Below are 72,089 nucleotides of genomic sequence, written 5' to 3' on the forward strand. Positions count from 1 at the left end.
AGAACCGGTGATCAATCCGGCCCAGAAAAAGCCATAGGCGACCCATGACCCCAACTCCTTATTGTCTGTCACTTTAGACGTGCACAGTCTAAAGCTATTGCTACTCAGTTTCACTTTACATGATTTACAAATTAAACTCTGTTATGACTAAACAATCACATAAGTCGTACAATCAACAATTATTCTCTACTGTTTTTATCTTGGAATTAAGTAAGTGATCACAGAGATGTCAATCAAGACTTATTCCAATTAATCCAACCTTTCCTTTAATACTGATCAACCCCTCTATATGGGTATAAGGTTTCAACTTACTAAACAAGGTCCTCGGCCCTCATAAAGTAGTGAAAAGCTAAAAGGGAACAACGAACAATCGATCTGAATCAATATATATAATAATTTAATGTTCTGAACCAACATGTTCACATCAATCATCTACTAACATGTTATAATTCTCTTAACGAAATATATATGTTCAAAACGTCCATCCAACAATATTAAACATGTAATTCCAACACAACCAAGTTCATGAACAAATTTCAACATGGATTCAACAAATAACACACATTCCAAGCACACAGGTATGTACGTACCTTGTGTAAACAAATTGATAGGCCACTTTAACACTTTCAAAAGTAGAATTCTCCACCTAAAACAACCAATAAAGGTTCCCAGTCAACTTCCAATAATTCACGACAATAATCAAGTATTCTAAATACATCCTACACATATTTAGAACATTCCTCAATATCCAAACTTAATTAATAAATCTCCTAGCATAGTGATTACTTTACTAACGATCACGAATTATCACAAATCTCAATATAACACGCAATTTACAATTTCCAACAATATAAAATAATTTCAAACTACTCCAAAATATATCTAGCATGCTTAAAATCATCAAAATAATAAATTTCATAATTTATAATCATCCTACTATGATTTTAAAACTATTAAAACCTTAAAAATCCATGCTTTAATAATTAAAAATTCTTATTTCAATCCAATTATATAATCTGAAAATTAAATTATTAATTAATCAAAATATATAATCTGAAAATCCATAACTTAATCATAAAAATCATAAATTTAATTCAAGAAACGTAAATTAAATTATCAAAACGTAATTAAAACATTAAATTAGCTTAGGGTTTAAGAAATTAACCAAAAGAGAGGGAGAGAGTGTGCTGGTCAGTGGCAGGGCGGCGCGGCAGCGGAACTGGGCGGCGTTGCTTGTCGGAGGAGTACGGTGGTCGGTGTCAGGTGGTCGTACGGTGGTGCTGGTGGCCCTGCGGCTGGCTTGCGCAAGGAGGAAGGATGAGCATAAACGAAAGGAAGAACGAGAGGGAGGAAGCGCTAGGAGGGCAACGCGGCAGTGCGGGCCGGCGGCGCGGTGGTTGGTGCGGTGGCGCTGTGCGAGGTTCAAGCATAATCACGTGTGGAGGGGTGAAAACGAAGAAAGAAGAAACAAAAGGGAATAGAAGGAAGAAGTTACCGTGCGGAGGAGGATGGTGGCGTAGCAACGCCGGCGGCCAGGCGGCGGATGGTGCGGCGGATGTGCGGCGGCTGAAGGAGGAGAGGGTTGCAGGTTCACGTGGAGGAGGATAGGAATTAGGAGTACGTAACTTTGTTTTGTTTTTCTTTGTTGTGGGTTTGAGAGGTAAGAGAATTATTGTGAGTAAATTTTTGGGGTTTGGGTTTATTTACTTGTGGGATTTACGAATTGGGCTAGGATTAAAATTGTTTTTAGTGTTTGAATCCAAAACCGATTAGAAGCATTTTCAAATTCAACGAGTTTTCGTATTTCGAAATCTTTTCAGCATAAAATTCTAAAATTATTTTAATTTCATAAATCGTTGAAATATTTAAAACGTATAAAAATAAATATTCGTTAATTACATATTTATTTCTAAAATTCGTAAATTCTATTTAAATATACTTAACTATACGTTAAAAAATATTAATAGAATGTATAAATTTACAGGGGATTACAATCTACCCCTCTTAAAAGAAGTTTCGTCCCGAAACTTGACACGAAAATTCACCCATTTCTCAAAAGTTTTCAACTTATTCTTTTAGGAGAAGTACTTGTGCCGCTCATGTGCCCTCTTTTGCCAACTTAAAGTTGTTTGTGTTACTCAAGAACACCTTTTCTTATACGGAGAATATATTATTTGCATCAACATGCATAAGTTGCTAAAATTGAGCATACAATGCGTAAAACTGCCATAAAAATGGGTAAAAATCGCGAATTTCTATCGCATTCTACCCCTCTTAAAGAAAACGAGTTACGCCCTCGTAACTAACTCAGGGAATAATTCAGGATATTTCTAATTCAACGAAATCAGTTCTTAATACAGCATTTTCACGAAAATCATTCCAGTAAGTGGGACTTCTACAATTCTTTCCATACAATGCCTAAAAAAGGTGTAATCTTAATTCTCGCATGGTAACTGTTGTTGCAAGAAATTCAATCGAATCTAGATGGTTCTCGACTACCCTTAAAGTTAATAGCACAGGATCTCAACTTATATTCTATAGTTTGGTTAGTCCTCTCAGGCTGACCATCAATTGCAGGGTGGAAAGCAATACTCTTTTTCAATGTTGTCCCCAAGATTCAATTGGACCTTATTGCCAAAATTTCAGACTTTTGTGCTCGGTAAGGATCTTACATGTTGCCCTATAAAGGTAATGTCCCCAAATAAAAGCAGATAACACAATAACCGCTAGCTTTAGGTCATGAGTAGGTTAATTAGTCTCATAGGGTTTCAACTAACGCGACAACAGGTGTAGAGGTCAAATGATCTTTTCAAACTTGGAAAGTTTACTCCCATTTCTCACTCCACTTTAATTTCGATTCCTTTTTCAAACCTGTTGGTCATTGGTTTTGCTTTCTTCCAAAAGTCTTTCACAACCTCCTATAATGGTCATTTAGGCCTAGATAACTTCAGATATCGGACGCGTTCTTTGGAGTAGGTCACTCACTCACAGCTTGAATCTTAGCAGGATCTACAGAAACTCCTTCTGCTCACTTTTCCTTTTTACCGAACCTCATCACGCCTTTCATGGGTGCATAACTTTTGGGCTTAAACTCTTAGCTCTTTCACCAATTCATATAATTCCTTCCATCTTTTCAAGACACAAATGATTTCTAACGATCCTGGACCATTCAAATCCTCTCTTAAATTTTTCCCTTACGTAGCATAGTTTTCAATCAATTTAGTCCTAAAACTCTTTTTTTTTTGTCGGTGTCAATCTACACACATGACTTCAAGATTTGTATACTTCATTCACTTAAAACTGGATTCTTTTCAAGCGTCTCCAAAATAATCCTCAAGTGTTTGTCATGCTCTTTCTCATTCTTTGAATAAATCAGGATATCATCAATAACATAATAACGAACCTAATTCGGAATTCGTGGAAAATCTTATTCATCAAATCCATAATTATGGCAGGTGCATTGGTTAACCCAAAAGACATTACTCTAAACCCATAATGACAAGAACGAGTCCTAATGAGGTCTTAGGCCTTATCAGCTATCCTCAATTGGTGGTACTTCAAACACAAATCAGTCTTCGAGAACACACTCTCGCTATTCAATTGGTCAAGTAGGTCATCTATCTTAGGTACAGGATACTTGTTCTTGATGGTAACATTGTTTAGCTCCCTAAAATCGATGCACACTTCCCTACTCTTATCTTTCTCCTTAACAAACAACTCTTGTAACTGTGTCTTAACTCGCTCAATTTAGGAGGTGTCATTCTATACGGTGCTTCAGATATAGGTGTCGTTCTAGGATTTAACTCTATAGTGAACTCAAGGGCTCTAGCAGGTGACGTACTCGCAATTTCACTCGTAAACACATCAATGAATCCATTCACAATGGGAACATCCTCGATTTTCACCCCAACTTCTTTACTCACCTCTAACACACTACAGAAAAATAGTTCACACTCCATATTCATCAATTTCCTCACTTGCATTACAGAAATAACTAAAGGTTCTTGGACTCCTAAAAACATCTATATGAGGTCTACCTTCCAATAGGGTTCCTTAAACTTACTTTCTGAATTTCACAGTTTACCTCAGCCTTATACAAACTTAGTCAATCCATCCCCAGACTTACATCTAGGTCCCCAAACTAAATTCTATCAAATCAGAAGGAAACACGCAATCTTTTATCTTCAAAGACAAGTTTCTAAACAACTTGGTACACCTTATGGTTACACTAGTAGGCATACTAACAGGTAGATCAATCACCTCAAAATCTACTAATGAAACAAAAGAATAAGCTTTCCCCGAATCAAATAACTTTCTAACTAGCACGGAGTTAATAGAAAAGTAACATAAACTAAGTCAGCAGGTCGTTCAGCTTCATTTCGACTTATCACAGAAAGTTTACCTGGGGCCTTGTTATGGTTGTTATTCTAATCAGCAGACTTATGGAGGTTTCCTTGGTTGTTCTGCGCCCTTATAGGCTTCGAACCCTGGTTTCCTGATTGGTTATACCCTGACTATCCCTAGTTACCACTCTCATTACCATTTTTGCCCCTTTTTCTGCTTAGTAAAGCACTCATACTCTCCATGCCCCTTTTTCTGACAATAGTTGCAGGTCACTAATCCCCCTTTGCAGTTTCTACCAGGATTATTGTTACTGCACATCTTACAGTGATACACTCTCTCAGATTGGTTCCTATTGTTGTCCCCCTGATTGTTCCTTCCTTGAAAATTTTCATTTCCATTTCCATTCCCATTCATATTCTCATTCATATTCCTCTTGAAATTCCCTTGGTTTTCCCCCGCATTAAACTCTTTTCTTTTCTCCCCAACAACATTTTTCTTGTCCCTTCTGGACTACAGGCCATAAATATGAGCAGCTCCCCCATACACAATATATAAAGACGTAAAGGTTTCCCCACCTAATCCTAAGGTGGTCATGCTATAAGTCTGCATAGTATTCAGCGATGGTCATGCTCCCCATACTAAGGTTTATGAATTCCTAAGCTTTTTGCTTTCTCATAAAAGGTACGGTAAAACTTTCCCCTTAAGGCAGTAACAATTGAATCCTAATTGAATCTCTCAGAAGCGCTAAGCCTAGCTCTATTTTCTCTCCACCATAAATCAGCTTCATCTTTCAAGTACATGACAACTTGACCCACTCTCATGTTCTCAAGACAGTTCACAGCCCCAAACAATTTCTCAAACTCTCTAACCCAGTTCCCTAGGAAGGTAGGGTCAGCTTGCCCCTTAAAGTAAGATGGCTTAACTTTGACTAACCTTTCAAACATGTCCTTAGCAGAATCAGGACGCTCAGTTCTTTCCAAGGTCAGTTTTTCCGACAAGAGGCGAAAAGCAGCAGCTGGGTCATTATTGTTAGTCATTCTAGAGCGCAACCTCAAATTAATATATTCTACTTTAGGTTCAAAACATCATTTAATAGTATCCTATATCACGTAATATCGCTTCAACAGACAGAACTCACGTAAAACAACCGATCATTTACGAATGTGCAACAATCACCTACGAAGGTGCAACAATTATTTCAAGGTAATGTCCTTGAACATTCCTGAACGATATTCACATAAGGGACATTCAATTGAGGAACAAGGAACGAAATTCAATCATCACGAATAATAAGGTAGAATATATACAAGAAGAAAACATTCTCCATCGCGTGCCAAAATGAACTCTTGATCCTTTGAATAATCAAAAATCTAACTTTTACTCCTCAAAAGAGTGTTAATAACAATTTCTAAACCGTAATAACGCATTTGTCCTCAAAATACAATAAAGGTTCTCTTACATCCTTGAAAAGAATAAAGAATAACTCAAACTCCTATTGCTTTAACTTTAAACTGTTGTAGCTTTGCTACTTATTCTTTAAAACATAAAAGAACTAACTAACTTTTACAACTTCAAATATTTGTGGCATCTTGCCTATCTGTTCTTTCCTTGGAAACTTGCGGAGTGAAATCTAGATCTTCAAGATTCGTCGAACTCTTCCTCCAGCTCCCTACCTGAATCACTAGAAATCTCAATGGTAGGCTCATGGGCCCCTGGGTTAGGGTTTTCTGCCTCAATCCCTACATTCTCATTCTCAACGGCTACATCATTTCCTTCTAGATCGTTGTTTACACCAACTCCCATAGGCTCCTCAATAAATGTGTCCCAAGCATGACTCCTTAAGTCTTTACCCTCATTGAAACTACTTTCTACTGCTTCAAAAATGGTGGTCATAATCTCTGAGTCGTATCTCCACCTACCATCCTAGTCCCATACTTCGCCAAATTTGGTGTTCCATCATTAGAATGCAAGTCTTTAAACCTATCTTTGAGTTCTAGGTATGGCATTTGGTTAGGTAAGCAATTAATAATAGTGGCTTCTATGGTATCCTTTCTCATTAAGATAGGTTGCCCTTGAACTTTAGCATGATATTCACATCCAAACACAATTTTCTTCACGTAAATATCAGGGGTTTCTATATCAAGTTTCTCGAAGGATCCGATGTTGGTGTACTTTGAAAGAAACATTTTATTCCTGAAATAACCAATTCCGGGTCTCACTAACAATTTTCCAACCAAATCATAAACAAAGTTCAATAACGCAACAAGTTTGGTGGAAGCAAACAATTCTTTATGCACATTTAAATGCAACACTTAAACAATTAGCACACGCACGTACATAACAATCAATTTCTTATGCTAGCATTGACTAGCTACTAATGCACATATAATTCTATCTTACATGCCCTTCTTATACTACCCATCTCTCATAAACTAAAGCATTGGAATAATTTAAATAACAAAGTAAAAGGACGATAATATAAGAAAATTATAACATAGAATAATAACATAAATAAAAATATAAAATAAATTAAGGAAATGCGTAGCGAATAAATTCGAAAATAAAGTTATTAATTCGAAAAAGATTTATATTTCCTAAATAACGAATTCTAACCCTTGAAACAACTAAAAAAAAAAATTGAACTTCTTTAAAAAAAAGTGTACTCATTTTTTTTGAATAATAAATAATAATAAAAACAAAAATGTCGAAAGTATCACTTTAACTTGAATAAATAATTTGATTTCAAACTTAAATAAGAAATATTATATACTTTCAAACAGAATAAAAGGAAATCGGCCCCCCAAAAAAAAGTACCAATTTTTGAATACTATAATACGTAGGAGCTCGATTTAAAAAAAAAAATTATTTTAAATTACTAGATAGTTAGGAGTCTAAATTTTTTATTAAAGTAAAACCTTAGCTTCTAGATAACACTTTGTAACACCCCGACTATTCTCCTTTTTCTAAAATAACCCTTTTTATAAATATAACTATAGAGAATTATCAAAGTATTATCGCCCGTGTGAAAACGTAACGGCTTATTCAGAATTTTGCAGCGGAAAACATAAAACTACTTTAGGTTTATAAATAATCGATTACAAGTTTAATCTCAAAAACCAATCAACGAAATTTAGGAAATATAAATAATACGACAAGTTTAAAGTCCAAATTAACAAACCAAAGTTACTTAGCAAAACAAAATAAATACAAGCTCTCTAATCTCGATCCCTATGATGCATCATCTTCAAACCTGTAGATGGCAACGCTTATTGATCCTTAGAGACTGCTCACCAAAAATGGGTCATCACAGGATCAATAAGGCATAGCCATGATCAACACGCACAAACAAAGCACGTAATCAGCAAAGCTGAGTACTACATACTAAAACAATAATGATCCTAACATGATACTCTTAAACGAACAATCCTAACATGATACTAATAAAACATAAGCAAGGATAACCAAAACATATTGACTTGAAGATTATATTTGACTGAAATAGACCTTTGTATCATTAACATTATTTTAATTGAAATAGTCAATGGACTGAGTTGTCTACTAGAAACTTCTTCACTAAGGAAGACGAGGTACGGGCGCGACTCCGTAAACCCCAATGACCTGCGATATCAAGGGACTTTTGAATAAAATAGAACCGGTGATCAATCCGGCCCAGAAAAAGCCATAGGCGACCCATGACCCCAACTCCTTATTGTCTGTCACTTTAGACGTGCACAGTCTAAAGCTATTGCTACTCAGTTTCACTTTACATGATTTACAAATTAAACTCTGTTATGACTAAACAATCACATAAGTCGTACAATCAACAATTATTCTCCACTGTTTTTATCTTGGAATTAAGTAAGTGATCACAGAGATGTCAATCAAGACTTATTCCAATTAATCCAACCTTTCCTTTAATACTGATCAACCCCTCTATATGGGTATAAGGTTTCAACTTACTAAACAAGGTCCTCGGCCCTCATAAAGTAGTGAAAAGCTAAAAGGGAACAACGAACAATCGATCTGAATCAATATATATAATAATTTAATGTTCTGAACCAACATGTTCACATCAATCATCTACTAACATGTTATAATTCTCTTAACGAAATATATATGTTCAAAACGTCCATCCAACAATATTAAACATGTAATTCCAACACAACCAAGTTCATGAACAAATTTCAACATGGATTCAACAAATAACACACATTCCAAGCACACAGGTATGTACGTACCTTGTGTAAACAAATTGATAGGCCACTTTAACACTTTCAAAAGTAGAATTCTCCGCCTAAAACAACCAATAAAGGTTCCCAATCAACTTCCAATAATTCACGGCAATAATAAAGTATTCTAAATACATCCTACACATATTTAGAACATTCCTCAATATCCAAACTTAATTACTAAATCTCCTAGCATAGTGATTATTTTACTAACGATCACGAATTATCACAAATCTCAATATAACACGCAATTTACAATTTCCAGCAATATAAAATAGTTTCAAACTACTCCAAAATATATCCAACATGCTAAAAACATCAAAGTAATAACTTTCATAATTTATGATCATCCTACTATGATTTTAAAACTATTAAAACCTTAAAAATTCATGCTTTAATAATTAAAATTCTTATTTCAATCCAATTATATAATCTGAAAATTAAATAATCAAAATATATAATCTGAAAATTCATAACTTAATCATAAAAATCATAAAGTTAATTCAAGAAACATAAATTAAATTATTAAAACGTAATTAAAACATTAAATTAGCTTAGGGTTTAAGAAATTAACCAAAAGAGAGGGAGAGATTGTGCTAGCCGGCGGCCGGGCGGCGCTGCAGCAGAACTGGGCGGCGTCGCTTGTCGGAGGAGTACGGTGGTCGGTGTCAGGTGGTCGTACGGTGGTGCTGGTGGCCCTGCGGCTGGCTTACGCAAGGAGGAAGGATGAGCATAAACAAAAGGAAGAACGAGAGGGAGGAAGCGCTAGGCTGGCCGGCGGGATAGGAAGGCAACGCGGCAGTGCGGGCCGGCGGCGCGGTGGTTGGTGCGGTGGCGCTATGCGAGGTTCAAGCATAATCACGTGAAGAGGGGTGAGAACGAAGAAAGAAGAAACAAAAGGGAAGAGAAGGAAGAAGTTACCGTGCGGAGGAGGATGGTGGCGTAGCAACACCGGCGACCAGGTGGCGGATGGTGCGGCGGCTGAAGGAGGAGAGGGTTGCAGGTTCACGTGAAGGAGGATAGGAATTAGGAGTACGTAACTTTGTTTTGTTTTTCTTTGTTGTGGGTTTGAGAGAAAAGAGAATTATTGTGAGTAAATTTTTGGGGTTTAGGTTAATTTACTTGTGGGCTTTACAAATTGGGCTAGGATTAAAATTGTTTTAATGTTTGAATCCAAAACCGATTAGAAGTATTTCCAAATTCAACGAGTTTTCGTATTTCGAAATCTTTTCAGCATAAAATCCTAAAATTATTTTAATTTAATAAATCATTGAAATATTTAAAACGTATAAAAATAAATATTCGTTAATTACATATTTATTTCTAAAATTCGTAAATTCTATTTAAATATACTTAACTATACGTTAAAAAATATTAATAGAATGTATACATTTACGGGGGATTACATTTCGGTTCGGGTTACTTTGGTTTCGGATGATTATCGATTCATGTTATTTCGGTTCAGGGCAATTTGGGTATCGGGTCATTTCGTGTCAAATCAATTCCGGTTCAGTTTCTGTTTTGTGTAGGATCAATTTGGGTTTCGATTTGATTCTGGATGGTCGTTTTGGGTCAGAAACGGGTTACGTATTGGATCAATCAGATCGGCTTTTTGAGTTTGGATCAGTTTTATCAAGTCTAGCCACAACCAACCTCGGTAGACTTCCACAAGATAACAAAGGCGATGGGTTGTGCGGCTTGTGCCAACCATAATTGAGATCTATAGATGACAAAGAGATTAAAAAGCTTCAAACAAAGATACAAAATCATTAAATTTAGGCGATGCCTGCAAGTTTCCAATTTTCCAATTTTTTTTGTCTTCTTTGCAACTCATAATCTCTTTCAATTCTTTTTTGTGTATATGTGGAAAGAGAGTGAAGATTTGGTTGATCGCTCATAATCTCATTCTCATAGTATTGTACACCCTTTGTTCCTTTACGTTCTTTTCGGTTGGAATCGGGGAGGAAATTAAGAAAAATACAATCTTGTCTATTTTGGGTATTTGTGTAATGATTGGGTGTAAGAGTAATGATTGAGTGTAAGTGATTGGAATAAATGAAGGAGAGAGAAAACAATAAAGAAATAAGAGAAAATGTAGATACTTTATTAAACAATTCATAAATGAGAAATGAAAAGAAATGAGTGAAAAGGATGAGTGATAAAGGAGGTGCGAGAGTGGGTATATGGGGAAGGGAAAAGAATTAAATAATAGGGGTGGTGAAATTTAGGTGGAAATTTGGGTAGAATCTTTAGGTATTTTGGTAAATAGAAGGGGATATAAGGGTATTTTAGGGAAAAAAAATATGTCTAAAAATAGTATAGATTCCAACTGTAAAGAACATTTAGGAACGCCCGAAATAGAAACGGGAAGAACATTTAGAAACGGAGGGAGCACTATTTAACTAAATTGATATTCTAAAAAAAAGAGTTGAAAAGAACAGGGCCAACATTTAAGGGAGCACTGTGGGCTTCTGAAAAGCCAGAAGCGCTTCCTAAAAACTGATTGCACATTTTTTTTTTTTACTCATATAAGTTGGGTCAAGAGGTTGTTAGACAGTGTAAATTATTTTTATGATTATTTTGCTACTTCCTTCATATTTAATTAAAAGATAAAGTTCCACCGACATACGGTTTTAAGAGAACTAGATTATATCCCGTGTATGCACGGATATTCATAAAAAAATATTTTACCATTTTTTATGTAAATATTTGAGTACCAAATGAATAGTTCAAAAATAATGTAGTACAACGTACAAAAGATCTTGCAGATTTTCAAAAGATTAATAAAGTTATGATATATTTTATGCTTTACGAATATTACTCTTGAGAAATAAAATTAATTACGCTTAAAAAATCATATTGAAGATCAAATAAATATTGGAATAGAAAAATTTTAGTCAAAATACTGAATATTTTTCATAAAAGTTAACTAAAATAAATAAATCAATAAAAAAAACTTTTGGTGAGAAAAAATTTCACCAAGAGGTGACACGTGTTACTCCTGGTGTCTGTTTTAGTATAATGTAATAGATGAGCTAAATTTATTAAAGTAAGATAAAAGTGGGTATTGAATTATTTATACTAATATATTAAAAAGCGTTGATAAACAAGTCTATGTGCCACGTGGCACGTGGCACTAATTTCACTTCAATGTTCCATATCATACACATTTATTTAAAAATGATAAATATGTTTAGTCTTGAACCCGTGACCTCAAATTTGTAAACCAGTTATTTTACCACTAATCCGAATCAAATTGCATGTTATCTTTTCATAACAAAATATAATAAATGACAACTTATTAACTATGGGGTTTTGAATTTATTTTAAACTGTTATCCATGAATTAACCCGAGCAGAGACCGGGCCCAAATACTCTAGTATATATTATAAAAACTACAAGGCAAACCATGCCATCTCGCCATGTGTCGCAATGACTAGGCAAGTGACATGGCTCATCGGGCCACGTCAAACACATACACCATTGTTTCTTTTGTCATCGCGAAAAAAATATTGATATGCATCCTCGAACTTATGACCTCTCATATATTAATGCAAAGTTTTATCCATCACTCCAACAATATAACTTATGACTCTAAAACAATTAAAAAAAAAAATTCATTCTTAGGTATCTATCAAATTTAATCCCCAAATTTATGATAACAAATTATTTTTTTCTTCATTTTTATTCATTAAATCAAACATAAAACTTTTAAGTTAATAGAGAAAATAATAGAAAAAGTAATGTTGCACTTTCTTTTAGCTAATCAAATGTGTTATTTTTTCTCCAAATGCATTTCGACTTTGTAACTCAATATACAATGGTAACTTAAAAAATTTACAGAGTATAAGTTATAAGTAAAATAGGAAAAAAAAAACTACAGTTTTACACAAATAATGTAAATTACTCAAAAATTTAGTTTATCGATTATTGTTTATCCAATTTTATTATCAAACTGCATACACAATGAAATTCATAGTATTCTTAAACTGCATATATAACAAAATTTATAAGTGAATTTGAAAAGAGTAAAATAAACTCAATATCAAACACCCCGGGGCATCGCACGGGCCACTAACTAGTTATTTATTGTAAGAAATTGCTAATGGGTGAATTATTTATTTTAGTAAAAATAGGATGTGAGTAAGTGTTGAAAATTATTAGGTGTACCCGGGTGCACCGTGCACCCAATGGTATTTTTATGCCCATGAGTGGCCCCTTTCACATTTTCTCCTCAAATGTAAGGAGAAAATGTGAGAGCACCTAATATGTTCTAAGTAAGTGTGGTGAACACAAGAGGGAGAGAAAGATTAATATAATTGGAATTGAGGATCATGACATGCCAAAAATAGGAAGTGTATATTCTAATTAAATACGACCGATTATGAAAAGTGTATCATTTAATTAAATTCGAAGGAGTACATCATAAGCTGATATAAATTTATACTTGTAATCACTAGTTGTTGGACCGCATGCTAATGTGTGTGGTTCCCCAATATACTGAAATCATCCGGCAAATGAAATCAACAAATAAGCAAAGCGACGAGGGAAAAAACCGGCAAAAGGAACTTAGCAAAAAAATATAACAATTAAACAAGGATTACATGAATCATTAATAGGTACGTGAATATGTTAGGGTTGAATGGTGAATAACTTAGAAGTTAGCATGCTATAATATGCTATAACTAGTATTCTATGCACGCAATACGTGTGTATATATCAAAACATGTACATTTTCTAAAACATGTTAGAAAATGTATTTAAAACTAAAGGAAAAAAAATATACATATTTATATGTAATACAATCTATTTAGGAATTAATGTAATAACAAATTAACTAAAATAAACGTAAAAGATTGTGTTTTGTACTTGTTCATTTTTTTTGCGTTTTTTGCAGCAAAGTGCTTGTATAACCATATAATATTAGTTACGATTAAGAGTAAGACTGAGTTTAATTTTGTGATAAAAAAATGTAAAATTGAAGGGATGAATTTCAATTTTTTTAACTGCCTTAATAATTGCTTTCATGTTTGCTATAGGAATTAAATTAAATTGTTGTTGACTTTTGATTGTCACGTGCATTGAAATTTTATTTTTTACAACATGACATTAATTATCAGTTTTTAGAATTATTATAATTAAATTAAATTAAAATTATTAAGGGTATTATAGTCTATTCCATAGGGGGACACCAAAAGACCATTTACTAAAATGACCTAATAAATTCCCTTATATATATATATATATCATATGCACGCGATGCATGAGAAATTATTATTTTTACTTAATATTGATGTATGGGCGTAAGCAAAGATCTTGTACATACTACGTGCAACTATACTCTTATAGTTTTTTCTACATAATCATATTTTACCATTCTTATGGAAAATAAATGCCATAATAGTTTCCTAATTTTATAGAAAGTCAAAAATCTCCAAATATTAGACCATTAAATATTAACCCATAATGCTGGCACCAATTCAAAAAACTTTCCTGATTTGTTATTGATTTTTAGTTTTTAAAATCAATAAATTATCAGATTTTTAAATTAATAAATAATTACTGAGTAGCTTTTTAATTAAATTCAATTGTGAAATTTTAGAGGGTAATTTAGTCTTATCTTATGGGGACACCAAAAGTGGTGTTACCGAAGTACCCCTCCCCTCTTCACTTATATAATAGAGATGTATAAGAAAAAGAGAACTAAATGCAAAGTAAAGAAATACTCCCTCCGTCTCTTTTTGTTTTTTACGTTTGACAATTTTCACGCGTTTTAACGATTAATTAATTTGCATCGAGATTACTCAATGTTTTTATTTAAACAAGATAAATTACGTTTATTTATAATGTTTTCACTTTTATCAAAATTCTGATATTGGAAAATGAGAAAAATTTAATGTCCCAATGGAAAAGTGTGAGAGATTAAATGATCCAATGAATTTAATTGGACACAAATTTTGATAGAATACTAAGTCATTTATGTGATAATATGAAAGGAAATGTAAAAAATATTTTGAAATACCCAAAAAGGAAAACGTAAAAAACAAAAAGAGACGGAGGGAGTAGGCAAAAAATGCAAGTCAAGAGCCTTGAACCCTAGATGACTTGCACCACCAATATAGAACTTCTAAAGGAAAGCTTTTGAAAATTTCCTACTTATGAATAGTCAATATCATGGATTTCTCATCCATATCACTATTGGTAAGCATAGTACTCTAAACACATGTATTTTAAAGGTTTGGGATTATTATGCATGTAAAGGAGTAAGTATTACATACTACTCCCTCCGTCCTGGAATACTCGCATTGTTTTGACTGGACACACTTGTCAACACACGACTTTGACCACCAATATCTTTAACTACATATTATAGAACTTATAAAATATTAATATTTTGAAAATATATATTAAGATGAAGTCAACAATATATTATATAATAACATTTGTTTTCATATATTAGAAATAAAATAGGGTCAAAGTGAATTATGTGAATAGTGCAAAAAGTCAAAACAGTGCGAGTATTACGGGACAGAGGAAGTATATATTAAAAAAAAAGTTTGAAGGAAAGTTTGCATGACGCGTGTTGCTCTGTTTACGAGTTTTTCACTCTAGTAATCTTTATATACATTAAAAAAAAGAGTTAAACATGATTTGTATAAGGTTTGAATCACAATCTTGAGTTTAAACAATAAATATTTTACCACTACGATATGACATGTTTAATGTTATCATTGCAAAATAAATTTAACTAAATGTGAATGTTATTAATGTAGTAACCTCAGACATCGCCCGAACCCAAAAACTAGTTACATACTACGTACTTAAAGCCGCATATACCAATATCCTTAACAAATCTCTTATTCGAGAATATATATTCTTTATTATTCCCTCCGTTTCTAAATAAATAATGTGCATCACTTTCACTGACATATTTGCCAATGTACCACTTTAACCACTAATAATAGTTTATTAGTAAATACTATAAAAAGTTGATAATGTACGTAAGTATATACTGTGACTAATTTAACAACATACTCCATGACAAAAAAAAATTGAGGGAAAATGTTTAATTTTGCATACTCCGTATATTAGTAACAATAGTTCTTGCATGCATCCGATGTACAATAAATTTATTGTACATCCGGATAACATTATTTAATATTTTGTAACTTTTAACATGTTGGCTTAATTTTCATATTATGAGGTGATTTTTTTGGATAAACTTTTTAAGGGGTTACCTAATAGAAAAATAAATTTATGAGTGATTTTGAAGGGTAATTTTTATGTAAAAGAAAATTTTATCATTAAAAATTAAATAAATTTTTACTACCTCCTTTTATAAAGATCTTTACGGTTACTATTTGCACAAATATTAAGACAAAAGTAGAAAAATTGGTTGAATATAATAAAATATAGATAAAGTAAGAGAAATGTGCAAAAAAGTGGGTGAATGTAAAAAAAAAAAAGAATAAAGTATGAGAAAGTGAGTGAAAAATTGTAAATATTGTAGGAGTAAGAAGAGTAAGTCATAGTAGTAAATTTTTATGTCTGAAAATAAAATAAAACAAAACAAAGTCTAAAGATCATTATGAAACAGACTAAAACAGGAAGCGTAAAAATCATTTTAAAAAAGAGGTAATACTTATATCAAGGTAAATTTTAAGTATTTTAGGGAACATCCCTCTTACATAGTACATTATTTATGTTACACCAGTTATAATTAAATTTGTGTATTAATAAAAGATCAGTGAAAACTAGTATATATGCAATTTAAAAGTCCAAGTAATATATTTATTCAAAACAGATAAAGAACTTTCATGTACGACTCTGAAAAATCAAGAAATATACTCCGATGATAAGAAAATCCGGCTGAAAATGAAATGATAATGGAGGTGTTCCACCACAATAAGTGAGAATCACATTCTCAGCCGTCATTAAACGACGTTACTGGTGCCGTTTTAAAGGGACACGTAAGGAGAGCGTCGATTGGCTGATGAGACTAAGTTACGGCATTGGTCCTGTGTCATTGTGTATACGTCATCACACACGTCGCCTACAACGGCTGTTTAGTGAATTACTCAGCTCCATAAAAAAAAAAAACATATTTTTGAACAGTATTGCGGCTTGACCTTTTTGCCTAAAATCATTACGGAGCAACATTTTATTTTGGTGTTCAAGTTCAACAATGTGAATAATTACAACTACTCTACATTACCAAATAATATCAACATAAACTGTTTTTTCTTTGGAGAAGACCAATTTGCCTATATTTTGAAAATACAATCACCGATTTCCTTGAAGAAGATAAATTTTCTTTGGAAAAATCTCCATTTTTTTTTTAATTTTCTATCGTTTCTTCGGTTTATGTATGCAAGAAAATAGTATGCTTATAAATTATGAAAATACTATATGTGATGTAATAATAATTTGCTAAAAATATTTTTTGGTAATATTTTAGTTAAATCATTATATTAATAATGGAAAATATATTTAATCAATATTTTGGTCAAATCAACATATTCATATATTGAATATTTTGGTCAAATAAGCATTTTAGTATATTGTATATTTTGGTCAAATTAGCGTATCAAACATATAAAATACGTAATATGTAGTAGGACGAAAATTGCATACGGAGTACTAGTTTGATGAGAAATGATTATGTTTAGGATTTAGTAATTACTCCCTCCGTCCCGGAATACTTGACCTGTTTTCCTTATCGGGCCGTCCCTTAATACTTGACCTGTTTCTAAAAATGGAAATATTCTAACAATATTATATTATTTATCACTCCACCCCTATTAACCCACCTATCCCCTACTCCATACAAAAAATAATTAAAATTCAACCCATACTCTCCCCCAACCCCACCTCCTACTAACTACATTAAAATAATACCCCACTATCAACTACTACCTATTAAATTAAATAAGTCAATTCAAGTCCCTTAAACTCTGTGCCGGTCAAACCGGGTTGAGTATTCCGGGACGGAGGGAGTATGTTGTAACTTTAGGGGTAGGAATATTTCAGTCAAATATATTACAGAGTATTCAAAATTGGTCAAATAATTTTAGAATATTCGAGCATATATGAAACCTAATCTAATACGGAGTACTGCATAAATAAAACCCCGGGCATGTAAAATAAAACTAGTTTTTGTTTTTACTATTATGTTTATACAAATTTGATATTTGAAAACCAAACTATTCAACAATTATCTAAAAGAGAAATAAAAATATTGATGAAAATATTAATGGTCATGAATGGAAGTCATGAATACAAAGAGTTTTTTAATTAAAATTTATGAAAGTCAATTAATATATTTGTTTTAACGCGCGCGGTCCCCTAAAATATTGAAATTAGTCTGTAAATTAAATCAGAAAAGGAGAAAGTGAAACAAAGAAAAGAAATTGGGAAAATATGTAATTAACAAGGCTTGAACCTAGGTTGTTTGAACAAGCAACATAGAACATCTAAAGGGAAGAAACGAAAAAAAATTCTTAGTAATAGTGAATTTCACCATTTTGTGACTCATAACACTATTCTTAAGTATAGTACTCCAATTATGAGTATTTTAAAGGTTTGGGATTACAGAGTAGTATGGTGTTGTAAGAAAAAATTATATTATAAAGTGAGTGAGACAAAGTTGGAGAGAAAGTAATACTACCTTCGTTCCATAATGATATTTCAATTTAGAATTTTCACACTATTTACAGTTGAAGATAATCTTCTAAATTTCCAATACATAACATAAAACATATTCATGTTGAGTTTTGTTTGATTCGTCTCAATAATTATTTTAATAATTTCAAATTTTATAATTTTTTTAATATACTATTAGAGATATAAATGACACAAAATGTGCATTGACAAACATGAAAAATAAATTGGAACATCATTATGGAACGGGGAGTAGTACTACATCATAAACTATTGTGAGACATACGTCTAAAAGAAGAAAAAGTGAAGCATAATCAACTTTGTGAAATGGATGGAGTAAAATTCTAAACAAATTCTGATGTACTGTATGCGAAGTGTGAATACAAAGGAGAATAAGCAGGCCTGGAACTGGTGTGCTGCTCCAAATACTTCACCAAAAATGGTCTGTGAAATCATTGATTTTATGCAGCACTAATTAATCCGCTACTTGGCCAAATGGGAAAATATGTTTTGTGACTTAGAAACAGATTAAAACAGGAAAGACAGAAAATACATACAAGAAATGTGCTGCTGTTTTTAGTTTTTACAGTAAACGTGTTTCTTTTATACTCTGTAGTTTTATACTTTTACACCTAGTGAATATGCAATATTCAGGCAAGTCTACACGAACTTTTCTCATGACTTCTCCTTAAAATGTACATATGATATGAAATAAAGAATGCAAAATTTGAAACAGAATATGAAGAATAAGAATAAGAATAAGAATAAGAATGTAAAATGCAAAAAGTGTAAAGAATGCAGTCTAAATCTATTGATTCGGGGAGACAATCTTTGCCTATTCAAGTGTATAAGGAAGAAGTCATTTCTGCTTTTCTCTGCCTTTAGTCTTTGCTATATGAGGGAACACAGTCTGAATATTATGTGCCCTCAAATCTTGCCTCGTTAAGATTCCAATGACAGGATATATCTGCAAGGAAAAAGAAAACATCAGATTAGATGCGCGCTTTTTAAAACTTAGATAGATTACGAAAAAACCAAGTATAATGGGTTGTAACTTACCCCAGCTCCTTGGTATTTTGGTACAATGAGCAAATGGCGAAGTGCAACCTGTCTGAACAATACCATTGCCTTTGCTACCGACATGTCCTCTACCACGGTATAAGGAGTTTTGTTTGTGAAAGGATGTAAATCAACATACATTTCCATTTCATTCTTTGATATGGCTACTTGTTCAAAGTCCAGGTCTCTTTCTGCCAACTCCACCCATGAAAATCTCTGTCTCACTTCCCATTCTTCTGTTTTTCTTGGTTGGTTTAAAAACCACTTTTTCTTAAGCACAGCTACAAGGTGAGCTCTTAATATTAGACCATGTAACTCCCTTGCCTTTGTCCCTTCACTTGACGGGACTGTTACATCATCATCTATGACAGGGAAACCATTATGTGTAGTATTTCTCAAGATATCTACAATGCGAGATACCTTCTCCAATCCTCGAAGACTAATTAATGGAGGCTTCACATCAGCAAGCTCTGCAACACTAATATTTCTCATCCATGGTTCCGGGTTTGCATCTAAGAAAGGTAAGCCTTTAAGCTCTAATATAATCTCATAGATACTCGGGTTAAAGCAATCTCCAACTGATTTTGCAATGAGTAGCACAAGCATTGTTACGGGGAGTAACAATAGGTTGTTAGTTAGTTCAAGGAAAATTACACAAAGTGAGACAGTCATCCTCATTGAGCCAGCCATGAGTGATGCTGCACCTAGAACTGCATAAAGCCCCCGATCAATCTTAGTGTAACTTCCCATAGCAATGCCCAGCAAACGCCCATATGCTGAACCTATGAGAATGATAGGCAAGAAGAGTCCAGAAGGTACAGCAATGCCAAAGGTAAAGAGTCCTAGGATACAATATAATACAAAGTAGATCACAAGAGAGACTGAGTGAAACTCTCCTGGAGTATTTGTAGAGAAGATGTTTCGAACAGCATCATCGTTGGTAGAAAAGAGTAAGCTGGCTAGGTCATTGTAATAGCCTTTCGGGCAGTTGAATCTCTTGTAGTTCCCTGTCCTTCCAGTTGTGGAACACTCAAATTTTGATATAGATGGATCACATTTTGTGCAACCCACAAGGAACGGCAAGCCATACAAGCAGACAGAGGTAAAAATTGAGACTGTAAGACTTAAAAGGATCTTTGCTAACTTCCCCCTCCTGCAAAAAGACAAAGCAATTTCAGAAACACTGATAAAAACTCAGAAGCATAATGCTTTCCTCTACTTTCTAGTAATACCGGATAGATGTTTGCTGTGTTAAATATGGTTCAGTGAGGTTTTACCTAGGATAGATCAACATAAACAACTCCTTTTGTTTAAGGTAATAATCTAAGGAAATGACAATGAAAACTGTGTGCAAATTTAAAATAGAACATTCCATTGAACATCCAAAGAAATGCATCTCCATTAGTTTCTTCGTCAATTTGATATTCACTAAGCATCATCTACATATCTGGGTATGAAAGATAATTAAAATAAGTGATAAAACAAGTTTTTGTTAACTCCATATATAATCATAGGTCTTCACAGGGAATAATACCATTTACCTGTTAGGATACTTGACATAATAGTGATCTACGTACAGAGTAGCAAAATAGTATAAGTTGGTTAGAGTTAATAAGTTTGAAGATTTATTATCGTTCCTAGAAATCTGGAAAGGGAATTATTCGAGTGACAGAAGTATGGTAGGTTTGAAGTCTAATTCTAGTATTGGAACCTTTTTCCACAGACTTTAATGAATTACTACTGCTAAAGTCGCCTCAAAAGTCTCATCACTTCTCATTCATCAATATATATTACAACCTAGGAGATTGCAATCCCATAAATCATGCCTATAAACAATATCTCCTAATACCGTGACTTGATCCCATGACTAGAGAAAACTTTTTCAAAGGAGTGAGTAAATTTGAGTGAAAGAGTTTTTCTCCCATGGGTGAATTCCCCCTTGCATAATTTGTGGAAGACCCTTGGATATATCTGTAGATGGGATAAGCACTTTGAGAAGTTGACCTCAAAGGTGAATTTGAAGTTGATGCCAGTAGTATTAAGGTTAAGGAGATAATGTTTGCAACTTCTCCATGCAAAAAGTTGCATGTGGAAGCTTTAAAATTAAGTTATCCGAAGTATTTTTGAGTGACTTGAGAAGAAAACCCATACTTAGTAATGTTTTATAAGTGTATTAATAGCAGAGATGGATTCTCTCATTTTTAGTATCTTCGAGTATTTTACCAGATTTTTGTACCTTAGCCTCCGTTTGTTTTGACGGAAAATACCTTTTCGGAAAATGATTTTCCCATTTTCCTTTGTTTGTTTTGTTAAGGATGGAAAACAATTTTCCGACTTTCTCTAAAGGAAAACCAATTTTCCTTTTGAAAAGAAGGAATGCCACATTTTCCACCCTAATCCCTTATATTTTCTTTTCTGTCATCGCATTCCCACTTCTATGTTCTTTTTTCTTTATATTTTTTCTTGTAAAAAAACAAAGGAAAACTATTTTCCCTTTAAAATTGTTTTCCATGAAAAATCATTTTCGTTTAAAATGTTTTCCGTTGAAACAAACAAAGCCTTAATCCTATACACTAATTCATTTATGCAAAACAAGTTGAAAACTTGAATAGGCTGAGTACCATAGTCCTTTATGCACTGACTCTCTTGGGGTGTGTTCTCTTCAAGTTATAGGACCTTATTTAAATAAGTTGTAGGTCCTTTAAATTCCAATAAGGTCCTATAAGTTTTAATAAGTTGCTATAAGGTCCTATAAGTTCCAATAAGGTTCTAATAAGGTCTAATAAGTTTCAATGGATAAAATACATAATATTATGATTATTAATACTATTACTTACGTTACTTACTTACGTTGTTATATTAAATAATCACATTAATGTTATTATATAAAAATAATCTACGGTTACAAATTTACGATTAATAATTATCAATGGAAAAAAAATTATCAATGATATGTACGTAAATATTAATTACTACTCCCTCCGTTTTCCTGAGTTCTACTCGGTTACTGTAGTAACACAAACCAAAGAAAACTCAAGTGGGAGACCACACAAGTGGGTACTTTTGCTTCAAGGAAGAGAGATATAGAGAATAAGAGAATTATCAAATATTATTGGGTCTCAGAAAGTGGGGTGAGAAGTGATATAATATGAATAAAAGATTGATATAAATGGAATTAAGTAAAAGTGAGTAGTTCCATTTGGAAAGCACCTTTAAACGGAAAGTAAGTAGAACTTAGGAAAGAGAGGGAATAAGTTATAATTAATTTTATTATCAATATAATGTCAATATAACTAAAATGGAAAAGGTTAATTAACATTTTTAAATTACAATCAAATCAATGGATGATCTTTTTATGTACGAGTATTTATAAATTTTGGTGAGACATAAAACAAATAAACATATACCGAGTAGCTATTTATATTCGCAATCAACTATTATAAATATTCTAATGACTAGAAGCTAGAAATAATCTAACAAACTTTAAATCAGTTCCAATAAGGTTCTATAAAATCCTATAAGGTCTTGTAAGTTTGATAAGGTCATATAAGTTAAATAAGGTCCCACAACGTCCTATAATTTCAAATAAGTTCAGTTCAGATGATTTCAAGTCTTATAAGTTAAATAGAACGCATCCTTAAACTTATAAGGTCTTATAAGTTTAATAAATAATATGGTCCTATAAGGTCAGTTCCTCATAAGTTGAAGAGAACACACCCTTAATATGACCATGACCAAAGTGTCATAATGGGACATCCCAGAATCAGGATCAATGAGACACAAAAACAGTGATTAGTTAAAAATGACTCGAATGGGATTATAGTGCTTACTCGTTAATGAGACTGTAAAGTCTGAGAACTTTGTGCAGAGCATAGTTGTAAAGGCTTCCAAGAACACCACCAATAAGTCCTATGAGGGCAACTCCTAAGATATCCATCATGTTGTAATGAACAGTAACATTACTCACATCAAACATGATCAGTCCTCCATTGCCAAAAAGGCCACATTTTCCAGAACTGCAGAATTCAATGAAAGCCCTGAGAACTACAACCACAACTGCAGTGCTAAAGAAAGTTCTCCAAAGGATAGCACTCCTCCACCATGTAGCGACTTCTTCCAGAGCAAACAGAACCCCTCCTACTGGGGACCTAAAAGCAGCACAAACTCCTGAAGAAGCACCACAGGTGATTAGGTCTCTCCGATCCCTGTCATTGTTCATGATACGATACCACCTCCATTTGACACGATGCTTATCTGTTCCACCCTGGCCAAGTAAGGATGCAATACATGATCCAATGTGCACTAAGGGCCCTTCTTTACCGAGGTCTAATCCAGCAGAGACTGCACCAATACTCCCAATAATCTGTCATAGCAGCAAACAAGTAAACTCCTAAGCCATTATCCACGTGTACATTGAATCAAACATGAACAGTAGCAAGCAGTTGACATATATGAATCATATGATGAGTAAAATACCTTAGTAAGATACATGTACATTTACACACAAACTAACCTTGACAAATAAGGTTGATGCTCCGTACATGTTGGGGGTATCAATACCATTTAGGTAAGCTTTGATTTCAGGTATACCAGGCCCGGCAGCAGTAGGAGCAAAGAAAACAACTAGCACGGTAGCACTCAGAGTCAATAAGAAGTTGGCCCCTGTCAAGACAATCAACCCCATCATATACCTGCAGCCAAAATATTTCCCTCAAAAATTCATGTATGTGATTTTATCTTTGTTATTGACCATATAAAGCAGAAAGAAAACAACATTAAAGTGGAAGGAGTACCTCTCTTCCTGAACATAGTCAGACACTAGAAGCAATTTATATCCAGCAATATTCTCAACTGCAAGATTTATGAGGGTTGCAATAAGACCAGTCAACAGTCCCACCAGAAATGCAAGTTTCCATTTCAAAAAGACGTATTGTAATACTTGAACTTTAGACCGACTTCTCCAGTCCTGCTTGAACAGATCATTTTCATTGATTCTGCAATAACATTAGAAGAGTCTCCTAAACCATTAAAATGTGAAGAGAAGATAAGGGAAGACAAAGTTAGTAGAAAAGAGTGAAACCATACTCATAATCAAGGCTCTCGATATGGGAAACCTTTGCTCCAACCATAGCTAAGTGGCTAGCAGAGAGAGTTCTGTTTCTCTTTAAGAGGGGTTGGTTTAGACTTTCAAGGTCTGTTTCTCCATTTGTAACAGCTTCTGCTTCCATACTTAGTCTGGTGGCTAGCTCACTCGAAGAAATTGACTCATCTATTGCATTTGAGCCTATGTCATTTGATTGTGGTTCTCCAGCTGCTTCCATGGTTTTTCAGATTTTTTTTTTGTTAACTTGTATCTTAGTGTTTGACTCTCCCCTCAGTTCATACTCCCTGTGATCCAAAATATAGGTTGTTAGAAATTTTCACACATTTCATGAAATTATTTAGATTTAGCAAAAAGTTATATTGGTATTGAAAGTGGCATTTCATATTGTATTGTTATTAAAAAAACAACTTTTGATATTGCACTAATACTATAAAATGATATTTGATGTCGCATTGACACTGTAGAATGACTTCTATAATTTTTTTTATCCTAAGCATTTAGCTAAAACTACTTATATTTTGGATTGAAGGGACTCAAGGGCGCACTTCTCAGGCAGTAGAAAAATGTAATCTCAAAATAAGGACGTGGGAATGAGAGACAAAAGTTACTGTATAATATGGACGGAGTATGCTACAGTAGGGACATTTGTGAAACTTTCAACAAATCACTGATCAACAAACTGAAAATGAGAGTAAGATAAAAAATACAAATGTGATAAAGTACTTCATCACACATTCACACTGTCAAATAAATGCAAAGTCAACCAACCCTTAGCAACCAAAAACAAAAATCATGAACGTAATAAACAGTTAAACACAAAGCACGCTATCAACACAAAGCACGCTATCAACACACCCATTAGAATACTATATCATGAAATTGACATTTAAAAAGAGACTCAAAAAACGACCAAATAATTCGGATTTTATAGTAGTTAAATTTCAAGTTTTTCATTCAAAATTATCCCACCAACTATCATCTCCGGCTCTCCACTTCCATCATCAAAGTTCTCCATAAAAGTATAATACTTCATCAAAGTTGTTTTAAACAAAACATAATTCGCCCGTTCCACAAATATCGCACCATGTCGACTTTTACACTATTCACGGCGTGCCTTTGACCGTTTTTTGTAATATATACATAAGGAAATGGGTAATCATGTAGGATCTTGTTAGATTTATATCGACATACATACTTTCTAAATATTAATTTTTTTTATTATTTTTACTCATAGATAATTCGAGAGTCAAGGTTGTGTGTTGGAAAGCGTAAAGTAAACATCGTGCAATATTTAAGAAACGAAGGTGTAGTACCTACTCACTACCCAATCTCTTACATCCCTCACCTACGTGGTCAAAGTTTAAAAACTTTGACTATTCCGTACATTTGATGATTTACCGTAAGAGAAAACAAAGACATGTTGAGTCTTTACTGAATTTGTTACTTGTATTTTCAAAATATCAAGGGTTTATGATTTGTATTCTTATACGATTATAATTGAAAGAATAATTTTTATTTATTACTCATACGTAGTACACCGTATGTGTATCATCATGAGAAGGCAAATGAGCAAACTAGGGAGTATGAGATATCAGATATGTGAAGTTGGCCTACTACTCCCTCCTCCCCTAAAACATTGCCCCATTGCAATTTTTTTGGTCAAACTTTAAAAACTTTGACAATGATTTCTCATTAAATAATATAGTTACGTGAAATCTTGTCGGGTTCCTTTCAGTATATATTTTTGGAATATCAATTTTTATATGTAGAGTTAGAGATATTTATGTTTTACGTCGTATCTTGGAGACCGTGAAAGCTCATATTTTTACAATCTGTATTTAATTGAAAAAGTCAAATGGGGCAATCTTTTGTTACATACTAGACGAGGCCCCGTTCATATACGAATATTCTAAAATTATTTGACTAATTTTATAATATATTTGACTAAAATATTTCTCTACCTAGGGTTACTGCATAGTTAATAAATATTAAATGTAGTCATTTAATCATCTAATACGGAGTATGCAATATCCGTCCTACTACGTATTACCTATTTTATATGTTTGATATGTTAATTTGACCGAAATATTCGATATATTAATATGTTGATTTGACCAAAAAAGCAAATATGTTTTTCATTAGTTCATTACTAGATTTTAGCCCGGATGTACGGATTCTATTAAATTATTATGTTTAAATAGAACTTCTATGTATATAACAATTTTATATATTAGATTAGATTAGTTTTTTATTTATTTTGCATTGAATTTTATTTTAGATTTATTTTTTAATTATTAGAGTGTTTGTTTTTGGATAAAATTGTACTCCGTACATGTGTAATATTAATAATTAATTAATAAAAATATCTACGTGACACTTAATTATTTATCTATGTAGCACTCGACTTTTGTAATTCAAAATTAATTGTGAAATCTTATTTTTCATTGGCCGAAACCATTAGATTTCCTATGTGGCGCTCTAATATTGGATTAATGTTTGATTTTAAATTGAATTTTATTTATTTTATTTTAAATAAGTATTTGATTTTGGATGCATTTTATTTTAGATTTATTTTTTAGATTTTAACCCGTGCGATGCACGGATTCTATTAAATTTTTATGTTTAAATAAAATTCCTATGTATATACCAATTTTATATATTAGATTAGATTAGTTTTTGATTTTGCATTGAATTTCATTTTAGATTTTTTTTTTTTAATTATGAGAGTGTTTGTTTTTGGATGAAATCTTATTTTTCGGCAGAAACAATTAGATTTCCTACGTAGCGCTCTAATATTGGATTAATGTTTGATTTTAAATTGTATCTTATTTATTTTATTTTAGAATAGTGTTTGATTTTGGATGAATTTTATTTTAGATTTATTTTTTAATTATATTATTAGAGTGCTTGATTTTAGATGGAGTTGTATATATTATTAATTAATTAATTAAAATATCTACGTGGCATCTAATTAATTATCTACGTGGCAATTGATTTTTTTAATTCAAAAATAAATTAGAAATCTTATTTTTCATTGGCCGAAAACATTAGTAATCCTAGGTGGCGCTCTAATATTTCAGCAAATATGCCTCCTTTATATATATATATATATATATATATATATATATATATATAAGATTAATATAGTGATTTGATTAAAATATTACGGAGTACCAAAAATTCATTTAAGCAAATTATTAATATGTGGTACATATTATTTCCATAATCTATAAACACATTTTTTTTCATACATAAACAGTATATAGAAAAGGATAGGAAAAAAAAGTAAAGATTTTGTAGGAAAAAAGTTTTTGATGAGAAAATTTTGCACCAGGAAGTGACTGATATATGTTTTAGTATAATATAATCCTTCATCTGTTCCAATATTATTGGACCATGTAGGTTATGTCAAAGAGTTTTCGGGGTTGTTTGGTTGACATTTAAAAATGGGAGAAGTGGAATTCGTGGGAATTTATAGATTGACTAGTTGTTTGGTTGACATAAAAAAGTAAAAATGGAAGAAGTTGGAATTCATGGGAAATTTGAGTTCCTACAAAACATAGGAAGTAAATTACCTAGCCTCTCCTTGGTCAATCAAAATTCATGAGAATTTCTAATTCCCACGTTGTCAACCAAACAACTTAAAGAAATTCACATTAATTTAACAAGGGAATTAATTTTCCTTGAATTACAACTTCAATTCCTATGGGAATTAAACTCTCGGGTCAACCAAACAAGCCCTTAGGAGTGGGTAAAATAAAGAGAAATAAATACATAAATACAAATTTGCGCATGTGATTGCAAACATTAAATAAACAAATAAGGGGTTAAGATATAAAGTATATTAGATACTTCCTCTATCACAAATTATTTGCACCAGTTTGATTGAACACGCTTGTCAATGAATAATATTGACCACCAATATATTTAATTATAAAATGTTAATATTTTAAAACTGTATTACTTGCTTAACATTTATTTTTCATTTACTAAAATAAAATATGGTCAAAGTGAGATGTGAATAGTACCAAAAATATTAAAATGATCCAAATAATTAATTTGGAACGGACGGAGTATTTGCAGTGTGAACATGACTATTTTATTTCCTACAATGAAAATGATGTAATACCTCCTTAAAAAGTAAATATGCATGGAACAGAGAAAGTAAATTATTCCATCATCAAACATATAACGTCATGCCTAGTGGCAAAGATTAACTGATTAAGTGTTTAAATAAGATACACGAATACTGAATACAGGTTCGATACATCTCTACCTCCACCTCTACCACTTATAATGTGAGTTGCCCTTGTCGCTTATTTGGGAAAAAAAAATATGATCATTCATGAATTTAAGAAAAAAAACATAATCAATAATTCAATATCATTTCTCTTTTCCCATAAAAACAGACAAAACACCAAAAAATTCAGCCTGATACACAGTACATACATCAAATACAACAACTAGTTGAACTTAGTAGTTTTTTAAAAAATAAAACAATAAACAGTCCATATTCCTACATATTTCACATAATTTAACAACATTCCGAACAATAACATCAAATCGGTAAATGGTAAATTAGAAAGTCCATTAATCTAACGCAAACACGCAAAATCAAACACTTCCAGAGTAATTTCGATTAGTCTCGCCGCATAATATAACCAATAATAGTGAGTCATAAGATGAAATCACTACCCACCCTTTTATAGGATGGTATGATATAATCAATAATCTAACACAAATTTTTATATATAATTAAAAAAACATGTTAATTAAACTGACCTGTGAAACTGTGAAGCCACCGAAGTCGATCAGCTGAGTCCGAATTTCCGAGCCGTAACTGTTCACTCGCTACTAATTACTGTTAATCCTAAACAAGCGAGAGAATTCAGAGAAGACGAAGATTCTAGATCTTGAAAATGGTAGATTGATCGCCCGTTTTCGATTTTCCGCAATTCTCGTGTCGGAGAGTGACAAATAACTGAAGAGAGAGACGAACAACAATGAAGATAGAGAAAGTGCTTTTTTGGGTATGGGGTGGGGTGGGGTGGGGTGGCGCGCGGATTAAAAGTAGTCGCAAATTTCGTAACTATAATTTGAAGTTTCTATTTTTAAGAAGGTGACACGTGGAAAATGAAGGGATCTAGATTTAAAACAGCCCACATGAATTATGGGGAGAACCCACATGGATGCCACTTGTGAGCTTCTTGTAGGTAGTGAATTCAGGTTTTTCTCTCTGCCAGATCACTTTATTGATTGTCGAAGATGGTCTTAATTAAATCAATGGTGGGAAATTAATATGGCTCTTCGTTTTCTTCAAGAGCTTATCTTATTCTTATCCGATGTGTGCCGTATTTATTACGGCTAAAGAGACTCACTTTGATGTGGAAACGTGATTTCCCTCCTGAATCGATCTGTATTCGTAAGGATCGTATACCAATATGAATTTGAAATATTGGTAAAATAGAAAACATGTAATTCGATCATACTCGATTCATTAAAAATTGATGATCGATTTCGACCCGTTAATGCATGACCCGAACACGAATCCTACCGGAATATAATCGATAACAGAACTGACCCGACTAACAATGACCCAAACCCGATTCAACACCCAACCCGATGTCAAACCGAAACTAATTATAACCCGATTAAACTAGTTATTGACCCGAACCGTGACAAATCTTTACCTGGTTTTACCCGACTTGTCATTGACCTAACCAATTACTCCCTCCGTTTCTTTTTGTTGTATCCGTTTCCTTTTTAGTCGTTTCATAATGTTGTATCCACTTAGAATCTTTCTATTTTTGGACATACTTTTATTCCTAAAATACCCTTATATTTCAATCTAATAACCAAAAAACCTAAAAAATCTACCCATATTCCCACCTAATTTTCCCCACCCACCCACCTCCCTTATTAAATTAATAAAACCCTAACGTCACTCTCACATCTCTCTCCTTATAAACCGTCCCTCTCACCCTCTCTCTCCTCATTCTCTTCGGATCCCTCTCTCCTCCTGTCTCCGTCTCTCTCCTCAAGAAATCTCTCTGTTTCTCTAAAAACCCTAACCTTCTCCGCCCCTGTTCTTCGTTTTTTTTGGTGAGATCTCTCAGATCTTTGGGTTTTTTCGCTCAAAATTGTTCTCAAACTTTAACCGGAACGACATTCCGGTGAGATCCCCTCTAGTTTTGCCCCTTTGTCGTCCCAAATCCCGATTGGTAATCGATTCTCTGGTGAAATTTTTTTGGGGGATAAAATCGGAGTTTTATTAGGGTTTTATTAATTTCTTAATGGGATCCTCTTCCTCCAAATATCTTCCGAGTTATTCGGTTGGTACTTCTGGGCAACGAATTCCTGACCCAAACTGTGATTGGGGCTCGAAATGCATTTGTCCCAACAACGAGCACTCGTATTCTGGCGAGTATCTGAATAATTTGAGGTTGGCCTAGAAGGAGAACACGAGTACCCGAAATTATCTCAAAGCTTGGTTTGAGAAAATGGAAGTGGAGCCTGGTGAAGAGGTGGAGTCCAAATACGACGATCGAGTCCCCACACCAGCAGATCTGAGATTCTTTGGAGGAGACGAATCTGATGAGGTATATTTCCTTATGTTTGGGTTTTTTTTCCTGATTTTTCGAGTTAATTAGGGTTTACTCTGTTTTTGGGATTTTTTGTGTTTCTTGGAGAAAATCTGTGATTTTTGGTTGAAACGTAGGTTTTCTAATAAAATTAGGGTTACTCTGCATGTTCTGATTTTTTGTGATTTTTTGTGAATTTTAATGATTTTTTTTCATTTGTTGATGATTTTTGTGAATTTTTTTAGATTTAACATTGGTTCATTTTTTTTCATTATGCATGTCCAAAAAATGTTTGATTTTTGTGTTAAATGATGAAGTTTTCGAATTGCATGTCAGAGATCCCTTGATATTTTTTGTTAAATGATGAAGTTTTCTAATTGCATGTCAGAGATCCCTTGATTTATTTTGTTAAATGATAAATTTTCGAATTGCATGTCAGAGATCCCTTGATTTTTTTGGTTAAATGATGAAGTTTTCGAATTGCATGTCAGAGATCCCTTGATTTTTCTCGAATTTTTATGACTTTTTTTAAATTGCATGTTAAATACCATGAATGTTGGTCTGTTTTGGTTGATTTGGATGTTCAATTCCATGATTAATTTGATGATGTTGTTCTTTGATCTTGTTAAGTTGATCTAGTTCAGTTGCATGTTGCATGTTCTTTAAATTGCATGTTGAATCCCGTGGTTGTTCTTTGGTGATGTTGTTCAGTTTAGACATGTATGATGGTCTTCGTATGATGATCTTGTGACTTGATCTTTTTATGATGATCTTGTTCAGTTTAAATAATAAATCCCATGAATGTTTGTGATGATGTGAAATATATTAAACATATTTTATGTCCCCTCTTGATTGCAAGGAACCCAATCACTCTGATTCATTCGACCTATACTATGTGGGTGAGTGTGAGAACACAACTGCTGGTCCAGAGGTTTCTGATGGGCAATGTTCGGTTTCGTCCCCAAACGTGAAGGAAGATGGAATAAAAAAAAAGCCACCTAAGGGTGTTGTTGATGCTTAGAGATAAGTGTGTCTTCTATAAACCCTCTTTTAATTATATTTGGATTGCTGGTTAGCTGTGGAGACATAAGGTGGAGTAGCCAACAACTGTGATCTGTTGTTGGCAAGGGGTGTTGTTGTTTTGTTGATGATGTTATAGGGTTTGGAGTGTATTCATGTCCTCTATTATTGCCTTGTTGCTTGAAACATGTTGCCTTGTTGATTGATTAATGTTGTCTTGTGTGCTTACTGGTTTAAAAATGTTGCCTGTTGAAACTGTGATATGTTTGCTGGTTGATTAGTGTTGCCTTGAGAGGGGTGAAAGCATATGGGATGGGTTTATGAATAAAATTTTAACATGTGATTGGAAAAAAACAGTTTCATTAAAGTCCCCTCTTATTGTTTGCCTTTCCTGAATGGTTGGTCTGTGATGTTAGGGTTTGAATGAGGTCTATGATGAGTCTTTCAGTGCTGAGAAACTATCCATGTTTCATAAACCACAGTGCGCCATTAGCATCCAGCCTTTGGCTGTTTGAGGCTTTTGTGTGCTAATGGTTTGTGAACATGGTGTGCTTCAATGAAGCTTGGGGACATCTGAGACCAAAATGAGCATGGTTTGTTTTGGCTTTTTTATCCTTTGCCAGTTTAAATGTCTTGGGAAATAATTCAATTGATTCCATCACATATAAATTGGCATTAGACCGGAAAGGCAATTCATGTCTTGTTTACTTAGAGGTTAGTTGTCCCCTTAAGTACCTTTGTATGTTACATCGATGATGAGTCTTTCATATGCTGAGAAACAATTCAAGTTACCTACACTCACTCGTGCTGCCATTAGTATCAGTGATGATGCTTCTCAGGCGCTAAGTGTGTGTAGGTTGAATTTGTTTCAATGATGCCTGGGGACATCTGAGATGAATTTTGATGTCATGCATGTTTCACTTTTGTTAGTTAGGTGGTCCTTCAAAGGGGATTGACTTATTTTTAAATATCCAATGCGATAGTTCACAATTTGTCAATTCCCTTTGGAAGGACCACCATGACACTTAAACAACGTGTTATTGTGGTGTTAATGATAATCAATGATGTTAAAGGTTGATATCCTGAGATTTATGTTTCAATACTTGTCCTTTAACTCCTTTTGTCTAATAGAGTGATTGTCATTTCACATGATCAGTAGTGAATATCAATCATTCTATTCGGCAAAAGGATGTTAAAGTTGAGAAAATATTGATACAATAGATCAATGATGCTATTCAACAACTCTGAGATTGGAACCCTAATGTTTGCTAATGTCCCATGTGTGAGTTTGATCATTGTGATCTGTGATGTAATTGTTGATTATCTTAGATTTCGGTTTCTAACATATTCCCTCGCCCCCTTTTACAAAAGGGGATAAATTTCATTTCAAAAACAAAGAAGTGATCATGTAATCCCTTTTGTGAAAGGGTGATGAGGTTGTTAAAATTTAGAAACATACTACATATATGCTGTAAATCAACCTAACTGAGATTGTTGTGCCTTGTCCATTGCTGCCTTGTTATTTGTTTTGAGTCATCTATGATGAGTCTTCATTTGCTGACACTCAAACCCTATATTCCATTAACACTCATGCGCCATTAGCATGAATAATGCTTCTCAGGAGCTAAGTGTTGGTGGATGGGGTTTGTGTGAGGGATGCTTGGGGACATTCTGATATGGTTGTGTGTACTTGCTTCTATGTACTTGATGCCTTCTTCTTCATGCTTTGTTCAATGATGAATTGGTTTAAGCATATCGAAATTTACTTTTGTTGACGCATCGGTATCTAGGTGGGAAGATTTTCCATCTGAAAATGATGTGATATGCATTCTTTCCACTTAGATGCCGATGTGTTTAAGTGATTTTGCATATGACTTTCTAAGTATGTTGTAAGTAAATACCTTGCCTTTGCTGCCTTGCTCATGCCTTGTTTTTTTGAGTTGTTCAATGATGAAATGATTTAGTAACTCGAATATTACATCTTTTGACGCATCGGTTTCAAAGTGGGAAGAAATTCCATCTGAAAATGATGTGATATGCATTCTTTCCATTTTGAAGCCGATGTGTTCGGAGTTGTGATTTTGCATGTCCTGAGTTTCCTACACTTATAGTATCCTCTGTCAAATGGAGTGACTTTCCTTTCCCATTTCTGTTTGTGTTAGTCATTCACTCCATTTGGGAGGAGGATATTAAAGTATAGGATTCAATGATGATGAACACATACAAACTGAGAACAACATGTCCCCATGCTTTGCCTTGGCTTGAAAATGAATTCATGTGTTGCCTTGAAAACATAAATATGTTCCCTTCATGGTTTAAGGAATGGCTGACTCATTCAATTGATGTTTTGTGTTTCAATTACAACTAGAAATAATAAACATGATTGTGATTATGATGAACAAAAACTAAACTATGATTGTGATAACCTAGTTATTGTTGCTTTGTGCATTGCTGCCTAGTTATTGTTGCCTTGTTCATGCTGTCTTGTTCATGTTGCCTTGTGCATTGTTGCCTTATGATTTTGACTTATCCTGAAATCATATGTTAATATGCAATGTACATGTTCCCTTATGATTTTGACTTATCCTGAAATCATATGTTAATATGCAATGTACATGAATAACTACAAATATGTGAGTATGATGAACAAAAACTAAAGATTAACAACAATAAATTGATTCATTCATTTTTCCAGTTGATATGATGCTTCCAAAATGTTTTAAATACATGTGATGCTTTCATTCAAGCTTACAAAAGTGACATTCTGTTTGTTCTTGTAACTTTTAAAACATGTTCCCAAAACACAAAAAGTAATCTCTCGTTCTTGCTCTATACTTCACTGATTTGCTCTCCATTCATCAACAAGTTGTTTGCATTCATTCACAGCCCACCTTGGGGCCTTAACTTGTTCTGGCAGATTCCCCTCATCTTCTAAAATCTTTTTCTTGTTGTGTGGGAGTTGGTAGTTGTTGTCCCCCTTGTGTTTCAAAATTTCATTTCCAACATATTGAAGTGACATCCACACATTAGATAGAGTCTTTGCATGCAGTTCATTATATGCCTCAGTCACAGCACCACTTAAATCTTCAACTGTTTTAGGCATCTTTTTGTGCATTAGTGATTGAATTGACCTAAAGAACCCCAAATCTAATATGTTACAATCTGGACTGTTTGCTGGCTGCTGAGTCAATATCAATGTAAAGCCATCTTGCTTGTAATGTTGCTGCCATTCTTGATCATTTTGCAAAATGTGTGCCTTTGCATTGTCTTGAATGATGTATATCACCCTTTCCCCCTCATGTGGTGGCCATTTCTCTTTAATTGCTGGGATTAGGTAGTTGATTAGCATGGCCCTAGTTGCAATCTGATTCACTGACTTGATTGGTTTAGTCTCAATTGTCCCCTTCACTATGTTTTTGGATGTTCTCTTTTCTGCCACTGCATCTGTGAATGGAAATATACTAAGTTTCCCATCCCACTCACACTGCCCATCTTGTCCCCACCTTGGCCTTGCTACTGCTGCCATAAACATGAACTTTTGAATCTTAGTTCATGATTTTCCCTTCATGTGTGGAAATGGTTCATTGTTTGCTAAATAAACTCTTTGACTTTTTTGTGTAAGATAGAACCATTTCTCATCGATGTGAATGAAATCATACATGCTGTAATATGTGGGATCATTTGGTATTGAGTAGTCCATTAAGAGACCAAGTACCCACTTCATCCTTGCCATCTTGCATTCTTCTGAAATGCCTGGATTCAAGGGACTTGAATGTGGTTTTATCTGTTTTCTTTTCACCATTCTCCAAACTGTTGTGGGACTCAAATTGAGCATCCTTGCTAGATCAATAATGGTTGTTCTATCCCCCATGCCTATGGAGGCTAAAGACTAATATGTTACTTGAATTCTCTTCCTCCCACAGTTGTGATATTTACTATCATAGAAATACGAATCCATGGCTGCCTTATGTGCCAATGCTCTCTGCCATATTAGTCTAATTGTCTTCCTTGTGTAACCAAACTTTATAACAGCCTGCCTATTTGTCCCATGAATGAGTTCATCTGAATGCTTTTCTTTTCTTAAGAGAAGGAACAACAAGATTTCCAACCTTAATTCGTTGTTAATCCTTGGGGTTCTAGGCTTATGATGATTTTGCTCTGTTTCTGTTTGATGAATTGGAGATGGTGGGAACTCTTGTTGTGTTGGCATGTTCAAATCAAACAAAAATGGAACTGAGTGGTTATCTGATATACCTGATGTATGCTGTGGTCCCACTTCACATTCTTGTGCATATTCTTGTCCCACTTCATTCAGATCTGGCAATTGTTGATTTTGCTCAAAGTCCCCTATTTGATGAGCATTTACTTCACTTTCAGCATTTTGGGTTGCCTCATCATCATCATAATCTGAATCAGAGTTCGTGCCGTCTCCTTCATCATCGGAAAAACCGAGGAACTCGTCCTCCTCTTGATCTGAAGCCATTAATGTCCCTTTGCTGATTAATTGTAGTGCATTTATTGCCTTTGGTTTTTTGTTGTTGTAACTGATATTAAAACAGTTGGAATTTATGAGGGTTTTTGGGTAGAAATTGACCCCTATTTATAAAGGGTGTGTGGTAAATGTAGAAAGTTTGGAGGGAAAAAGTTTGGAGGAAAAACTTTTGGCTGAATTTCTGTTTTTGGAGGGAAGTGTAAAAAGGGAAGTGGACTTTCCCAATTTGGGAAGTCTTCCCTCCGTTTTTTTTTGTTGCTTAAATCTCATTGGATGAAATAAATCCAACTCATGTACTTTGGTCCCCACTTCAATCAGATCTTTTCTGATTTTTGATTAATTAATTGAAAATATCCCCTTTCCCATAATTCTTTAATATTTTCTCTCTCCTTACTTTAATCTTTAAAAAAGAATCTCTTACACATTCTTACACACAATCATTTCTCTTACACCCAATCATTACACTTATACCCATAGAAACCAAGATTCCCCAAGATTCCAAATGGATACAACATTTAGAAATGGAGGGAGTAGTAACTTAAATCAAGTTAATATTTTTTATTTTTTTTCATTATCTAATCTGGAACAAGTGAAAAGTGTAAAACCAAATTTAACCTAAGTTTGATATTATTTAAAAAAAGGCAAATTTGTCAAATACAACCTAATAAAGTTCTCTCTTTGCCAATTACAACCTCAAATTTTTAATTTTGCCAATTACAACCTTAAACTTGTACATCTATTTTAAATTACAACCCGAAAATACTTTCCGGCAAAAATCATCGAAAAATGATGTCATAACGTTATTAAAAAAAATACAAAGTACATAATATCTATATGAAAAAATTATTTTTTCGATTTTTTTTGTTTTAATTCTTATTTAACGATTTAATTTTTTATATAGAAATTATGTAATTTTTTTTAATAACATTATGACATCATATTCCGGTGATTTTTGTCGGAAAATAACTTCGAGTTGTAATTTAAAATGGATGTATAAGTTTAAGGTTGTAATTGGCAAAATTAGAAATTTGAGGTTGTAATTGGCGAATAGAGAACTTTATTAGGTTGTATTTGACAAATTTTCCTTAAAAAAAATAAACAATCTCTAACTTGACAACTTGTTTTGTTCCTGCAATGCTTTTGAGTTATTGGTAATTTGTTGTAGCTTTTAATCTTGTTTTAATCCTACAATTTTTAGTATATATTGCTAGTATGTAAAATCGTACATGATGTGTTTCGCTTATGTTTAATTAATATTATTGATAGTTAGTATACATTTTACGCTTTAAAAGTTGAGATGACCAAATCGATTATTGACTCATAATCTCATATTAACTTTATGCATATTGACTTGACAAAAACACACGATTAATTGGTTTAAATAAAACTCAAATTTGAAATAAATGAATCATTAATTTTTACAACATAATTAAGAAAAAATAATTATATCTTAAAAACATGACTAGACCTGATAGTTATTGGACCCAATCTTAACCTGTGTCCGAGATTGAACCCAACCTAAATTTTAACCGACCTGATAATTATCCGATTTGAATTTGACACATACCCGAAATTAATTGATACTCCCTTTGTTTATTTTTGTTCTTTACGTTTCGCCCTTTGCACGTTTATTAACGACTAATTAATGTGCATTGAGATTCCTCTATTTTTTTCTACTTAAACAAGGAACATTACAATTATTTATAATGTTTTCACTCTTATCAAAATTCTGATATTGGAAAAATGAGAAAAACTTAATGTCCCAATAGAAAAGTGTGAGATATTAAATGACCCAGTGAATTTAATTGGTTAAAATAATCATTTGAAAAATTTTGATAGAATACTAAAACATTTATGTGATAATATAAAAGGAAATGTAAAGAACAAAAAAGAAAAACGTAAAGAACAAAAAGAAACGGATGGAGTAGAGGCCCGACTAAAACCCGACTCGATAAGACCCGAACCCGAAATTATACCCGACCGGAATAAGACCCGACCTATACTCGAAATGAAAAAATAACCCGACTTGACCTGACTAGAAATCAACCTAACCCGACCTGAGCCTGGACGATAAAGTAATCTGACATGACCTGATCGGATCATGACCCGAGATGATCAGACCCGGACCTGACTCGAGTAACCGTTTTGATAGCTTTACTTAACATATCAACTTCTCATTGGTTTTGGGTGCCAAATAATTTCAATCTTTTATCTTGTACGGGGTATAAACAAAACAACAACGATCAAGTCTTAGCCCCAAAATGGTAAGGGTTGTCTAACATGGACTATTATAAGGAATTATCTGCGGAACGTAAAGTAAGAGAAATAAAATAAAGATAAAGGTTGTGTCAAAGAGAGTAGGCACGAGGCCACAAAACAGAGGAACACGAAAACAATATGTTGGTTTAAAGAAGAGGAAAAATTTTGTTTTGAGAAAAACATAAATAAAAAGGAAAATATATAAGAGAAGTCTGCAAAGAAAAATATTTAACAAAATTAAATTAGCCTTATACGAAGTATATAAGAGCATTGACAATGGTTGGTTGTGACGAGGCATGAGGTGAAAGTCGGGGGGAAAATAATTAAAAATGAAGAGAGAGATGAAATAGGGAGAAAGGGAGAGATGAACTGGTCGTGCTCACGACCAAAACAAGACTCGTGGCATATGTTTTCAGCCAGACACGTGTAATTGCAATTGGAGCAAAAATCCAAAATTGCTGACACATCAAAGATTGCTCCATATTTTTGCAGACGTCATCAAGTATAATCTTACAAAATAAATGGATGTAAATTACTTATGATTTTTTTTGAATAATATGAACGTTAGAAATATTTCAAACGATAATATCTCAAAAAATACAAAGTAAGAAATTAAAAAATTTATACTAACAAACTTATTTTTTCCTCTTCTATAAAATGAGACCAATATTGAAGTACTTTTATAAAACTTTTCAATTTCCCAAATCTTCCAATGTAGTAAAAAAAAATCTCTCAAGATCCAAACACTCTTCACAACTCTAAAATAATCCAAAATTTACACCTCCTTTGTCTAGTTATCCAATTGATCTAAATTCTTAAGAGGTCTCAAACTCACAAAATTTTCCACAGTTTCCAAATCATGGAACACTAAATCTCTATTTCTCCGATTCGAACTCTTTCTCACCAACAACTACAAGACCACAACAAGAACTTTCATCTTTTGAGAATTATCAAATTCTACAAGGTGAACCAACATTTTCTATGTGATGAGCGACATTTACGTCACTCTTAGGCTAGGATTTTATTTCATTTTATTAGCATGCATTTTATTCTTATTTTACTTTGTTTTATCATTTTTAGTTCGTATATCGCGTTGTTGCATTAATAGTAACATGATCTTGTCTTGCGTATATTTTAGTCGTTTTTTCTCTAAATGTGTCTTTTATGCTCATTTTTATAGTTTAAGGTCATTTGAAGTATTAACGTGTTAAATAAAGTAATTTTATGATTAGATGATGGTAAATATTGAAGGAAATAATGCCCTTGGTCCAAGTATGCATATAATATTAAGTCTAATAAATGCGGTTCAGTATTAATTAACAAGTTAATAATTCAGTGAGATCAAGTGAGCTGAATGCCTAGCTAGAGGCCGCTTCAGTTCAAGTGGAATTAATGATATTAATCCACAGCTTACTCTTGACTGAACCCGTAGGGTCACACAAATAGTACGTAAACGGATCAAGTATTTAATGGCATTAAATACTCCATCTATGGATATTCGGAATAGACGGATCTTGGTTTCAGTGGGAGCTGAGATCGTCACAAGCAAGAAATGAATACTCCGGAAACGATGATATTGCCGGAAACGGAAATATGGATCGTATCGGAAATATAAATATTATCCAAGTCGTAGATGTTGCCGGAAACGGAAACATGGTACGTATCGGAAAATATCATTGGAAAGGGAAATATTGCCGGAATCGGAAATATTGCCGGAAACGGAAATATTGTCAGAATCGGAAATATTATCGGAATCGGAAAATAATTCCGGAAACGGAAATATTAAATATTTGTTGGAAACGGAAATTAATTCCGGAATCGGAAATATTAAATATTGTTCGTATCGGAAATGAATTCCGGAACCGGGAATTTAATCGGAAGCGCATCGTACGAATTAGCATCGGACGAGGCTTGCTAGACGAAGGCCCAACACGAAGCCAGGCCCGCGCCCAGCAAGCCGAGCGCCCAACATGGAGCTGCCACGCCTCGCCAGGCCCAGCGCAAGGCCAGGCCCAGCAAGGCCTTGGCGCGCGCACGTTGGGCGTGCTGTTGGGCTGCGAGCAGCGACTGCTCGTGTGGGCCGCAAGGCCTGCGCGGATGGTGCGATGCTTGTGGCCTTACGATGCTCATGTTCGTAACGAATCCTAATCCTATCGGAATTCGTGTATTGATTAAATCCTAATCCTAATAAATTAAGTTTATTATTTAGAGTTCAAGTTGGATTCTAATTAATAAATCCAAATCCTAGTAGGATTATAATTCCTTTTCCATACCTCTATAAATAGGAGCTTAGGGTCATAATTTATAGACACAATTGAAGTATTCTAAAGGTAAGATTTTGAAGAAAAATCAGCCATACACTTGCACCTAAATAGCCGAAATTCCTAAGCAACCTTAAGGGCGATTCCAGTTGGTCAAGCTTAAGGCGGATCCGGACGTGCTGTGGACTATCTACGGAGGGACGACACTTGGAGTCCTAAAGACTTGTTCTTGTTCGGTTCCGGCGCAGCTAGGGAGGGCACGCAACAAAGTGTATGCATCTAAACTATGCTAAATGATTATGTGTAAATAATATGCTTTCCTGGCTTTATGGTTTTTCCGCATGATTTATGTTTTGTCATATGAATCATAACCTAACAGTGGTATCACGAGCCTCTTATTATTTTCATAATCTAAATTGCATAAACAGTTAAATTTTACAAATTTGCAAAGAATTAAAAGGGGTGATTAATTTTCGTAATTGTTAATTTATTGCAAATTGCGTTCATTTAATTATATGTACGCAGTTTTTCGGCAGTTTCTTCGTTACTCATCCAAATCGAGTGATTTTTGTGTCAATTCCGCATGTAAAAGGCATTCTAAAATTTTGACAAAAGTAGTATTTTTCGGCCGAACCCATAATTCCCAAATTCGAAGCCTAACTATGACTTTTCGGAGGTTTTAGTTTTTCGAACGCAAAAGTTTGTAAATTTAAGATGTTAAATTAAATATTTGCGATTCTTGTTGATAAATCTTGAATTTTTGATTGACCTACTGTATATGTTTAACAAGTTTGAATGCCTAGCATTGTTAATTATACAACCTAATTTGTAATTATGATTAATTTGTTGAAATTCGAATAATTTATAATTAATTTGATTTTCATAATTAATTATTAATTTAATTAGGTACCAATGATTAAAAACCATCATAAAATTGTTAATTTGTGTTAAATTTTAAATTTTTATGACCTAGATTTGAATCCATGTTAATCGGAAATTAATTGATTAATAAATTTTTGATTTTTCGCCCTAAAATTATGAAATTAATATGATTTATTAATTTGTCATTAATTTTGGAAATAAAAGTTTTAATTTTTATGCAATTCGCTCATAAAACTTGCACGCACAAAGCAATGGACGCTACGTGTTACCCTTAAGGGGTGTTGTATAGTGCGGGCCTTGCTCGTCGCCCATGCGGTACGAATGCAGCGAGCAAGGCGAGTAGCACGCGAGCACAAGGCAGCAGCCCTGCCTTGCGTCGAGTGCTGCGATGATGCATGGGCGGGTGGGCGAAGGAGCAAGGCGAGCGAGCATGGCAGGCAGCGAGGGGTGCCTCGCAGCACGAGCGTTGCCTCGCCCAGCCTCGCCAAGCAACTGCTGCGCTACGAAGCAGCGAGCGATGCTGCGCGCATGCGTGGCTCGGCTTGCTGCGTTTGCGCGTGGCAGCTGCTCGTGCCTTGCTGTGCGATCACTCGTGAGGGGCGATGTTGCCTCGAGGACTCAACGGGGCATGGGCGCAAGCCCATGGCCTCGTCTTGACCCGATTGATGCGTTTTGAATTTAATTTTTAATTTTCAGTTCGGAAACGATTTTAATTAATTTTAAAATTCGTAATTTAAATTATTTTCTCGGATTTTAATTTTGAAATATTATAATTATTATAAATTTTATTTATACTAATTATTTTACTAAAATTAAATCTTGAATTAATTTAAATTCGTTTAATTCAACTGAAATAAATTAAATTAATGGATTCGATTATAAATTTATATGAGCTTTAAATTTTAATTAAATTTGTATGTTTCCGGTTAGACTAGAAATACATTTTTATGTTTAAAATTAGTAAAGCATATGAATTTATTGGTTTAAGTGGGAGCATTTTTAGTCATAAACTCTTGATTAGGTCTACAAATCCTTTAAGGTTAAACAACTTGATTAGAATTAATAAGGACTGAATAATTGGTAGATTATTGGTGCCCTTAATTAATTGCTGCAAATATTTATGTGATGCATAACGTGTTTTAAGAACCAGCTATGTGGGCCATTCATGATAATGAATGGGTGAATGGTATATATTGTATATGTACTGTTTTGCAGGTTATGGAGTGACTAGTATGGCCCAAATAGGATAGAAAATATGGTCCGCGTACCATTAATTTGAATGTAATTGGTCTAATGCACCAAATTTGTTTTTCAATTTAAATATGGTATGCGTACCATCAATTAGTTGTAATTAGTTTAATTATAGATTATCCTATTTGAAGAAAATGGCGCCTCCCACGGTGAAATTCAAGACGAAGTTACCATTTTTGAGACGGACTTTGAAGTTGAAGCTTCAAGATGAAGTCGGGCCATACTAGATCACATTTATCTTATGCATGCTTTAAGTTATTTATTGCTTCAAATATGTCTTAATTATGCATGAGATTGTGGCTTGATTATGTTGCATGATTAAGGATTTTAGTTCACTTAAAATCTAACCAACATAGTAAGAGCCTTAAGTTCCAAACTTAAAAATTGAGCTAAAAGGTGCCATGCCAAAATAAACACTTGCTTGGATATCCTTTACATCAATCTAGTAATAGTTTTCGCTCAGCGAGGTGTTACTTATTGGTCCTAAAGGGGTAAGGTACACAAATAATTGTGAGTACATGTTAGTTTTGGTGAAACTCAACGATATAAGTAAGGAGTCCTTTTATGTCGTGGCAAAATCGATAGGTTTACCTAATAAGTTCTTAGACGTACCTATCAACCAAGAGTGGTTTCTAGACTATTAGCAAAAGGCCTTTGCTTACCTAAAAGATTTTAGAATTGAGTCTAAATACATAATGTGCTTAATTCTTCAATGGATTTTAGGGTCTTGGAATCATTTTATTCACACCTGCCGGAACACATAACTTGAATAAAATTCTTAATGAACATTGAATTATGCATGTATGCTAGAATTTAAGTTTATTAAGAGAAACTGTGAATGGTTATTTATTTGTTTATTCTTTTCAATTGTAGTTTTAACTATGGCAAACACCAATCAAAACATCATCATGGGTTCTGAGCTTATGGTCAAGCTGAACCTAAAAAATTTTCTTGAATGGGAAGAGAAGCTAGTTGAAATAGTCAGACTCAATGGACTTGAGTATGTACTGTTACATCTCATGCCAAGCTACTATGCCAGAGACATGACCCTTGAAATATTTTCTGCCTGGGATGCGGATCTCAAAAAGGTTATGAGTCTCATGCTGAACAATATCCCTGATGAATGGGCTAGAAGGTTTGTAGCTTATGAACCTTTTACGCTCATCAAGAATCTGAGGGATATCTGTCGTGGAAGCACGGAGGACAGGGACCTGAACGTCCATGAGTTGATTGAATCAATGTCTGGTCTAAAGGTTAGTTCTCCCAACAGGTGTTATAGGATGGAAGTCCAAGAAACACATGTTCAGCTCCTTCGCACTAAACAAAGGGTAGGCGTCCCACTAAGGTTCCATGTGGATCTTATGCTTTCATATTTCGATCGCCTAAGTCTGCTAGGAACACCAATAAGCGAAAGGATGGCAGTCTCTATCTTGCTCAATTCACTGCACAGTGGGTTTGGTCGCTTCAAGCAACTATACCTAAGTGAACCAAGAGAAGAAACAGTTGCAGAATTTGTTCACCTTGTCAGAAAGGCTGAGATAATACTGGACTGTGAAGCCAAAGATTTACTCAAGGCTAAAGGGAGACCGTTCAAGAAAAGTGGAAAGTCCAAGGGCAATGCTAAATCAAAGCAGGACAAGTCCACATCAAGCTGTCTTTATTGTGATGGAATAGGCCATTACAAAAGAGAATGTCCAAAGCTAAAGGAAGATCAGAAGAACGGAACAGTCGTTCCATCTTCAGGTATTTTCGTTATAGACTGTATACTTGCTAATTCAACTTCTTGGGTATTAGATACAGGTTGTGGCTCACACTTATGTTCCAATCCACAGGGACTAAGAAGAAGTAGAAAGTTAAGCAAGGGTGAAGTCGACCTACGAGTGGGAAATGGAGCACGGATTGCTGCATTAGCTGTAGGAACTTATTATTTGTCGTTGCCCTCTGGGCTAGTTTTGGAACTGGAAGAGTGTTTCCATGTTCCAAGTCTTACTAAAAACATCATTTCTGTTTCTTGCTTAGATGCTAAGGGATTTTCCTTTTTAATAAAAGACAATAGTTGTTCGTTTTATTTTAAAGAGATGTTTTATGGATCTGCTAGATTAGTCAATGGACTTTATTTATTAGATCACGACAAACAAGTTTATAACATAAATACCAAAAAGGCCAAAAAGGATGATTCAGATCTCACCTATCTGTGGCATTGTCGATTAGGCCATATTAACTTGAAACGCATGGAAAGACTTCAAAAGGAAGGAATTCTAGAACCATTTGACTTAGAGGATTATGGTAAGTGCGAATCATGTTTACTTGGCAAAATGACAAAGAAACCTTTCTCTAAAGTTGGAGAAAGAGCAACTGAACTATTGGGTTTAATCCATACAGATGTATGTGGACCAATGAGTACAAATTCTAGGGGTGGTTTCAGCTACTTTATCACTTTCACTGATGACTTCAGTAGATATGGTTATGTCTACCTAATGAAGCATAAGTCTGAATCCTTTGACAAATTCAAGGAATTTCAGAGTGAAGTAGAGAATCAATTAGGAAAGAAGATTAAAGCACTGCGGTCTAATAGAGGCGGTGAATATCTGAGCTATGAATTTGATGACCATCTGAAAGAATGTGGAATTCTATCAGAATTGACTCCTCTTGGAACACCACAATGGAACGGTGTGTCGGAACGGAGTAACAGAACCTTGCTAGACATGGTTAGGTCAATGATGGGTCAGGCCGAACTTCCAATAGAATTTTGGGGACATGCACTAAATACAGCTGCACTCACTATAAATAGTGCTCCGTCTAAAGCTGTTGAAAAGACTCCATATGAGTTATGGTTTGGAAAGCCTCCAAAAGTGTCTTTTCTTAAGATTTGGGGATGTGAAGTATACGTCAAGCGATTAATTTCAGACAAACTTCATCCAAAATCTGACAAATGTATCCTTGTGGGCTAGCCAAAGGAAACAAAGGGGTATTACTTCTACAATACATCTGAGAACAAGGTGTTTGTTGCTCGAGATGGTATCTTTTTGGAAAAGAATCACATTTCCAAAATGACAAGTGGGAGAAAAGTAGACCTCAAAGAAATTCGAGTCGAACAACAAACTCTAGAGAATGCTCAAGATGACATTCAGGATGAAACTCAGAGATATTTAGAAGTATCTGGTGAGAATCATGGTCAATCTAGAGATGTAACCCCGCGTAGATCGCAGAGATATAGATCTCAACCGGAAAGGTACTTAGGTATTTTGACGAACGAGAGCTATGATGTTCTATTATTTGAAAGTGATGAACCTGCGACTTACAAGCAAGCTATGACGAGCCCTAGCTCCAAGCAATGGCAAGAAGCCATGCAATCTGAATTACACTCCATGTCAGAAAACCAAGTATGGGATTTGGTCGATTTGCCAGATGGCTACCAAGCCATTGGAAGCAAATGGGTTTTCAAACTGAAAAAGGACAAGGATGGGAAACTTGAAGTTTTCAAAGCTAGATTGGTTGCAAAAGGTTACAGGCAATTCCACGGTGTGGATTACGATGAAACCTTTTCACCAGTTGCAATGCTAAAGTCTATTCGGATAATGTTAGCAATCGCTGCATATTACGATTACGAAATATGGAAGATGGATGTTTAAACCGCTTTCTTAAACGGCGTTTGAACAGAAACTGTATTTATGACACAGCCTGAAGGTTTTGAGGATCCAAAGAATGCTAAAAAGGTATGCAAGCTAAAGAAATCAATCTACGGATTGAAGCAGGCATCCAGGAGCTGGAATATACGTTTTGATGAAGTTGTTAGTAACTTTGGTTTCATCAAGAACGCAGACGAATCTTGTGTATACAAGAAGGTCAGTGGGAGAAAAATTGCTTTCCTATTATTATATGTCGATGACATATTACTTATCGGAAATGACATTCCTATGTTGAACTCTGTCAAGATTTGGCTTGGGAAATGTTTTTCGATGAAGGATCTAGGAGAAGCACAGTACATATTAGGCATCAAGATTTACAGAGATAGATCTAAAAAGATTATTGGACTTAGTCAAAGCACTTATATCAATAAAGTACTTGATAGGTTCAAGATGGTAGACTCCAAGCGAGGCTACCTACCTATGTCTCATGTAATGACTCTAAGCAAGACTCAGTGCCCAAAAACACTTGATCAGCGTAGACGAATGAATGGGATTCCATATGCATCATTGATTGGTTCAATAATGTATGCTATGATATGTACACGCCCGGATGTTGCGTACGCACTCAGTGCTACGAGCAGATACCAGTCAGACCCAGGAGAGGAACATTGGACTGCTGCCAAGAATATTCTGAAGTACCTGAAAAGGCACAAAGATGACTTCCTGGTCTATGGTGGAGATGATGAATTAATTGTTAAAGGCTATAGGGACGCAAATTTCCAAACCGACAAAGATGATTTCAGATCACAGTCTGGGTTTGTCTTTTGCCTCAACGGAGGTGCAGTAAGCTGGAAAAGTGCTAAGCAAAGCACCATTGCGGATTCTACAACTGAAGCGGAGTACATTGCTGCACATGAAGCAGCAAAGGAAGCTATTTGTCTCTCTGCCAGATCACTTTATTGATTACGGCTATGGGGAGAACCCACATGGATGCCACTTGTGAGCTTCTTATAGGTAGTGAATTCAGGTTTCTCTCTCTGCCAGATCACTTTATTGATTGTCGAAGATGGTCTTAATTAAATCAATGGTGGGAAATTAATATGGCTCTTCGTTTTGTTCAAGAGCTTATCTTATTCTTATCCGATGTGTGCCGTATTTATTACGGCTAAAGAGACCCACTTTGATGTGGAAACGTGATTTCCCTCCTGAACCAATCTGTATTTGTAAGGATCGTATACCAATATGAATTTGAAATATTGGTAAAATAGGAAACCTGTAATTCGATCATACTCGATTCATTAAAAATTCATGATCGATTTCGACCCGTTAATGCATGACCGGAACACGAATCCGACCGGAATATAATCGATAACAGAACTGACCCGACTAACAATGACCCAAACCCGATTCAACACCCAACCCGATGTCAAACCGAAACTAATTATAACCCGATTAAACTAGTTATTGACCCGAACCGTGACAACTCTTTACCTGGTTTTACCCGACTTGTCATTGACCTAACCAATTAGTAACTTAAATCAAGTGAATATTTTTTATTTTTTTTCATTATCTAATCTGGAACAAGTGAAAAGTATAAAACCAAATTTAACCTAAGTTTGATATTATTTAAAAAAAGGCAAATTTGTCAAATACAACCTAATAAAGTTCTCTCTTGGCCAATTACAACCTCAAACTTCTAATTTTGCCAATTACAACCTTAAACTTGTACATCTATTTTAAATTACAACCCGAAAATACTTTCCGGCAAAAATCATCGAAAAATGATGTCATAACGTTATTAAAAAAAATACAAAGTACATAATATCTATATGAAAAAATTATTTTTTTGATTTTTTTGTTTTAATTCTTATTTAACGATTTAATTTTTTATATAGAAATTATGTAATTTTTTTTAATAACATTATGACATCATATTCCGGTGATTTTTGCCGGAAAATAACTTCGAGTTGTAATTTAAAATGGATGTATAAGTTTAAGGTTGTAATTGGCAAAATTAGAAATTTGAGGTTGTAATTGGCAAATAGAGAACTTTATTAGGTTGTATTTGGCAAATTTTCCTTTAAAAAAATAAACAATCTCTAACTTGACAACTTGTTTTGTTCCTGCAATGCTTTTGAGTTATTGGTAATTTGTTGTAGCTTTTAATCTTGTTTTAATCCTACAATGTTTAGTATATATTGCTAGTATGTAAAATCGTACATGATGTGTTTCGCTTATCTTTAATTAATATTATTTATAGTTAGTATACATTTTACGCTTTAAAAGTTGAGATGACCAAATCGATTATTGACTCATAATCTCATATTAACTTTATGCATATATTGACTTGACAAAAACACACGATTAATTGGTTTAAATGAATCTCAAATTTGAAATTAATGAATCATTAATTTTTACAATATAATTAAGAAAAAATAATTATAGCTTAAAAATATGACTAGACCTGATAGTTATTGGACCCAATCTTAACCTGTGTCCGAGATTGAACCCAACCTAAATTTTAACCGACCTGATATTATTCGATTTGAATTTGACACATACCCGAAATTAAGTGCTACTCCCTTTGTTTATTTTTGTTCTTTACGTTTCGCCCTTTGCACGTTTATTAACGACTAATTAATGTGCATTGAGATTCCTCTATTTTTTTTACTTAAACAAGGAACATTACGTTTATTTATAATGTTTTCACTCTTATAAAAATTCTGATATTGGAAAAATGAGAAAAACTTAATGTCCCAATAGAAAAGTGTGAGATATTAAATGACCAAGTGAATTTAATTGGTTAAAATAATCATTTGACAAATTTTGATAGAATACTAAAACATTTATGTGATAATATAAAAGGAAATGTAAAGAACAAAAAAGGAAAACGTAAAGAACAAAAAGAAACGGATGGAGTAGAGGCCCGACTAAAACCCGACTCGATAAGACCCGAACCCGAAATTATACCCGACCGGAATAAGACCCGACCTATACTCGAAATGAAAAAATAACCCGACTTGACCTGACTAGAAATCAACCTAACCCGACCTGAGCCTGGACGATAAAGTAATCTGACATGACCTGATCGGATCATGACCCGAGATGATCAGACCCGGACCTGACTCAAGTAACCGTTTTGATAGCTTTACTTAACCTATCAACTTCTCATTGGTTTTGGGTGCCAAATAATTTCAATCTTTTATCTTGTAAGGGGTATAAACAAAACAACAACGATCAAGTCTTAGCCCCAAAATGGTAAGGGTTGTCTAACATGGACTATTATAAGGAATTATCTGCGGAACGTAAAGTAAGAGAAATAAAATAAAGATAAAGGTTGTGTCAAAGAGAGTAGGCACGAGGCCACAAAACAGAGGAACACGAAAACAATATGTTGGTTTAAAGAAGAGGAAAAATTTTGTTTTGAGAAACACATAAATAAAAAGGAAAATATATAAGAGAATTCTGCAAAGAAGAATATTTAACAAAATTAAATTAGCCTTATACGAAGTATATAAGAGCATTGACAATGGTTGGTTGTGACGAGGCATGAGGTGAAAGTCGGGGGGAAAATAATTAAAAATGAAGAGAGAGATGAAATAGGGAGAAAGGAAGAGATGACCTGGTCGTGCTCACGACCAAAACAAGACTCGTGGCATATGTTTTCAGCCAGACACGTGTAATTGCAATTGGAGCAAAAATCCAAAATTGCTGACACATCAAAGATTGCTCCATATTTTTGCAGACGTCATCAAGTATAATCTTATAAAATAAATGGATGTAAATTACTTATGATTTTTTTGAATAATATGAACGTTAGAAATATTTCAAACGATAATATCTCAAAAAATACAAACTAAGAAATTAAAAAATTTATACTAACAAACTTAGTTTTTCCTCCTCTATAAAATGAGACCAATATTGAAGTACTTTTATAAAACTTTTCAATTTCCCAAATCTTCCAATGTAGTCAAAAAAAATTTCCCAAGATCCAAACACTCTTCACAACTCTAAAATAATCCAAAATTTACACCTACTTTGTCTAGTTATCCAATTGATCTAAATTCTTAAGAGGTCTCAAACTCACAAAATTTTCCACAGTTTCCAAATTATGGAACACTAAATCTCTATTTCTCCGATTCGAACTCTTTCTCACCAACAACTACAAGACCACAACAAGAACTTTCATCTTTTGAGAATTATCAAATTCTATAAGGTGAACCAACATTTTCTATGTGACGAGCGACATTTACGTCACTCTTAGCCTAGGATTTTATTTCATTTTATTAGCATGCATTTTATTCTTATTTTTACTTTGTTTTATCATTTTTAGTTCGTATATCGCGTTTTTGCATTAATAGTAACATGATCTTGTCTTGCGTATATTTTAGTCGTTTTTTCTCTAAATGTGTCTTTTATGCTCATTTTTATAGTTTAAGGTCATTTGAAGTATTAACGTGTTAAATAAAGTAATTTTATGATTAGATGATGGTAAATATTGAAGGAAATAATGCCCTTGGTCCAAGTATGCATATAATATTAAGTCTAATAAATGCGGTTCAGTATTAATTAACAAGTTAATAATTCAGTGAGATCAAGTGAGCTGAATGCCTAGCTAGAGGCCGCTTCAGTTCAAGTGGAATTAATGATATTAATCCACAACTTACTCTTGACTGAACCCGTAGGGTCACACAAATAATACGTAAACGGATCAAGTATTTAATGGCATTAAATACTCCATCTATGGATATTCGGAATAGACGGATCTTGGTTTCATTGGGAGTTGAGATCGTCACAAGCAAGAAATGAATACTCCGGAAACGATGATTTTGCCGGAAACGGAAATATGGATTGTATCGGAAATATAAATATTATCCAAGTCGTAGATGTTGCCGGAAACGGAAACATGGTACGTATCGGAAAATATCATTGGAAAGGGAAATATTGCCGGAATCGGAAATATTGCCGGAAACGGAAATATTGTCAGAATCGGAAATATTATCGGAATCGGAAAATAATTCCGGAAAAGGAAATATTAAATATTTGTTCGAAACGGAAATTAATTCCGGAATCGGAAATATTAAATATTGTTCGTATCGGAAATGAATTCCGGAACCGGGAATTTAATCGGAAGCGCATCGTACGAATTAGCATCGGACGAGGCTTGCTAGACGAAGGCCCAGCACGAATCCAGGCCCGCGCCCAGCAAGCCGAGCGCCCAACATGGAGCTGCCACGCCTCGCCAGGCCCAGCGTAAGGCCAGGCCCAGCAAGGCCTTGGCGTGCGCACGTTGGGCGTGCTGTTGGGCTGCGAGCAGCGACTGCTCGTGTGGGCCGCAAGGCCTGCGCGGGTGGTGCGATGCTCGTGGCCTTACGATGCTCATGTTCGTAACGAATCCTAATCCTATCGGAATTCGTGTATTGATTAAATCCTAATCCTAATAGATTAAGTTTATTATTTAGAGTTCAAGTTGGATTCTAATTAATAAATCCAAATCCTAGTAGGATTATAATTCCTTTTCCATACCTCTATAAATAGGAGCCTAGGGTCATAATTTATAGACACAATTGAAGTATTCTAAAGGTAAGATTTTGAAGAAAAATCAACCATACACTTGCACCTAAATAGCCGAAATTCCTAAGCAACCTTAAGGGCGTTTCTAGTTAGTCAAGCTTAAGGCGGATCCGGACGTGCTGTGGACTATCTACGGAGGGACGACATTTGGAGTCCTAAAGACTTTTCTTGTTCGGTTCGGGCGCAGCTAGGGAGGGCACGCAACAAAGTGTATGCATCTAAACTATGCTAAATGATTATGTGTAAATAATATGCTTTCCTGGCTTTATGGTTTTTTCGCATGATTTATGTTTTGTCATATGAATCATAACCTAACAAATATACTTTACGATTTGTTAAAATGCTAGACAATTTAATAAACATGATTTGCGATTTTTAATAATATGATTTCCGATTTAATAAATGCTATACGATTTTTATAATGTGCATCGAATAATTTGAGCATGCAACAATGAGTTAGAAAATGTGCTAGACGATTTTATCGTGTGATAGACAATGGGCAACGACGAGCATCAATGGGCAGCGACGTGTGAAGTAATGTTTTATCCGATGCATCGCAGCCCACGACCAACATAGCACAAGCGCAACAATGCAACAAAACAATAGCGAGCACGCGCCAAGAGCATCCCCTAGCACGAGCAACACAACAACAACACACACCTTAGCTGTGCGCGCGCACGACTCACCTTGTGCTCGCGCACAAAGCATCAAAAACATGCATGCAGATTGTGCAGATTTCTGGTGCACGCGCACGACTCCCTTATGTGTGCACACAAAGGTTTTGTGCGCTCTGAAGGAAATGTGTCCTTCACCTAAGGTGCATTTGTCTAATACCAAGGTTCAGATTAATTACGAATAATTAATTCAGTAAGATCAAGTGATCGGAACAGCTAGCTGGCGCAATGTTTTCGACAAGTGAGTTATAATCCTTATTAGGCTCGGGGCTTACTCTTGACTGAACCTACAAGGTCACACCAATGACATAAAACAGATCTCCGGATTAAACGAAACGGAAATTCATTTAATGGCTTTTCGGGAAATTAGTTCGGTAAACATAAATATACGATAAAACGTTGGATCGGTATCGTATATCGTATTGCGTATATTCGTAATCTAGGCGAAAAGAATAATTGTATCGTACAACGTTGGATCGTATCGTACTATACCATAAGCATTGACCGGAAGGACATCGGAACGCATACTAAGAGCAGCCCACGAGCTATGCGTAAGCGCAAGGCCCATGGGTGCAGCGCGCATATATAACATAGCAGCGCTGGCCCATGGCTTCCTGTTGTGGCGCGCGCGGCAAGGCAACAAGCAAGGCAGCAACAACGCTGGCCTAGGGCGCGGCCCACGACCCAACTGATGTGCGTGCCACTTACGTGTGCGCATGGGCTTGCTGGCCGGCTTGTGCACACAAGCCTTGGCCGGTTAGCAAGCTCATGTAATTAGGTTATTTTAATAACCTAATGCACATGTTTTCCAACCCTAAGTCATACACTAAATCCTAGCACACTTTGAGATTCCTAATTATCTCTCTATGCTTCCATAGTGTGTTCATCCCAAAAGCCTAAACCCTTGACTAAAGATCTAAGTTATCAATACTTAAGGCGGATATGCACCTGTCGGTGGACGTTTGTAGAGGAACTACGTTTGGAGTTCTCGTTTGTGTTCGTAGACTAATTCGGGAGTACACCCTACAAAAGTATGTATTGCTTAAACTATAATTTTTACATGGATCCTGGATTCAGGATTATTCCGCTTATATGTTAATTAGATTGACTGTAAATCTCATCAATGGTATCATGAGCTTCATGTATTTAAAGTATTTTTTAGCAATTTTTCATGTTTTGAATCTGGTCGAATTTTCTGTATTTTTTTTCTTTTCGAATTATTTTTTCGGATTATTGGATGAGTCGTGAAAAAAAAACTGATGTTTTCAAAAAGTATCGGATTTTCAATTTTCCTGAGCCTTAATTGATTGGAATTGACGTTCTAAGTTGAAGCCATGGGCTAAGACCTGCAAAATTTAGCCGTGAAGTATGATATTTTGGGCGTTTTTGATGTTTAAAGAATTAAAACATGAAACTTTATGGCTTTAAAAATTAATTATAATATCTACTCGGCTTATAATTAATTGAATTTTTTCCTACTGGTTGTTTATGATTATTATGAGGTTTTAAAATTTAATTCGTTCATAAATATTAATTATAAACCCTAACTCCGAAAACCCTAAACTAATGATTTTTACGATTGAAAATTAATTTTATGAATTGGTTAGATCTGGAAGTTTGTTAAGCCGAGTAGGGGAATATGATTTCATGTTTAAAAATGGCTCATTTAAAAATTCAAGGATTAAAATTTTGATTGGATTCGTCAATTTTTACCGTTCACCTAAACCAAATTTGATAAAAATCGGAAATTTAAATGTTTAGAACGATTTAAATGTTTGGATTGGTTTATCTAATGTATTCAAATTTTTGTTGATAATAATCGTTCGTTAAGTTTGAATAATTGTTAGCCTAGATTTATAAATTGGATTGTTTGAAATTTTAATAAATCACCCACTTATAATTATTTTTCGTAATTAAAAACCATTGGAATTGTTAAAATTATGAAAAATTTAAATCGTGCAATTTTTTTTTCGTAACATTGAATTGGATTTTGATGTTCGATTGGACGAGCAAGCCACTCGCACGAAGCGTTGGTTGTTGTCTATGTGCGTGTGGTGCGCACAACATGGCCTCGTGTCATGGTTGTGGCGTGCGCATGCAGCGAGACAAGGGTAGGGGCAGCGAGCCAGCGTTGGCATGCACATGGGCTTGGCATGTCGCCTGCGTGTGTGCGGCAGTTTGCGATGTCTGGGCCTACGGGCAAGCCTCGTGCACACAACACGGAAGACGCAGCGACGTGGCACCAACGAGGGAGATGGCGTGCCAGCGTGCGCTAACCAAGCGCACGAAGGAGCGAGGCAGCGACAAACACTGCTCGTGGGCATGGGCGCACTTGCGTACCTCTGTGCTACTGCTGCTGTGTTGCATGGGGTGTGGGCCTTGCAGCCCACATCTTGTGCGACGAGACCATTGCATTGGGCAACGGTGGGCTGGGTGCAAGCCAAGCCCACATTGCATTGATTTGTGTGATTTTCGCTTCGGATTTAATTCAAGGCCCAACTTTTGGGCATATTTTTGCACGTAGGCGCTAACATTGGACTTTTTCAATATTTTATTTTATTTAACTTGAGTCGGGCCGTGACTTTAAATATTTAAAATTAAATGTTCATACGGTATTGGTTTAAGTGGGAGCCTATTAATGAAATTATTGAAATTAATTATTTTTAATTAATTTTTCATAGGAAAATAATTTTAATTAAATAAATATTTGATTAGAATATAATTAAGGAGTAATAATTTGGTATTGATTAATCTTTTAGAGAGCGTTTACATGAAGGTGATTTTAATTAATCATGTGATTATGTGTAAGGTTATTTGGGCCAGTTTTAGGATACGAATGGGTGAATGCATAGTATACTATTATGTATTGCAGGTGATTAGTATGACCCAACTAGGATAGTTAAATACGGCATGTGTATCGTTTTGTCTTTGAATGTAAATTTTTTAAATATGGTATGTGTACCATCAAGTTTTGTTGTAATAATTAGATTATTAGTTCAAGTACTTATAGGTAGCTTATTTAAAAGTTATAAGTTAGCTTTTTGAATGGTTTTCAAGACGGTGCCAAGCTAACAAGGTGAAGAGAAGATTTTATGCTTCAAGACCAAGAAATTGGGGCCATACTTGTAATACCTCGTATTTTTCAGAATTTATAAATATATTTTATTATATTTATAAAGTATTTTATGAATTTAATTACATTTAATACGAATTAAATGTATTTTATTTTAAATAATTTAATTATTAATTATTTACGAAAATCGAGTTTTATTAAATAAATTAAATGAATTTATTTATTCGGGAATTGTTGGGTCGTATTTCAAAACCTATTTTAATTATAATCCAAGCCCAATACAATTTCGTCGGTAAACCCAACTAGGCTTGCAAGAAATTAATTATAATTAAACGCATAGCAAGCCCAACTCAATTCCCTAAAACCTAAGCCCACTAGGGAGGAAAACCTATAAATACAACCCTCCCTTACAATTGATCCCCTCTTAATTTTCAAAAATCTCTCTCTCCTCTGTTGCTCTCCTCTCCTTCGTCCGCCTTTCCCTTCGTACGCATCATCCTGCACACGCACACCGAGCCTCTCGCTCGCGTGTGCCTCGTTGCCTTGCCTCGCGCAGCCCCGCGCACTCCATGCACCAGCCTCGCCCTTCCTCTCGCGCCTCACGCGCACCACTCACCTCACATCTCTCTCGCTCTCGCTCTCGCTCACCCTCGAACATGCACGGTACCTTGTTGTGCGTTGTCGTTGTTGTTGTGTCGAGCAGAGCCCAGCGCCCCTTGCCCCTCGCTGCCCGCGTCTCTCGCGCGCACTGCTGCTGCGTGGTCGCTGCTCCTCACGAGCCTAGCCCGCGTTCCGCCTTCGGCTGCTGCTCGTGCTCGCTGCCCGCGCGCAACACGCAAGGGTGTGTGTTGTGTGTTGTTGTTGTTTTTTCGAATACTCCGTATACTTTTTGGCCCTATTTTAATTTCCGTTTTAAATTATTAAATTATTATTATTGTTTTGGATTATTCAAACTGCTGGGAACGGTTATGAACACCGTATTATAATATTTTCGTATTTGAATTCATGAGGTTGATTTTAATTATATGAATTATTACTTTCAGATTTAATAAACGATTAAAGTGTCAATTTTTATTATCAAAACATGATTTTTATGATGGTTTATTGTTAGGGTTTTAATCCCAACTGTTTAGGTGATTGATTTACATAATTTAATGATGATATAAATTATGGGTATCAAACTTAATTTTCAGATTTAACAGAAGGCCGTAAAGTGTTGATTTTTATGATTTCAAAGGCCAAAAGTCAATGTTTTTGTACTAGGACTTTAATTGACCTATTGAGACTATTAAATTGTTAATGAACGATTTATTTATAATCAAAACAAAGGTTTTAGAATCTAAAATAATTTCTGGAAATTTAGTGAACATGGATAACAATTAAGTTTCTTTATTATTTATAGGAGGTGATTTCTAGCTTTGAGTCGTGATTCGCACAGTGGCCCCCGTACTTAGGTATTCTAGGTACGTACATGACTAGGGTGACCACCTATTCCTTGAGGATTATATGATGTGTATTGATTGTGAATCATGTGAACTTAAAGTGTTGAGAATTCATGTTCGATGTGTGAACAAGCATGTTGTGAATTATTATTGAATCTATGAATTCTATGTGGACAATCATGTTATGGACTTTTATAATCGTTGAATTATGTTAAGCATGTTGTTCAAGTTTATATGCAAGTATGAGTGTTTCACATGCAAGTTTTATGATTATGCTATTGTATGGGATGTCTAGCATACCTTGAGCCTAGTGGATATGCCTCAGTGCATAATTTATTCTACCGCCGAGTAGGATATGTTTGGGAAGTTATGTGAATTGAACTAAGGACTATTCGTGCTATGGGCACACCCCGCTTGTTAACTGGTAATGTCGGGTTATCTCAACAGTGTTTGAGAAGGAACAATGGGAGTAATTTCACTTGAGTCCTATGTTTGATCACAAGTCCTAATGGATTAAAATAAAGTGTCGTTTTTTTTTTTTTTGGCAAATAAAGATTATATTGATTTACCAAAAGAGACAAACACCTAGTCCACACACCTCCTTACTACAGCAACAAAGCAACAACAGGAAAACAACTAATACAAGAGGGACTACTGTCTACAAGCTACACAGAAAAGAATCCTGTTAGCAACCACCTTTGGAGGATCAACCTTGCTAGAGAAGATTTGGGAGTTTCTTTGCAACCAAATCCCATAAACAGTCTCAATGAAAGCCATAGCATAGGTAGCATCAGTCTTCTATGAGCTCCTACTCTTCTTAACTGCCAAATCCACTTCTTCATGCCACTGTAAACCACTCCTGTGAATTCCCATGTCATTCAGAACCAACTGCCAAACTTCAGAAGAATACTTGCAAGAGAAGAACAGATGATTCAGGTCCTCATCATACTGCTTACACAGCTCACAAGTACTAACAACACTAACATTCCATTTGATCAGCCTATCTTTGGTAGCAAGCCTATTTTGGATTGCTAACCACACAACAAATGTACTCTTAGGGCTAGCCTTACTATTACAGATCAATCTTTTCCAGGGCACCTGAACACCACTCTGATGCAGTTGCTTGTAAGCTTTATGAATCTTGAATTTACCAGCTACCACAAACTGACTTCCATCCCCAACTTGCAACAACAATTCCCTTTGATGCCAAATTTTCCTCATTGACCAAGTAAGTCCATTAGGAACTGGCATGGTCCAGAAATCTCTCTGCTGTATATAGTAGGTATGCATCCACTTAACCCAGAGCCTATCCTGCTTCATAGATAAAGCCCAACAATGTTTTAGCACAGCAGCCTTGTTCCAAGTAATGAGATCCTTCAAGTTCCAACCACCACAGGTCTTGGGAAGACAGAGATTTTCCCAAGCAACAGGAGCCTTCTTGGACCCAACTTCATTGCCTGTCCATAAGAAACTTCTACACAACCTCTGAATTTCTTTCATAACCTTTTTAGGCATTACAAAAATTTGGCACCAATACAGCTGGACACCAAACAATACAGGCTTGATAAGTTGCAGCCTACCAGCATAAGAGAGAAATCTAGCAGACCACCCTTTGATTCTTGTAACTGTTTTCTCAATGAGAGGTTTGCATTCATTGTAACTTAGTTTCCTGGTTGTGAGGGGTACACCCAAATATCTAATTGGGAAAATACCTTTAGCAATCCCCAAGAGAGCAACTAACTGATCCCCCATCTGATCATTAACCCCTGCAAGATATACTTCACTTTTATGAAGATTAGCCTCCAATCCAGAAGCTCTTGAGAACTGAGTGAAAGCAGAAAATAAAGCTGACACAGAAGGGATATCAGCTCTAGAAAAGAGCAACAAATCATCTGCAAACATCATATGGGTTAAGTCAACTCTCTTACATCTAGGATGAAATTTAAAGGCTTTGTTCTTGGTGAGATCAGCCAAGCATCTTGACAGATACTCCATCCCTATAGCAAAGAGATAAGGAGACATTGGATCTCCTTGTCTTAAGCCTTTTTTTGCAGCAATAGGAGTAGAAGGGATGCCATTGATCAAAATAGAATATGAAACTGTATTCAAATATTGCATCACCCAACCAATGAATTTAGTTGGAAATCCCAACTCAGCAAGCATACTCTGTAAGAAAGACCACTCCATAGAATCATAAGCTTTCTTCATATCCACTTTCAACATACACCTAGGGGAAATATTCTTCCTGGTGTAACACTTTACCAGCTCACAAGCCAATAAGATATTATCTGAAATGTTCCTACCACGAATAAAACCAGCTTGGGATGGACTGATAACATCACCAATCACCTTCTGCATTCTAGAAGTAATAATCTTAGAGACAATTTTATACACAACTGAACAGCAAGCAATGGGCCTGAAATCTTTCACATTTGAAGCATTCTGCACTTTTGGGATAAGGGTAACAGAGGTGTTATTAATCTGTTTTGGCATAACTCCAGTAATAAAGAACTCCTGTACAGCCCTGTATACATCAGTTTTAACAACTCCCCAAGCCCTCAAGAAGAAAAGGCTATTAAATCCATCCACTCTTGGAGCTTTATTAGGATAAATTCCTTTCAATGCATCATCAATCTCACTTTCTGTAACAGGTTGAATCAAAGCATCAACATCACTAGGAGACAATTGTTTACCCTTCCTAACTATATTCACATCAATCCCAGTTAAAGAAGGAGCAGCAGTGCCAATCAACCCTTTATAAAACTGACAAATCTCACCCTTGATTTCATCCATAGTTGTTAGTTTTCTACCAGTACTGTCATACAACACATCTATGCTATTTCTGGATTGCCTTTCCTTCATTGCACTAAAGAAGAAATTTGTATTGGAGTCACCAGCCTGCAACCATTGAATTCTGGATTTCTGCCTATAAGCAGATTCCTGCACATGAAGGAACTTTTTCAGCTTTTCAGTACACTCCTTCTCTTTCCCTTGCAACAATGCATCTGTGAAGTTATCAGCCAGCTGAGTTTGAACCAGATTCAACTCAGCTCTAATGTGTTCAATTCTTTCTTCCAACTTTGCAAATTCCTGCTGATGAAGCTGTTTAAGACCTTGTTTAATCACCTTAAGCTTAGCCCACACCTGAGCAAGCCCATTCCCATTTCCATGAATATTAGTGTTCCACCCATCTTGGACAGTCTGCAAGAATTTAGGATGCTCTGCCATATAGTTAAAAAACTTAAATGGCATTCCTCCTGCATTAACATTGATATTGCAAGACAATAAAAGAGGGGAATGGTCAGAAAGACCATGATTCAGATAATCAACAATTGCATCAGTGAAAGTGAGGTGCCAGCTTGCATTTCCCAATGCTCTATCAATTCTGGAGCTAATTCTCATATCACCCTGCCCCTTATTACTCCAAGAATAGAAATGACCACAAGTTTTCAATTCAGCCAAAGCAGCAACATCAATACAGTCTTCAAAATCTCTAGTTAAGTGGTAGAAACAATACTACCATTAAGTCTGTCATCAGAGTTAAGAATGGAATTAAAGTCACCCATAATCAGCCATGGAGTTGTAATCACAGAACTAAGAGCCCTCACATCATTCCATAGAGATTTCCTAGTATCAATTGCATGCAAGCCATAAATTGGAGTGAAAAAAGTACGAAATTGCCCACTTTTTGCTGCAACAAAAGTGTGAATCATCTGCTCAGTTTTCTGCAGAATCTGCACTGTCACCACAACATGTTTCCACCCTAGCCAAATTCTCCCCCTAGATGAGTGTGAATAGTTGAAATCCCAATGCCATACAGAACCAAACTTCTTCAGTAGCTTATTACAGTTTCCCTCTTTAATTTTAGTTTCAATTAAAGCCACTACAACTACTTTATTCTCAGAAAGGAACTTCCTTATTTCCCCTACTTTGTTGGGGTCATTCATCCCCCTCACATTCCAAGTGCAAATATTCATGGTGGAATATGTGAAGGAGCCCCTACTTCACCACCATCTTCACCAGCATACCCAACCTGAGCCAAACAAGTGTTATACACAGGACTGCTAGTCACCCTTCTTCTTCTTGATACTACCCTCCACCCATCATCTTGAATAGGAGCTTTTGGAGTAATGACTGAGTCCATAGAAGTATCCATCTCATTACTAGTCTTATCTTCCACCATGACATTCACAGACTCACTAACCTGTTTAGGTTCTTCAACAACAACAACCTGCTTTGGAACCCAAACTTTTTGTACCTTCTTCTGAGCATGAGCAGCAGGAACAAGTCTAGCAGTGTTCTTCTTATCCTTGCCACAAACATGTCCTATCATCTTGCAAGTAGGGCAGAATGGTGGCAACCAATCATAGTCTACCTGCTGCTTGAAGGTCTTACCAGTGGGATCCTTTAGCATGACATTTCTAGGCAAGCTCTTTGTGACATCTATTTCAATAAGTATTCGAGCAAAAGAAATTCTCTGTTGACAAGTGGTACACTCATCAGCAAAGAGAGGCACACCAAGCAAACTCCCTATTCTACTCAAAGATCCAGCTCCCCAACAGTTTAAAGGAAGATTATGGAATCTGACCCAAATTGGCACAACTCTTAGTGCTTCAACCTGAAAATTAAACTCCAGTGACCAGGGCTTAACAATTACTGGTTTACCAAAGAAAGAATGAGGTCCAGCCATCAAGATTGAGTCTCTTTCTTTCTTAGAGGCAAATTTGATAACAAAATAGCCCTCCTCATGAAGCAGCACCTGGGGTTTTGAAACAATATTCCAATCCTTCTCAACAAACCTAATAACAGGCCCAATCGAAGGTCTATCCCCCACTACATACATAATGACTGCAGATTCCCATATTACTGACATTTCATCTAAATCGGATTGTTCAAGCATCGCAACAGGGGAGCCATCACACACAGTAGGAGCAATGAATGAAAGAGAAACACCTTTAGCAGTAAGGGGTTTAGGCTTAAACAAACTTACCCAAGGTTGTTTTGGCACACCATTACCACCTGCTTGAGGTTGTTGAGGCTGCACCCTTTCTCCTTCATCCTGCTCAACATTTCGGGTATGCTCTGTTTCCTGGGTGGAGATGACACCCCCCCTCACCAAGGGTTTCCGTACCATTTCTCAAACCCAGAACAACGTTAACAGTTTTCATCATTTCACGTACCTTCTCAAGCGCAACACCACCCAAAACACCTCTCCCTTGCACCTCCTCCAAAGATCTTGGAATCTGCAGTGGTTCCATCTGGGTTTCCATGGGCTGGATAGGAGTGAAGTTAATCGCCTTATGATAGTCCGCAATAGCTTCCTGAGTGTGTGGGGAAGGAGGTCCATTGCTTGGATGTGACGGAAATGGTGAAATGTTCACCGGCGGCACACGAGCTTCATCGACGTTAATGGGTGTCACATTTCGCAACTGATGCTGATTCTTCGGGCGAGATAACACTGTGTGAAGAATGGTAGAGGCCTCTTCATTAACCTCTCGAACTTCATGCTTCTGGATCTTCTTCTTCCTCGTCATTGCAGTGGGGTGCGCACCTTAGCAGTGAACCTTAACATGCACTCACCATGGCTAAAGTGTCGTTTAATTGTTTATATGTTATGTTTTGTTTGAGTCTTGAGTCGCCTTGAACATCACATACTAATTAACATAAAGTGTAACCCGAATGAGCTTCAAAACTCTTTGAACGTATATACCTTGAGTATGAACAATGGTGGGAGTCTTGTTGGAAACTTGTACTCCTTAAATGATACAACACGTTGTTTCATTCTTTTGTTTGTCGCTTTTATGCGCAGGAATTCCGTCGGTATGGCCCGACTGTCGGTAGAAAGTCCGACTCTTATTTATTTGGTGCTTGGTTGGCTCCTAACACCCTTATCTTTCCCTCTGTGGTGATTATATTTTACCCGTTCGAAGCTATTTCTTATTAATCTGTGAGTCAAGAGTTGTGTCAAGTGTCGAGTCTTGTCTCTATGATTACTTGTTATTAAATGGCTTTTGCATGTGGATTGTTATTAATTCGATTGAAGCATGTTAGGATATAATGTTATTCTAGCTATTTCGCACTCAGCTTTTGGCTGACTTCGTGCTTCATGTCTTTCGGTCATGGCCTTTGCCTTAATGACCCTATGAATATCCACCATTTCATTTGCATTGTTCGGGAGTAGATTTTGAATAAACAGGTTGTGAGAGATAACTTGCGGAAGAAGTTATCATGGGATTGTGATGTGAGTTTATGTTTTCCTACTTCCGTATTTTATAAACTCTATTTTATTTTATAGTCATGACTAAACCAATTATTTAATTATGAGTTAATGGATTTCAAAGTTTTTGTTTTGGGTCGTAACGGTCCCGACTTCGTAGTCACACCATTAACTATTTATTATGATTTGAAAGTTGTTATTTCCGCTGCGTAATTCTGGTAAATAGCCTTAGCCGTTATCACGGTGGCGGTAATATCTTGGTAATTCTTTTATACTAGTCGGAAAAAGGAATTATAAATATAAGGAATTATCAGGGTGTTACAATACTAGTTCACCAAATTTACACATGCTTTTATATTTTAGTATATCTATAATATGCATGTATGTGTTGTTTGTATGTTTGATTAAGGATTTAGTTCACTAAATAATCAAACCAACATAGAAACAACTAGGTCCAAATAATATTGAGTTTAATTATTGCCTTCCAAATCAAGCACTTACAAAAATCTTCAAACCTAAGATAGTAGGTTTCCGCCCAAGCGAGGTGCTATTTTAGTATTCCTAGATGGTAAGGTATGCCAAAGGAACACGTTGATTGTGGTTTTAACTCAAACAATATTGGCATATGTTGTGGCAATGGAATAAATTATGGCATTAATTTATTAAACAAAAGTAGTTTGGATATTACTAGCAATTGGTTTTTGCTTACCTAAAATCTTAAAAGGATTAAGATAAGCCAAAGCATGCTTAAGACTTAGAGACTTTTAGGGTCTTGGATTTGTTTAATTCATTTATGGACCATGTTTTGTTTGCATGAATGAAATGTTTGATAGCTTTAATGATCGCATGTTGACTTTTATTTCAAAGTTATTAAAGGATTATGAATGGTTATTTATTGCAAATTATTTTCAATTGTAGTAATCAATGGCAACCAACAATAACAACTCATTCAATTTGCGTTCAATTCTCGACAAAGAGAAGTTGAATGGAAATAACTTCCTCGACTAGAAAAGGAACTTACAAATAGTTCTAATGCATGAGGAAAATGAATATATCTTTTGAGGAAGAGTTACAGGAAACGGCTGGGCCGGAGGTAACTCAAGCTTCCCTTAATCGTTGGATCCAGGCCAACAGGGATGTCAAATGTGTGATGCTTGCATCCATGACTCCTGAACTTCATAAAACGTTCATCAACTCGGATGCCTATCCGATCATATCGGATTTGAAGAACATGTTTCAGGACCAGGTCAGAATCGAAAGATTTGAAACTCAGAGGTTGATCCTCCAGACAAAGCTCAAGAAAGGAGAACGAGTAAGCACTCATGTTCTAAAGATTACTGGATTGTTTGGGAACATGAGGGCTTTAGATTCTGATATCTCAAATTAGATGGCCATTGACATCATTCTCCATTCCCTTCATAATGGATATGATCAATTCAAGTTGAATTATAGCATGAACGATATAGAGAAACTGTTACTGAGCTTCACGGCATGATGAAGACTGCTGAAAAGACGCCCAGGCAAGAGAATAAACAAGATATGCTTATGGTGCGTAAGGGCAAAGGCTTCACAAAATCTGGCAAGGGAAAGGGCAAGAAGGGTAAGGGCAAGGCTACACCCACACCTAAGTCCAATGGTGCCAATTCTAGTAAACAGAAGCAGGCGACTCGTTCTCCGGGCAACTCTGAATGTTTCTATTGCAAGAAGAAGGGGCATTGGAAGAGGGATTTCTTGAAGATAAATGAAGATGAGAAGAACGGGAACGTTGCTTCTAGCTACTTCAGGTATGTATGTTATACATTGTAATATTTCTAATTCTACTTCTTGGGTATTAGATATTGGTTGTGGCTCACACTTATGTTCCAATTCACAAGGACTAAAAAGAAGTAGAAGGCTTGATAAAGGCCAAATGGATCTATGCGTGGGAAATGGAGCACGGATTTCTGCATTAGCCGTAGGATCTTATTTTATATCTTTGCCTAGTGGTTTTGTTTTGGAACTGAAAAATTGTTACTATGTTCCTAGTATCACCAGAAACATCATTTCCGTTTTGAGTTCGGATTCTAAAGGTTTAGTTTTCAATTTAAAGACAATAATTTCTATTTTTCTTTGAATGGAATGTTTTATGGTTCTGCACAACAAGAAAGTGGTCTATATGTGCTTGATACGAACAAACAAATGTTTAACATAAATACCAAAAAGGCTAAAATTTGTGATTCGGATCTCACATATTTGTGGCATTGTCGATTAGGCCATATAAACATAAAGAGCATGGAAAGACTTCAAAAGAAGGGAATTCTAGAATCATTCGACTTAGAGAATATTGATCAATATAAATCATGTTTACTTGAAAAAATGATAATGTGACCTTTCTCAAGGTGGGGAAAGAGAAAGCGAACTACTAGGGTTAATACATAGGGATGTATGTGGGCCTATCAGTTCGAAAGGTAGAGGTGATTTCAGTTACTTCATAACGTTTACGGACGATTTCAGTAGATATGGTTATATCCACTTAAGGAAACACGAGTCTGAATCATTTGAGAAATTCCGAGAATTTCATAATGAAGTAGAGAATCAACTTGGCAAGAAAATCAAAGCTCTAAGATCAAATCGAGGAGGTGAATATCTTAGCCATGAGTTTGATGACCATCTGAAAGAATGCGGTATTCTTTCTGAATTGACTGCTTCGGGGACACCATAATGGAATGGAGTGTCGGAACGGAGAAACAAGACCTTACTAGATATGTTCAGGTCAATGACGGGTCAAGCCAAACCTCCTTTACAATTTTGGAGACACTAGGATTTGTACCGCGCGCTATCGCGCGCGGACGCCCGCCCAAAAGAACATTGAATGTTAATCTCCAAAATCAAACATGATAAAAACAAATAGAAGAAGAAAAAAGCAAAGTACTTAAGTGTAGCTTAATTCTAATTACATTTGGTATCTTTACTTCAAAATGCCATTGATGTCTTTCATTATGTATGAAATATGTTTTTAATACGTTTTAGGCTTGAAACAAGATCGACCCACCAACAATAACAATGTCAAAGGATGAATTAATCTACTTTTGGATGAACATGAACTCGTAGGAAAAAAAATTCAAACTGTTAATTCCAAAGCTATCTTTCTCATGAATTACAAACTCTTAATTGGTTCAAAATTTTGGCTATAATATCTATTTTAAGTACTAATGTACTTTCAAACATATCCTTATAGCACAACTATATCCCGATTGATGGCGTTCTCTTTCGTCTATCAACAAGGAAAAGCAATATTCAGCACTGCTCAGCAAGCAGCGATAGAAGAACAACCCCCTGAAATTTCTAGTAAGTCCAAGTGGCATGGTCTAGTCTTTGAAAAGAAGATTGGCTCAAACTTGAGCCCCTAAGTCGTAAACATTCAAATGACACTAATTCCATAAAGCGCAGTAGACTGTTGTTCTGCAATCTTCTTGTCACCCTCTTCTAAAGATGCATTTAGTCTAGAACGGTATTGTCTCTACCTCCTTTTCAAGCCCAAAATATCTCTTGACAAATAAACCACATACTTAATCAACAACATTTTTAATACCATCTAATCTACATTATTTCTAAATAGATTATATCCTTTTCTTATCTTAATCAAACAATAACCATAGTTAACAAAAACAGCGAACACATGCATACCTCCACAACTTGTGGAAAAGCACACCTAACAGTCCAAAATCATCATCAAACAAGAATATCTCTTTGAGACCAGCAATAGCTACTAGTTTCCTAGAAAAACTATATAATGTATGAAGAACAAACCTAATTTACAACGCACCCGACATGAAAATCAAGAAAACATAGTAACACATCAAAAGATAGGAAACAACGAAGAAATCAACCAAAAAGATTAATCTTAAAAGGGACAAAGGACAAAGGATTGAACTAACTAAAGGCAATGACATGTAGTCTGTAGATAAGGAATAGAGTTTGAGGTGTAAAGATTTATAATGATGACCTTCTCTACTTGAGAATGGATCGAGATCTAATAGCTGCAAACACGTGGCTCCTAGTGGATGGCATCCGATCCTCAACAAATACCTTGTTCAATTTCATAAAGTCCATGTACAACCTTCTTGGCTACCTTTTCACATACTCTTTTAGCTTTGCAGCCTCCCCGTCCACATAAGTGTACGCAACATATTTTGTGATATAAAACACAATACAGTGAAATACACATTCAAGCATGTGATACGACCCTTGTTGATAATATTAATTTACCTATCTTTGTGCCTTTATCTCTCTACATTTCATAATTTTGCATGGTATGTCTAAAATTTCATTACATTTGTTTCGTGTACCTCAATTTTCATCAAATCTGCATATTTCCTCACATTGGGTACCAAAACCTCAAATGGCAATCTGAATGTAGTCCACAAACGCAAACACCCTCATCTTTCAACTAAGCACCCACAATGAATCAAAAATCTGAAAGGAAAGGCTCAATTTCACAAGATCGCATATTATTACCCCAAAATCATGAAAATTGAAGGTGGTAGTGGTACTACAATTTATATACGAGATATCTGCATTCAAATAGCATGAAAATTATAAGATTCCTGTCCCCATGATTCAGAAAGGGTTATTTGCCAATTTCATACATGGGAGGATGGCAATACATGCTTATACATTATAAGTAAAAGTTCCTGGTGAGTGGTTTCTAAACAAAAACTATCGAGTATGCAATAAGATTAAGAAGAATACTCTATATCAGAACATATGTTGCTCATGATAGAGAGTTTGGAGTTGCCACCAAAGTGATTGTTGTAACAAATGTGTCAAACAATAATCTTTATACACAAGATCAGGTTGAATTTCTGATGTTTCTCATGATAGAGTTTGGCGTTGCCACAAAAGTAAATGTGTCAAACAGAAATCTCTATACAGTATACACAAGATCATCAGGTTGAACTTCTGCTGCTAAGTGATATGTACCAGGTGCCTGCAACAAGTAGAAGAATTTCTATTATAAGGGATCCTCGTTCGTGACTCGAGAGAACAATCAACATTGGGAAACCTGCAAAGTATCGTGGTTGAATTTCTTATAGAAGCACATTTTGTTCTTAACATCTACAATCTAACAGGGTCAAATGCAATTCAACTGAATGTAACAAATCACTTGAACCCCATTCACAAAAGACCCATTTTTAGCGAGAAATGAAGTTCTAAAGCTACAACAAACAACTTCTATTGACAAATTAGCAAAATTGGGTACACCTGGAAAAAAAATGAAATGGTATAGAATAAATCCGAGTATTATCACCAGCAGATTGAAGAACGAAAAGCTATCAACTTAGTGCAATATTTTATTTTTTCGATAATATGATTGAGGAGAGAGATAATACCCCAAATGAAACTCACAAGACCCTAATATAATCCACCTAGAAGCACAAATAAACACACAAAGGATTCAAGATAATGGAGATTCAATGTAATACTAAGCTCTAAGCCAAATTAAAGCAAGATTTCCAAAAATTAATTGTCATTTAAGAGCTAGGGTAACTATTTGGATACCATTTAGTCATTAGTGTATGCGCGCTGTGATTTGGATTTTGAATTAATCAGTTGTCGTTTTATAGCCAAGGTAAGCTACAATTTTTAGTTGAAATCCGACTTCAATATGCAATTCGCACCCAGATTAAGTGAATCGCTTACCTAAATGGAAGATTTGCCTCCTTCCATATGTCTGCCAGCTCTCCATCAATCGTTTTGATGTGAGACATATTTTTAGTCCTACCTACTTCCTATTACACGTCCCAAAATTTCTTAGCCTTCTCGGAATCATTGGCTTCTTGAGACAACTGATTCTCAAATGAGGCCGAAGCCTTGTTCCAGCTCCCGTATTTGGTCATACTCGGGTCACTCACAACCTGAATTTCAAACCAAACCACAAGAATTAGTTATTGACTTTATTTCTAATTCATGTGATTATAATTCTAAGGTATGTGGAGCATGGCCTAAGTAACTTTAAGATTGTATATTGATCTTACATGGGAAGTCTTTTCCCAGCAACATCTTCAGAGACATAGCCCTTGGTGACAAACTTTTGGAATGGAGGGAAGAGAATCCTAAACAAGGGGATGTGCTCCCTGAACAAGCCAGTTGAGGCAATGCATCCAGGGTATAAAGAAGCGAAGGTGATTCTGGTTCCTTCATGAAAACGACAGTGGAATTCCTGCATGATAAGCATGGTGCAGACGTTACTATCTTTGTATGCCTTGACACCATCAAAATCTCTGCCATCTATCATGGTAGAGAAGTTTAGGCCATTTGATCCACCAGCGAGCTCCCTCAGATCCCCTAGGTTAGCCTTTGGAGGAACATTCCCAACCAATGTGTTTGTGTTACTTACAACAAAAACAGATTACCAGAAAGCATCAGAATCTGACATAATCTATCACATTATTTCATTCATAGAAAGTCTAAAAGTGTCCATGCTAACTTTTGAATTCCTCTATTTTGGATATATGAATTTTGTTTACGGTAAATGCATTTACAAGTAATTTTTGCAAGAAAATGGAATATATTTGGCACTTTTCTAGTTACCTGCTCTAGATCCAACTATAACGATCCTCTTGGAAGGGTAATTAGACTTATTCAAGTCCTCGAGAAACAACCTTGAGAGCAAGAAATGGACAAGATGGTTAGTCCCAACACTGAGCTCAAAGCCTTCAGCATTGTAGGTATGTTCCCTGACAGTAGGTCGGTAAATAACAACATTGCAAACCAACACATCAAGGGGAATTCCTGAATGCCTGAAGTTGTCAACAAACTACTTAACAATGTCAAGAGAAGAAAGATCAAGATGAATTACGGTATAGTTCTCCTTTGTCATACCAGCAGCCTTAGCTACCCTTTCGGCCTTAAGGAAATCCCTACACCCCATGATTATGTGTCAATATGGGCTGTTGGACAAGGTACAATAATAAACTTTATAATCGCTGAAATTTGACCTGAGAGATGGAAAACGATAAGAACAACCACAGAGAAGTTAAAATACCATGTTTCTCACAGGAAAAAAAAGTTATATCTACTGGATGGAAGAGGAAATGTTTTTTTGATTTCAGGTTCAAGCTCTGACAGCTGCAGCTACCAGTCACAACTGGCAACAAAAGAAAATGAGCATCTTTAATAGTCCCCATGTCCAGCAGACATATATGATCTGATTTAGAAACGTGGATACGGGGGGTATGCATAAGGAATAGCACAGACATATAAATTCATAAGGATATTGTCGGCGTCCAAGTGTAGCAGTTAAAGCTTAAAAAGGTGCATTTGAGCATTTGCTAGGAACATAAAGTATTTTGAGACCGAGTGTTCTTATAAAAAAACTTTAACGCAAAATGTAACAGAGAAACAATTACACTAAAAAATCTATACATTACAGCAATATCGATGCACATAATCAGCTTTAAAAAAAATAAAAATAAGCAAGCTTATAGCAATAGAAAAGAGACCAGGAAAATCCATAGTATACATACCCCTAAATATAAGGGTAAAGCCATAGCCATAGTATCTAACAAACTCCCTAATGTATCTCTCTGTGCTGAGCTACTCAAACATCTCCATCACTTGTCTCAGTTCTCAAGCGCCCCCATGTCCACATTGCCAAAATTTCCAGACAATATGAAGCAATTTTCAGGTTCCCATCTGTGCCTCAATTCACTCTCCTCTCCTTCATGTTACCAAACTTTCTCTCCTCCCCCACAGTCCACAACTGGGCCAAGAAGGTATTTATAAAGATTGGGAGCGGTTTTTCTTGGGGGGATGGGAAACAGTACATGCACATTCCATAGGCAACAACCCCTTGTGAAATTAACTATAAAAATTGAGTGAGAAATAAGACTGGAAAAGAGACGTCAAGAGAACACACATGGGCCGCTGCATAACTCCATAAGTTCCAGGTGGTGCAAAACCGCCTGGCATCATACCACCAACAATATTTGTACCAGGAACATAAAGTTGTGCAGATTTTGAAGGTGTATCCTCCTCTGCAAGGGGACGCAAAAAATATTAAAAAATAAAATTACTTGAGAAAACTGCACAAATAACAGATGAAGTAAATCAACAATTATTACATGTTTATCAACACAACAAAAAAGAGAGTAAATCATGAAACAATTAGAAGCCATGATGATATTCCTTCTATTGCACAAAAAACAACTTGCTACAGGTTTCATATGTGTTTCACTGGCATACACAATGTATCCGATGTCTTCACACAGACAAGCAATACAAATGGAAAGCTCCAATTCCTACTCTTCAAACTGCAAGCTTTCCTCCTTATACTATCCCATTCTTGATCCTCTCT

At 35.1% G+C, this 72,089-nt stretch overlaps 2 protein-coding genes and 1 pseudogene across 4 annotated transcripts; all 3 read right to left on the minus strand.

Moving 5' to 3' along the window:
- Positions 1-18,806: 18,806 nt before the first annotated feature.
- On the minus strand, positions 18,807-29,569 carry LOC110790477 (chloride channel protein CLC-b). Of its 3 annotated transcripts, XM_056833464.1 has the most exons (7): positions 29,179-29,569; positions 24,378-24,680; positions 24,086-24,286; positions 23,806-23,983; positions 23,123-23,655; positions 19,293-20,445; positions 18,807-19,200 (listed from the first exon to the last, which is right to left on the minus strand). In XM_056833464.1, the coding sequence occupies exons 2-7, from the start codon at positions 24,611-24,613 to the stop codon at positions 19,093-19,095; spliced, it is 2,409 nt and encodes an 802-aa protein (XP_056689442.1). In that variant the 5' UTR covers positions 24,614-24,680; positions 29,179-29,569; the 3' UTR covers positions 18,807-19,092. The 3 variants fall into 3 exon arrangements, with proteins under 3 accessions (XP_056689442.1, XP_056689508.1, XP_056689487.1); XM_056833530.1 differs by lacking the exon at positions 29,179-29,569 and having other exon boundaries at positions 23,806-23,954; positions 24,086-24,258; positions 24,378-24,510; XM_056833509.1 differs by lacking the exon at positions 29,179-29,569 and having other exon boundaries at positions 24,086-24,258; positions 24,378-24,508.
- A 5,264-nt stretch (positions 29,570-34,833) lies between these two features.
- Positions 34,834-35,868, minus strand: LOC110777867 (uncharacterized). The gene is made up of 2 exons (XM_056834180.1): positions 35,607-35,868; positions 34,834-35,516 (listed from the first exon to the last, which is right to left on the minus strand). The coding sequence occupies exons 1-2, from the start codon at positions 35,866-35,868 to the stop codon at positions 34,834-34,836; spliced, it is 945 nt and encodes a 314-aa protein (XP_056690158.1).
- A 33,657-nt stretch (positions 35,869-69,525) lies between these two features.
- On the minus strand, positions 69,526-70,688 carry LOC110797698 (protochlorophyllide reductase, chloroplastic-like; annotated as a pseudogene).
- Between the last annotated feature and the right edge of the window lie 1,401 nt (positions 70,689-72,089).

Source organism: Spinacia oleracea, chromosome 1, assembly GCF_020520425.1.
Source record: "Spinacia oleracea cultivar Varoflay chromosome 1, BTI_SOV_V1, whole genome shotgun sequence".
Classification (NCBI taxonomy): Eukaryota; Viridiplantae; Streptophyta; class Magnoliopsida; order Caryophyllales; family Amaranthaceae; genus Spinacia; species Spinacia oleracea.

What these genes read in the sequence shown, in the direction of transcription:
- LOC110790477 (XM_056833464.1), bottom strand. Translation starts at nt 24,613, where the DNA reads ATGGAAGCAGCTGGAGAACCACAATCAAATGACATAGGCTCAAATGCA. An exon ending in GACTATGTTCAGGAAGAGAG is followed by an intron (nt 23,984 to 24,085) that starts GTACTCCTTCCA and finishes TTTTGGCTGCAG; the next exon opens with GTATATGATGGGGTTGATTG. An exon ending in CAAAATACCAAGGAGCTGGG is followed by an intron (nt 19,201 to 19,292) that starts GTAAGTTACAAC and finishes TTTTCCTTGCAG; the next exon opens with ATATATCCTGTCATTGGAAT.
- LOC110777867 (XM_056834180.1), bottom strand. Translation starts at nt 35,868, where the DNA reads ATGGGGGATAGAACAACCATTATTGATCTAGCAAGGATGCTCAATTTG. An exon ending in GTTCTATCTTACACAAAAAA is followed by an intron (nt 35,517 to 35,606) that starts GTCAAAGAGTTT and finishes TGTTTATGGCAG; the next exon opens with CAGTAGCAAGGCCAAGGTGG.